Source organism: Eumetopias jubatus, unplaced genomic scaffold, assembly GCF_037043125.1.
Source record: "Eumetopias jubatus isolate StellerSeaLion01/CBP00866 unplaced genomic scaffold, mEumJub1_p1.0 scaffold_4, whole genome shotgun sequence".
NCBI classification, from domain to species: domain Eukaryota; kingdom Metazoa; phylum Chordata; class Mammalia; order Carnivora; family Otariidae; genus Eumetopias; species Eumetopias jubatus.
The window spans coordinates 59,768,909-59,840,997 of NW_028274810.1; the positions used below are offsets into that span (position 1 = coordinate 59,768,909).

A 72,089-nucleotide genomic window follows, 5' to 3' on the forward strand; every position below is an offset into this window, starting at 1 on the left:
ATGCCTGGAAGAAAGACTTCATTTTCCAGTCTCTCCTGATGGTAGGTGGAGTCATCTAATTCTAAGTCTTGGCTCTTGGGACATAAGCAAAAGGAGGTGGACAACTTCTTAAAGGAAGGGGCATACCCTCCACTTTGCCTCTTACCTCTCCTTGCTGGCGATAGTCAGCTGTAATACTGGTGGCCATCTTGCACGTTGCCATCTTGGATCCCCCCAAGGGAGCCAGGGAGTGTCCCAGGGAGGAGCTTTCACAGCAGCCCCGGTCTGCCCATGCGTGGCTTCTTGAGACATGAGAAAGGAAGACACTGCTGTGTATCTGAGCCCTTTTACTTTAAATCTCTGCACAAGAGGTCAATGTTTACCATACCTAAGAGCATGGATGTGTGATCTTTATCTCACACGTGCCAACAGGATTTTATCTTGCATGTGAAAGTCTAGGTCAACCCAAGGGAAATATTGTAATGGCAGAAATTAAACCTTTTAGAAGTTACGAAAAGTTGGAAGTGTGAATACCTTACTTCTCATAATGAACTATTTAGTTCACAAAATTTTTTTTTATTTAAAAAAAAATTTTTTTTTTTAATAGTTGACATACGATGTTATATTCATCTCAGGTTTACAACATAGTAGTGTGACAATTCTATGCCTTCACAAAATACTTTTAACTACATTACTTTCTTTAATTCTTGAAACAACACTGTGAGTAGAGTATTATTCTCCACTATATTGTGATCACCCAGTGGGTAGGGACGGTATTTTAATCATCTTTGTATCCACATCCCCAGTGTATTCAGTCCAGGCTCTAGCACCCAAATGTGTTTAGTAGATATCTGATTAATAAATACATTTGCAGGGCACCTGGGTGGCTCAGTCAGTTGAGCATCTGCCTTCGGCTCAGGTCATGATCCCTGGGTCCTGGGATTGAGTCCCAAATCCCACTCCCTGCTCAGTGGGGTGTCTGCTTCACCCTCTCCCTCTGCCGCTCCCCCTGCTTGTCCTCTCTCTCTCTCTCTGTCTCAAATAAATAAATAAAATCTTTTTAAAGATTAAAAAAAATAGGGGTGCCAGGGCACCTGGGTGGCTCAGTCGTTAAGTGTCTGCCTTCATCTCAGGTCATGATCCCAGGGTCCTGGGATCCAGCCCCGCCTCGGGCTCCTGCTCAGCAGGAAGCCTGCTTCTCCCTCCCCCACTCCCCCTGCTTGTGTTCCCTCTCTCGCTGTGTCTCTCTCTTTCAAATAAATAAATAAAATCTTTAAAAAACTAAATGCATTTGCAAATGCTTGGATACAGGAAAAGTATGGTTCCCCTATTTTCAAGATATTCAAGAACATACCAAGATGTTAAGTGACTTGCTCCAGGTCATGAGAGAGAAAGTCAGAAAGCTATGTCCTCTGAGTTGACACTTTGCTTCAGATTTTACCCAAAGAAGAAAGGGGGCAGGAGCAAGATGGAGAGAGGGGATTGAGAGCTGAGGGAAAATAGAGAAACGGAGAAGATGGGGTATCAGCAGAGTTACCCATTGACGGGGACATATTGCCTGAAGGGGAGGAAACAAAGGAACTAGGGATTTCCTCACTTGGATTCCTGGGTGGCGCCCAGCGATATGCTAAAGGCACATCAAAAGTCGGCCTCTCAGCTCTCTGAACCCCAGAGCTGCTCTGAGTCACTTTCCCGCTGGGCAGATTCTGGACACAGATACTCTCTCTGGGTGATGGATCCTTCTGTAAGTAAAGATCGTTTAAGAAAACCAGATGCGCTAGCTGCTTATGTTTGCTGGGAATAGAAATGAGTGTGCCTTTTCCCTTAAATCCTTCTTGTGTGATTTTAAACCTTCCTGCTTACACAACCTGCAAGGGAATTATTAGACCCCAGATTATTTTTTTTTTTAATCATTCTGCAGCTTTAAAGTTTTCCTGCCTTACTCATTTAGTGGGGAGGATGTGGGCAGAGCCGCATGATGTAAAGTAAGCAACAAGACCATGATATTCATCTCAGGCTGCAACCGACCGCACAGAATCTTGATGACCAGAAATCATAGAGCCCTCCTCCCTGGGCCGGTGGCCAAGGCTGGTCCCTGCTGGTCTTAGGCACACCTCGAAGGCAGGCTAAGTGCCCATTTGAAGGAGGAGGTGTTTTGAACACAGACCTACAGCAGATGCTAGGGTCAAAACCAGTCCAGTGTGTATGAAGTGCACGATAACCTCGACCAGCTATAGCCTGAGGTAGCAAGATTTGTTAAGTACCTACCACATGCCGGACCTTGGCGAGGTGGGTCCACTTCCTTTATCTTTATTTCATTTTGTTTCAGATCATTTCATCCATCCAGCAGCCCTCTGAGGTAGGGATCCTTACCCACCATTACAGATGGTGAAACGGGGACCCGGGTAACAAGTACCTTTCAGATGCACCCCGCTAGTAAATGCAAAGCTGCAATTCCCTCCTGTTCACTTTCTACTCTACCGTTCACTGTCTACTCCAGCAAACATCACCTCTGCCATTCAGAGAATCCACCTAAACTCTTCGGTGAGCAGACAAAGGAGAAATAAAGACAAAATCCCTGTGGAAGGGAGCACAGGGTGGGTGTGCGTCTCTCTGTACTCTCCTGGGAAGCACCTCCGTGACTCTGGGCTGCCTTCCTGAGGCCCCGCTGCCAGAATGGGAAGATGTTGACCACAGGGGACCGTGGGGAAGACAGCCCCTGCTCTGGGGCTAATGAGGTGTAACCACTGCACTCCAGGCACCGGAGCCATCCAAGGTCTCTGAAACCTTTTATGGTAGGTCCACTAAGCCTGCAAATCCTAGTGGCCATAGTATATTTTCAAAGGCTTAACCAGCTCAGTAAGAAGAATGCCCTGGAATCTTCACTAATTCAGTGAGGTCTGTTTCCAAGACATGGGGCTTAGAGTCCAAGAATCTTACTGAGTATCATCTGGGCTGCTTAACAGAGGAAAATCACAGCAAGTTCAAGGTGTCGGTGACTGTGATGGAAACGGGCTCTAGTGAGCATGAAATTAAATCAAATAAAAGCGTGGAAAACCTTGAAAAACCCCTTCCTGTCTTAAATGAAAACCACAGCAAATGTATATGAATAATTCCTTGATGTCCAATTTTTTCTATCAAAGTAAATCCTTTCAAAGGGTTAGAAGAGTTAGGGACAGCATGTGGCCTTTCAAACATACCCTCACATGTAAATAATTAATGCAATATCTGTACTGTCAAAATTATTTTACCACCACGTTTAACTAAACCATTTTTTTAAAAAGGTCCTTGGTTTTCTTATGAATGTGATAGAAAATAATCCACGGCATGGAAACACATAGATGAAACACATTGTGGGAAATCACACACGATAAGTTCTCCAGTCAGTATGAACAAAAAGACAGTAATATGATATTTTCGTTGATACTTAACTATAGTGGGTCTATTTCATGATACTTTGCAGGGTTCTGAGATGGATGATGAAATTTTTATCCCATGAAATATCCTATGTCAAAGCGGGTGAAGATACATAGAAATCTGTTGTTTAATTCAACAAACATTTGCTGAACACATTATCAACCATACATGTACCAGGAACTCTATCAAATATTAGAACGAGTCAAAGTTGAACAAGTCAAATCACTGTCACCCCCCCCGCCCCCCCAAGACAGAGCTCACAATGTTGCGGGAGGGGGGGAGATGAAATTGCAGGCATCAATTTCAAGTGATATATTTTCTCAAAGCTCTGAAAACAGTATGCATCTTACAATCAACAACATGTCAAAATGTAATTGGCAGCACTTTTTCTTTCTTAATGGCACATAAAATAATGGAATAACTTACTATCCATGACAATGAAGTTTAGATTCAATGAACTATGGTAATTATTGTGTAAGACAGAACATAGTGCTAAAACAAGGAAGTCCAAAATTTCCTTTCAAACCTAAACGTACCATCCCTCCATGGAAGGGTATTTGTAGTTCAGAACTTAAGTCCTTAATGGGTAATGGTAAATAAGGCAGGAATGATTACACAAAAGCACTTACAAATTATTTTTGTTCATAATAATAAAACATTGAAAATGCACTGCTATTTTATATAACTTTAATTAATAGTAATGGATATTATATAGTTCTTTTCTATTTACTATGCTTCCTTGAAAAATTTCAGGATCTCCTCTCTTCTGGTCACAATAAATTTTGTTTTACATACCTGCTGATTTTATACACACTAAGAGCAGTTTTGTTTTCCAGAATTTGGTCTTTCACCCAAGTATTCAATTTTGTCTTGAGTGCATGGCATGGCTCACAGTTACTACTCAGTCCATGGGCCATTGATTTCTTCATTCAGAAATGAAGAACAATGTGAATGCTTATTTTTTTAATAGCATTTTATTTTTTTAAGTAGGCTCTGTGCCCAATGTGGAGCTTGAACTCATGATCCTGAGATCAAGAGTTGCATGCTTTACTGGCTGAGCCAGCCAGGTGCCCCTAAAAGAATGTGAATGTTTATGATGAGAAACAAACAACAAACAAAACTTTGGGGGAACATTTTTTCAATATTTTCAGCTTAGTGTATCTGACAGGTATTTCTCAATGAACAAACCTTCCCACCAGTTTTCTCCTCCTCATATCGTCCATATATCCTATGCTTCAGCCACAGCAGGTTGCTGCAAATCCCCAGCCCTGCCTTATGCTGTCCATGCCTCATTGCCTTTGCTCCTGCCTTTTTTTTTTTTGGCCTGGAATGCACTTTCCCTCTCTCTACACTTGGAAAGGTCTCACTCAACTTTCAAAACCCAAGTCTAACCTCACTGTCTTATCTTAGGCTTCCCCAGGGAAGAAGGGTCTGAGACCAGGGCTTCAGACGCTATTTGGGAAGTAGTCCCAAGGATTATGAATGAGGACTGGAAAGAGCATGCCACTAAAGGAGGGAAAGTCAATTCAAGAGTCAGTTATTGCTTTGTTCCATTCTGTGAACAAAGGGGTTCCATTCTGTGAATAAAGGGGCTCCATCCTACAGGAATTTGCTCCCCATTGGTCATCCGTTGTCTTGTGGGGTGTTAACACCCTTGCCTTCCCGGATTGTGCACGAGTGCACTTTCTGCTGCAGAAAGTAGGAGATGTGTGGTGCTGTCAGGTTACACCTGCGTGAAGCTGGTTGCCATGGCAATCGCTGGAGCAAAAGGTGACCTAGAGAGGATGAAAGGCAGAGCATAAGAGGGGCACAGAATTAGCCTTGCCCCATCAGTCCTCCATGGTGCCAGGCACAGACCTCTGCTTCACAGCCTTTGTTCTGTTGCTTCTAACGATCCATTTATATATTGAGTATGAATTTCTTTTTTTTTTTTAAGATTTTATTTATTTATTTGACAGAGAAAGACAAAGCGAGAGAAGGAACACAAGCAGGGGGGAGTGGGAGAAGGAGAAGCAGGCTTCCCGCCGAGCAGGGAGCCCGATGCGGAGCTTGATCCCAGGACCCTGTGATCATGACCGGAGCTGAAGGCAGACACTTAACGACTGAGCCACCCAGGCGCCCCTTGAGTATGAATTCCTTATCAGTGGTGACAAGATCTTGTTCACGTCAGAGGCTACTGAACCCAGCAGAGTCAACAGCAAGCAGCATATGGACTTAGGACCCCTCAATGTGGTAAAACACATATTGTTTTAAACGAATGGAAAATGTTATGGCAGCCGGTCTATTTCTCAAGTAGTAGATATGACAGTTCAAAGGAGAAGTTAGGATGCAGTGTGAAAAAAGGAGAAATATGTCAGGTGAACTCAACACAAAAACCAGCGTAGACAAAGATGTACTCATCCACGATCCTGGGGAAAAGGAATTATTTTAACAAAAGTATCAGTTTTCTTTTGTGGGATTTTTTCCCTCAGGAAACCTAACAAAAAGAAACATCATATGGGTCATGTTATCAACCACTCGGTATATAATCCTAAATAAGTTTCAGTGAACTCGTATTGCTAATATCTACTTTTAATCTCAATGGATTCCCGACAATGACTCCCTGATTCACTCAGAATGAAAACTAAAGTCCTTACAATGACACTTCAAGCTCTACAAACTGTGGTCCTGTTACCTGTCTGGCCTCCTCCCCTCCTGCTCTCCCTTTGCTCACCTTCCTCCACCATGCTGGCCACCACCAGACACACTCCCACCCAGAGCCTTTACACTGGCTGTTTCTTCCACCTGAACACTTTCTCCTGACATCAGCTTGGCAACTCCCTCAGCTTGGCAAGACTCTGCCTAAATGCCACCTTCCCAACAAGTCCTATGCTGAGCCCCCTTTTTAAAAGCTGCACCCCTCCATCACTCTGAATTCTCAGGATCCATATCCTGCTCTATTTTTTTTTCCTATTTCCATAGCACTCAATCACCTCCAACAAATATATAATTAGTTAATTTATTATGTCTATTGTTTATTTTCTCTTCCCCTCTGCTAGGATGTGACTTCCATCAGGGTAGGAAACTTTGTCTTTTTTATTTATTGGTATATCCCAAGCATGCAGAATAGTGAGTGCTTGGCGCATAGTAGGTACTCAGTAAACACTTACTAAATTGAACAAAATGTCTTGAAGCTTTGAGATAACAATACGCTTCCTAATATAGAGGACATATTGTTCATCCAAACATTGGTGAGGCATCTACTATGTGCTAGATGTGGGTAACATGGACACGATCCCTGTCCTCAAGGAGGTCCCAGGCTAGTGTGGAGGCAATTACCGGCCAGAGTGTTGGGCTCTCTGACACAAGCATGCACTGTGGCTCTAGGGTCGCAGAGAAGGGGATTTGTGTGAATGTGCAGGAAGATGAGCAAGGGCACAATGCTGAAGCTGACTTTTCATATAGAAAGGGAGCTACCTAGACAACAAAGGGAATTGTAATTGGGTAATGTATAATTGGGTTGTGTATTTTTTGTCAGGATCGTAATGCAATTGTTAGATACATGTGTGTATATTTATATTTATATTTATATTTATATAGTTCTCATTTAAAATAGCCATTGATTATGTGTTTATAAAGTAAGTTTTCTATATTCAATTAAAAAAAAAAAACCTCTGGCTTTATTTTTTTCTAGTTGATTCACTCATTCCTTCAACGAACAATTATTAAGTGATTATAATGTACCAGGCATTGTAGCTAGATGCTGTGGATACATAGAGGAACAGAAACACGTTCCCGGCCCTGAAGAAGACTTTAGTAGTGCCGTAGGCAGACCTGTGAAAAACTAAGAACATGGAAGTGTTACATGTAGTAGGAGAGAAGAATTTAGGGCAATAGTCCCGACCTGAAGGTCAGATGTAGCCCACATAATTGTGTGTTCAGTTCAACAGTGTTTTTTAAAACTTTGAATGGTTTTTTACAAATTAATCCTGATTTCTGGCTTGTCTTAAAAGAAAAATCAAAAGACCTGGCAACGCTGAGCCTGAGATCCAAAATGGCAACAGTTGACCACAGCTGAGTCAGAACCAGCCCTTTCAGAGGGAACAAGAGGAGGGGGAAGGAGCACGGAAGGCAGAGGGCCCCTGAATGTGGAGGGGTCTGGAACGCGGGAAGTGTTGCACATTCCAGGCAGAAGGAATATTTTATTTACGGTCTATACCTCACTAAGCAGCCAACCATATACAAACCCATGCAAACGTCGATAATTCCATCCCCGTTTTGCCCGGGACAGTGTTCAGAAATGTCTGTGGCATGAACAAGAACATGATCAAAGAATTTTACCTCTGGAGGAGATTATTTCATAGGTCATTTTCCAAGTGAAGAAGCGGTTGTCTAGAGGGGTTGAGTAATGTGCCCAGGGCACTGCTAACAGGAGCCTGTAGCTGTTAATGGATTGTACTAAAGGCCTAAGGGAACAGAGAGAAATGGCAACATAGAACAGTATAGCGGGGCATCTGTTGTTTTCCTCACCCAGCATCCATTCTTCCTCCCTCTGGAAACAGTACCCTTATTTTGCTCCGGGGAGCCATCACACATCCTTCTTCCACGTGGTGCTGGTGGAACTGAGTCCACCCGGCTTCTTGGATGGCATGTGACCCAAGCCTGGCCACCAACACCCATCCTCCTGGAGCTCTTGAGAAAGAGGCATAATCCTTCCACTGGGGGTTGCTGAGAAGCAATGCAATTCTGAATGATGCTATTAGAACCTAAGCTAAGACAGCACGATGTAAGGAAAACAATGATAAGCTACAGTTCCTTGGGTAAATTGCTTAACTGTTCTGAACCTCAGTTACCACATCTGTAAGTGAAAATAACAATCCCTTACCTCAAAGGGCTGTAAAGAAATAAAGTCTGTAAAATGCCTGGCACACAGTAGGAGCTCATTAATGTTGGCATCTTTTCTTTCCCTTCCGCATAATGTCAGATGGATGTAGCATTACTGTAATTAAAATGTAAGTAGTGCATTGGCAGACGTTCCTTACAACATATTGAGAACAGCTTTTTCAGTAGCTACCTTATGTGATTTCAGGGAACTGGGGAGGGAAAATAAAATAAAATGCAGCTTGTTTTCCTGGAACAATTCAAGCCATAGCCAATGCGTGCCAAGTGTAGCCCCTAAGTCTATGTCTGCATTCATCTACTATCTCACCTCTGCATAGATAAAGTGGTTTTCCTCCCCGCTCACTGGCCATTTTATTTTTAAAATGGGAACTCTTGAATCCCTGGCAATCATTTAGCTGACAGTTTGGATCATAATGTAACAATAACATTAGTGAGCAGTTGTGTGACAGTTCCTGCTTTTAAAGCACTTTAGAAATCTGAGCTAATTAGCATGAACGCTAATATGCCAGCTTTTCATGGATTAATATTGCAATTATACTTTGCTTTTTCAATAAAAATGCAGTAATCTTTTTTCACCAGAAATAGGGAGAAATGAAATGAATAAACTGCCTCTCCAGTGGATTCATACACAGTGCAGTTAAAATGTGAGTCAGACACTTTCTTGACTGAATGTTCCTCTAACATTTGTGAGGATTTATAGGTATGGCACCTCTTGCAAATTCTGTTTTAGGATCAATGAAGGAAATGAAGTGTATTAATGGGGGACCGAAAAGGAATTTGTAAACCCAAGTTTCCAACCTTCAAAATACACTTTCTACTCATTTCTAGATTTAAGCACCTCAAAGAAATCAGAAAATTATCTGATTATGATTTACTCTTAAACCAAATGAGAAAATACCAATTCATGTAGTATTGCAAAAGACCCTATTCCTTTTGTTGTGAATTAAAATATAATAGAGTAAGAACAGAGGAATAAAGACTTGGGTTGGAATCCCACCTCTAGTACTCAGCTATCTAACTGTAACTTTCTGAATTTTGGTTTCCTCACCTCTAAAATGTGGGATGGGGTGGGGTGATAATACTTAGTTTGCATGATTCTTGGGAGGTCCAAAAGGGATTCTACCTTATACAATATCCAGGATATGACAGGTGATCATATTAGCCCTGACCCGTCCTCTCTGTTTGTAATTCATTTTCCTCCCTTTCTGCTCTAAAATTATTCTGACATTCATTCAGTTTCAGTTCATGGAAAGCAGAGCACCATCATGAATTAAAATTTTTGTTAGGTATTATAAATAACTAAATTTAAAGGGACTAGGAATAATTATGAAAGTTCATTTTGGTGGGAAAAATCTAAACCTATGATCACTTGAAAACTCCTTTGAACATACTATGAGTCTACGGCCATACCAGCCTGAACGTGTCTGAACATACTATGAAATTGTATAGATATCTCAGCTAAATTTCGTCATTTTGTCCTCTGTTCTTTGTATAATTTAGCGAAAAGTGATGTGAGGAGGTATAACACTGGAAAGACTGCCTGAGACAGTTAGAAGCCTGTATGAGCACACTTAAATTGTTTCATTCATTCATCAGTTCAATATTTATTGAGCACCTATGATGTGTCAGACACCATGCTGAATGTTGCTGGTATAAGGACCAGTATAAGGACTAGCAGATAGAGCCTTTGTCCTTAAAGAATTCAGTCTCATGGTGGAGGCAGACAAGTGAATGAACAGTTGCAATAATGTGAGCAATAAATGCTAGTATATGCTACTCAAGGCCAATATCTAATTTCTTGAGAAGTTATAAATTCTGAGAGAAATGGTGTTTATCCTGCCAACAAGATTTGTAGAGGGTGAGCACTCAGTATGGGGTCAAAAGACCTGGATTCTGGTCCCAGTTCTTTGACTACTATATATCCTTTGATAGTCATTTCAGTTTTCTGAGCCTCAGTTTCCTCATCTGTAACGTGTGACTGATGATAACAGTCCTCACTGCGTTATCGTAAAGATCAAAGGTCATGAGAGTGAATTTTTAATTAACTGCAAAGATCTCCTAAAGTAAGTTACATACTTAAATTTTTTTGAATTTTAAAATAGAAGTTGTTTAGTACTTCACATAATCGCTGAATGATCCTTTTCCTTAAAACATGAAGGAAGGAAGGAGGAAAAAAGGAAGGAAGGAAGGGAGAGAGAGAGAGAGAGAGAGAAAGAAACAAAGAAAAATAGAAAGAAAGAAAAAGAAAGAAAGAAAAAGAAAGAAGAAAGAAAGAAAGAAAGAAAGAAAGAAAGAAAGAAAGAAAGAGAGAGAAAGAAAGAAAGAAGTAAAGAAAGAAAGAAAAAAGAAAGAAAGAAAAAGAGAAAAAGAAAATCAGCCACCTTTCAGTCCAAAGCAGGTCTGGCTTTGATCTTTTCAACACTCCAGGTAGATATTTACCATTATCCCCATTTTCTCAATGAGAGAAGTGAAGAGCCAAGAATCTGTCCAAGAGAACTATCTCTTCAAAGCCCAAGCCGGGGAAACTTCCCAAGGTCTTTACATACCAACAAAAGGCCAAAGCACCAAGCCTCAGAAGACGGCGGTGATCTTCTCTCGGAAAGCCCCGCCTCCCCCTCGCGGAAGGGGCTGGACGAGGCTTCAACTCCGCCCCGTGACTCATGCGACCCCGCCCCCAAGTCTTCCACCTCTCGCGGGATCTCTCGGGAGGACGGATGGGATTAGGTCCCATCATGGCGGCTGAAGAAGCGGATGTGGATATCGAAGGGGACGTGGTGCCAGCCGCGGCACAGCCAGGGTGAGGCGTAGAGACCGAGTCTCGCAGGGATGGGGAGGAGCGCGGGTGCGAGGAGAGTACCTTGGAAAGGCTGCGGGTTCAGCAAGGAACAGGGGAGAGGAAGACGATCCGCTGGGCCAGGGTCTCCTGGTGGCCGGGGAGGTGCCGCGCCCATCCTGCTTGTAAGCTACTCCTGAGCCCAGGGGGCGTAGGTACCCGAGGCTGGTGTCGGATGGCTGTTTCACCTTTTACCGGGATGTTCTGAGGGCGCCGACTTCGCCGAGCACATGGCACTCTATCCAACAATTTAGATTCTTTCTTCCATGATCTCCATCCCAGTATCCCCCCTCCGTTTGCCCCCTCCGGACAGTAACTAGAACAAGAGCGGCCTCTGAACGGGACCTGAGCTCAGGGATCCTTGTTCCATCGCTTGTCAGCCATGTGACCTTGGGCGTGTCGTTTCATCCCTGCTGACAGGTTTCTTATTCCACATGGGGTTAGTTGTGAAAAACTTCCTGAGAGTCAGCTTGACTTAAAGGAAAGGGAAAGGACTTGAGAGTTGGACAGCTCTGGGTTCTCCAGCATTGGCCGGCCTTGTCCCTTACTTAACGCAATGTGACCTTGGATCAGACAGGTAACTTGCCTGAGCTTCAGACCGCTCATGGAAAACTGACAGTCATGGTTATTGTGAACATCAAATGAAGTAGTTATGGGATGTGCTATAGCATACAGTAGGACCTAGGTAAATGTTTTGTTTTTCACCATCTTACCCTCGTGGAGATTATTGTGAAGACCTAGTGAGGGGTCTGCAGATTCCTGCAGAACAGGCCAGTGTGGTTTCAAGCAGCATCCTCCAGTTTGAGAATTCTAGCCCTTTGCTTGCTTTCCAAGTAAGAAATTGATAACATACTATTTTTAAAATGTGCTTTCCCAGTCACCTTTTAGAATTGGAAGAGGCCTAGACTGGTCAGGAATCAAAAGACCTCAGTTCTAACCTTAGCCAGTCATGTTGCTTATAAATATGAACAACCTCTTTAGAAGTCTGTTAGGTTGAATGAACCATGTGGAATTACCAGTCTTAGACCATTTTTAACTTACAAAATGGCAATTTCATGCAGTCCAGCCTAATGTTAGGGACTCTGTAAATTATGGAGAATAGTACCCACCCTGCCCTGAGGGATTAAGATAGTGGGTTTAAAGTTCTACTGAACTCGGGCGCCTGGGTGGCTCAGTCGGTTAAGCGTCTGCCTTCGGCTCAGGTCATGATCCCGGCGTTCTGGGATCGAGTCCCGCATCGGGCTCCCTGCTCTGTGGGGAGCCTGCTTCTTCCTCTCCTCCCCACTTGTGCTCTCTCACTATCTGTCTCTCTCTCTCAAATAAATAAAATCGAAAAAAAAATTTTTAAAGTTCTACTGAGCTCTAAAGCACTATAAAAATGTGAGGAGTAATTAAATTCATATAGTCATTCTCTCCCAGACCTTTAGACAAAGCAGTCCAAAGCTATACAGATGAGTAGGGAACTTTTATTAACAATCGTTGTTCACATTTGGTAGATCAAGTTACCAAGTTAATCTTGACTAAGTGCTCTTACATGCATGATTTAATTTACTTTTCACAATAAGTCTATGTGTTAAGTAGGCAGGGATACTTACCTGGAGTCCAGAGAGAAGTGAGTTGGCCTTGGAAACACAGAAGATCATCTGCGAGCATTGGCTCTGCCCCTTTTCCAAAGGTTCTTCTTTATTTTTCTGATCGTGTTTAATTTTTTTTTTTTTTTTTTGCCTTCTCTTTTTCTTCCCTTTCTCTTACTGTTGTACTCAAGCCTTAGGTCTACAGGTGATACCTATGATCATCTAAGACTCATGCAAGCTGGATTACAAAGGTTATTGGTTCCTGACGGTCAGAGCCTTTGCCTTACCCAACTCCAAGGAGCATCATTAACATATTCTGGTGAATGGTGCCCCCTGAAGTGTGTGTAGGTAGAGCTAATGATAACATCTGTGGAAACGATGAGGATTAATTGAAAGCACACTTTTAAGTACTTGCTAAGTTCTAGGTGCCAAAGTTAGAAGGTGGCATTGAAACTTTGGTTTCCCTTTCACTTCTACCGTTCCTCCTTATCTTCCTTTTCTCCTGCTTGTCCTTTAAATCAGTGTTCCCAGGGGTTTGTCATAAGACTTCTCACTACCCACACAGTCCCTGGTTATACCATCTCTCAAGATTTTAAATTTCTGTCTGTTAGGCTGGATCATAAACAATTTTGCCAGTGTTCAACCATTTTTGACCATAAGAAAAATGGCAGTTTCCTAAAATTCCACCTAATACATGCTGATGTTTTCCGTATCTTTCACCAACCCAAATCTCTCTCCTGAGCTTTAGATCCATTTATCTAATTCTCTGAATCTATCTGTTCTTGGATGTTCCACAAGCACCTCAGTCTCAGCTTATAAACTTCCCACCACACCTGCCATCTGCCTTCAAGTTCCCTAGTTCAATAGATGGCACCATCCGCCCTGTAACTCAAGGCACAGATAGAGACTTTATCCCTTTTCCTTACCTCTCTCCTTCTACCCCTTCTATAAGTTGCTAAAGGTCAATTGATTCTACGTATCCTCTCAAATGTGTTCACTTCTACCTTTTCACACTGCTTGTTCCCTGGGTCTAAGTTACTGTCACCTCTCTAGTATTTATATAATCACTTCCTCTTAACTGCTCCTATCTCTTTGGCTCCCTTCTGTTCTTTACTGAAGTTAGACCAGCCTTTCTTACATCCAAATCTCATCATGTTATTCCCTTCAATCCCCGATTTGCTTTATGAGAAAATCCTCATTCTTCCTACAGACCTGGATGATCCATGCCCCACCTACCTTGTTCATTTAATCATTAAACAAATGCTGATGAGCACCTTTTCTATGCCAAGGCCTGGGTATATAGCAGTTATCAAACTAACTCCTTGCTCTCATAGAACTAACATTCTTATTGGGTAAGACACAGTAAAATTTACAATGGGCCAGATGGGGGTAAGTGGAAAAAGATAAAGAAGGGAAAGTGGATGGCATGTTAGCTTTATCTTGGAAAAGTGGCTCTGAAACTACAGGACTTCAGAGGTCAGCATGGATATAGTGGAAGGACTGGATTTGAAAAGTGAGGAAGCCACAGAATTGGCAACCAATTGAATGTACATTGTGAGGAAAATAAGGGCAGCCTCAGATTTCTGGCTTGGGCAGCTAGGGGGATGCATATCCTTTGTCTGAGATAGGGAACAATGGAAGAGTAGCAGATTTGATTTGAGAGGAATTTCTCAGCTAAGGTTTAAACATGTTAATTTATGCTACCTGTGGAGATTCAGGTAGGTGTCCAGATGCATACACCAGAGGTGTGGAAGTTGCTAATCCTTATTGAGGAACACTATAAAAAGACATTAAACCTGAAGTGAGAGGCGCCCAGGTGGCTCAGTCAGTTAAGTGTCTGCCTTCTGCTTAGGTCATGATCTTGGGGTCCTGGAATCAAGACCCATGTCCAGCTCTCTGTTCAGCGGGGAGTCAGCCTCTCCCTCCTCTCCCTCTGTGTTCCCGCCCCCATTCAAGTAAATAAATAAAATCTTAAAACAAAAAACACCTGAAGTGATACTAGTCCCCCCTCCTGCACCCTTGGCCGACCTCTCCATAAGCAAAGGTTTCCCTCTGTCGATACAAGTCTCAATCCTTTATTTAGCATTCCTGGCAGCCTCTTCCAAATCAGAGTTAACACCTGAATTATAAAACCTTTTTGCCATCAGCAGCTGAGGGAAATTACTGCTTTTAGTTTATTGTAGATAGTCCACAATTTATTATAACCACTGTGGAACTAATTGAAGATTCAAAAGTATAAACCTTTTTGCAGTCTAAGAGGTACAAAATTCTTACCACTAGACTAGGTCTGGGAAAAGTCAGTAATTTTCTAGGAAACTTTATAACTTCAAGACATAAAAAAGCAAATATTGAATTTAACTATATCATTAATTCGGCCTTCCAAAACTTAACTATTCAGCTTTTTTATGTGAGTAGTGAACATCAAATGAAGTAATTTAGTCACATAAAGAGCAACGTGACTTTAGAGAGTTTTTATTAGTTCAGTGAAAAGAGTGAGAATTAACAAAGTTTAATCCCCCATGGACGTAGAAAAGGCCCCAAATAACCCAAGTTAATTTTTTTATTATACAAATTGTTATTAAAACATCAGATTTTCTTTTTACTTTACTGTCGAGTATTTTCTATTTTGACTCTTCGATCTATTTTTTTTTTCATTTTGAGGGCAGTGCTGTTATTGATGGCTTTTATGCTTTAGATATAACTAAAAGAATTGATTGTAAAGTGGAATTCTTATATACGTATGTATGCTCATTAAACTCTGAAGTGTTGGTTCATGGCTTTAGAGCATGTGTGGTTGCTACTTTGGGGTACTTTTTTCCTCATGAAGTTGTTTATTCTTGGGGAACGAAAGAAGTGAACAGACTGGCTGGTTGCAGTTGAGATGGGGTGAGCTAAAAAGGGTGGCTTAAAGCTAGTCTATATTCCATAGGTTAAAGAAATAGAGTAGGCATTTCCGTAATGTTAAGTCTGTTAAGGGAAGAAGGAGATGAAACATTTGCTTAACATCCATACCCTGCCAGTTCCTGTGTTGTGTGAATGATATTTATTAATTAGTATAATGTCACTTTTTACCCATTTTCTTGATTATTACAGAAGTGATGAAAATACAGCATCTGTTTTACAAGATCACTATCTTGATTCATCGTGGAGAAGTGAGAATGGTCTTATTGTAAGTATTTTATGAAAATATCAGGTGCATAAGCTCTTACTCATTGCCTGGAGTACCTCTTTTTTACTTGGTGCTAGTTCTCAGCAGTTACAGAGGTAATATACTGGAAACAGTTTTCTTACTTTAAAAGAAACTTATTCTTATTTCTTTTGACTTTGAAGTGGTCTGTTGGGAAACGGCTTTGGAGCCAGCTAGATTTAGGTACAAATCCTTGCTCTACGACTTACCAGATTTGTGAACCTTTGTTTCTTCATCTAAAAGACGGGGATCATTGCAGGGTCCATTTCTTCCATTTAGCGGTTATTTATTGAATTCTTACTGTGCATCAGATGCTGGACCCAGTTTTGAGGGATACAGCTACAATCGAGACAGACATAGTCTTGCTCTCAAGTTGCTTATATGTTAAAAGGGAGTCAGACAAATTAAGTATAGACCATGAAGAACCCAAGATGCTGGCTGAGAGTAAGAGGGTGGGGAACCTATGTTAGATAAAGTTGTCATTGAGAGAAATAGAAGGTGACAGTTCAGTTGAAAAGTAATAGAGAGGAGTAGATACGTGAAAAGCTGAGGAATAACATTCTGGGCAGAAGGAATAGCAGCACAAAGGCTGTGTTTGAAAGCCAGTGTCTAGAATATAGTGGGAAAGGGGGGAGTGGCAGCTGTGACAGGGTTGGAGAGGCAGACCAGAGCTCTGTCATGCTTGTATGAAGCAAGAGCAGAATCAAAGAGTCCAGTTAGGAAACATTTGTGGTAATCTAAGCAAGAGTTGGTGGTAGATTGGCCTGAGATTGTGGCAGAGATGGATAGATTTTAATTATATTTTGGATGTAGAATTGCTTGGTAGATTGGATATAGGATTAAGAAAAAAGGGAGGAATCCAGATGATTCCTAGGTTTCTAGGTGGAATAACTAGGTGACTCATAATGCTATTTACAAAGGTGGAAGCACAGGGAGAAACAGATGAAGGTACGTGTTAGTGAGTTTTGAATATGTTAACTTTGAGAAGCCTACTGGATATCCAAGTGGACATGGGGGAGTGGGCAATTGGATGTAACAGTCTAGATAGAGCTTAGAGAAGAGACCTGAGCTGAAAATGTTTAAGTTTTGAGAGTTGAAAATGAGTATGATCATTTAAGGAGAGATTGTGGCTTAAAGGAAAAGAGAAGTGTGGTGAGTTTTGGAAATAGGTGAAATATCTAGCAACATGCTTGCTCTCTGATAGGTCTCATACATGCCAGCCATTATGACTTTATCGTGGGTAGAAGCCTGAGCCTTGAAATCCAGCGGTCTTGTGTGTCAAGTCTCTCCTCCTCCCCTTGAAACACTTGCGGTGCTATGGCAGTATCGGTGAAGTAATAACCCCTGTCTCACAGTGTTATCCTGGGAATCAGATATGTCTGGGCATAGTAAATGGTAGCTTTATTATTCATAATCATTGTATCATGTATTTCACTTGATAAAACATAGAAGATAATTTCAAAAAGCAGGAAATAAAAAGAAAAATATATTCTTTTTTAATAGCCTTGGACTCTGGATAGCACCATCAGTGAAGAGAACAGAGCTGTCATTGAGAAGATGTTGTTGGAAGAAGAGTATCCTTTAATGATTATGAGGAAAGTAAAGATTTCAGGGTGAAAAATCTATGAAGTGCAAGACTTAGAAAAGAGATCAGTGTTATTACTAGATGGACCTTATTTGGCCCCAGACTGCAATTACATAATGTGTTAGCTACCTATGAAAAAAGTAGCATTTTATTCCTCTGTTTCTGTTTTACTGCACAGTCTTAAGATCTGACTCAATACATTTGAGTTTCTTTTTTCAACCACCTCTATACTGTCTGAATGTTGAGTAGAAATTATAGAATGTTTTGAATCAGTGAGAACCTTTAGTCCATATCCAAGATCATGTAGTCTGAGCCTCCATCTACAGTTATAGAAGCTAAATCCCAGAGATGGTTAATTTACCCAGGGACGCAATTTATCCACAGTTTAGTCACTAGCTTCTTGTCCTTGTTTCTTTCATCTGTTTGATGATGGCAACTTAACTTCTTTGGGATTCCATTTTCTTGTATATAAAATGAAAGGATTGAACAAAATGATTTCTGATTTTATGATTTTTTTAAAGATTATTAATAATAGTCTAATAAATAGTGGTTTATTTTAGATCTCATCTGTATTTTATGGCTCTCTACCTCCTTTTTAAGCCAGAATTTCTCTGGTCCCTTTATTCCCAGTTATTGCTATGTTGATTTCAGAGTGTCTATGTACCTTTAATTGTCATAGGTTAACTCTTTTTAAAGGCTTTCTTACTCTCTTTCCGCAGACATACAGCTATAGCCTGCTTTTCAGTAGAAAAATAGTGCAAGGCTCATAAATCATTTAAAATTTTCTGGTAGCCACATTTAAAACAGGTGGAATTAATTTTAATAAGATTTTATTTAACCCAGTATATTTAAAATAATATTTCAACATTTAATCGATAGACATTATTGAGGTATTTTACATTCTTTGTTTACATGTGGTATTGGTGAATACATTGAACAGTGCAAGTCTCAACTAATGAACTACTACTTAAGTAGTAACGGGTTCACTTCCAGATTTAGAAGCAGAAATAATGAAGTAAGAGCTTTGTGAGCTCTTAGAGGACAGGGATCTTTTCTTATATCTTTGTCCTCAGCTCCTCGTACCTAGCATATTAGCTGACATACACAATATATAGTCAATATTTGTTAAGGGAAGAACATGTCAGACTAATTAAAGAGTGCTGCAGTAGGCTAGTTTTAAGAAGTTGCAGAGGGAAGCTGCGTGGTAGATTCAACCTGAGTTATTTGTCTTAATGTAGGGAACACCCTGAACTCTTTCTATTACTTTTAGAACTAGGAAAACATACTCCCCAGTTCATCCTGGACAGCCAAATTCATCTATTACATTCCCCATGTTTTAGGGAAAATGATTTAAATAAAACACAGACTATTTCTTTTAACCTCTTCTAGTAGGGAATATAGGAAAAGCTAACATTTATGTAGCACACATTTTGTGCAGGTGCCATGTTCATGTGATTTCACCTGTAATATTTAATCCATATAACAGCCATGTGAGGTATAAATATTTTTATCGTAATTTTTGCAGATCTGGAAAAGGTTTTAAGAAGAATTAGTTTAGCTAGGATTCAAGTTTGATTTTCATGGATGTGAGTGCCTACTTAATGTAAGTGACATAAAAATGATAGGATTTTATTATTATTTTAAAAGTTTCTTTAATAATTACACAGGTATTACTTATCTAAAAAATCACTTCCAGAAAAATTCTGGCTTGATCAAAAGGAAGATGATAAAAAATACATGAAGAGGTAAAATCAGTTTTTAATACTTTTAAAAGTCTGAACTATATTTTTAAAAACTTGTTCACAAGCTTCCTTATTTTCTTTTTCATGTGGTGCAGTCTACAGAAAACAGCAAAAATCATGTATGTACTTATATGTTTTATATTTTAAAATTATAGGAGAATTAAAAAATTATAGTTGGCCTGTGGAAAAACTCTTGACCTTGGGTTGTACAAAAATATAAAATCAAAATTTCTTATACAGTTGTTGGAATGCCACAAGATAATTTTATGACATTATTTATATGTCAGAATTTCTTTTATGGTCCTATATAAGCTATTCCACCGGATTATGGAAAAGATGGCTTCCTAAGGATTTGTGGGGAAATTTTTTAAAACTGCTATCTAATATATCAGGAATTGGCTTGATTTCTATTACATTGTCAGTTAATTTTCACTCATTTCAAACTAATTTGAATTTGTGGCTTTCAAAAATTATCTAGCGAAATCAAGTATTAACTATTTTATAAATATCCTTTCCCTATAATTGAAGAAAATTTGATGTTATTTAGTGTTTATAAACTTTCATGTTTATGATCCCTCAAAGGGTAGACTTACAGATTTACCATTGCCAAGGGTTTGAGCAGTGGGCAGACTTTGGCTTTTGCATTTTGCTGAATAAATAACAAACAAGTTAATGAGAAGATTAATGGTTTGCTTGAATTAAATTAATGAGCTTCATCACTATTTTAATTTCATAAGGACTGCATTTCAAAAGTAATAAACATAATGCCATAGTTTCTTTACTTCTTTTTTGGCTTGGTATTTACATAGATTATAAAGAAGAATCAAAAAGATAATATTTCTGGAGCCAACTTAAACACTTAACATGCCTTTCAGGATTTGGAAATGTATTAACATCTGCCACGTCGTGTCCAGTCTAAGGAAGCCTGTTTGTTTGTTATCGCATTGACTTCCTTTGATGTCTTTTAGTGTCATCTTCACTCAGACCCAAGGATTATGTCTTTTGGGGCTCCTATCATCCTGAGCTAGAGAAGTATACAAGACAGGGTAAATCTGTCCCCCAGGTAGAGGCTGCAGACTTTTCTTCTTTTTTAACTCTTAGACTCACAGTATTGAATTTAGCCTATGGCTATCTATAACCTTTAGCTGCATAAATACGGAATGTTCCATTTCAGACTTTTTTTTTGCAATTCCTTTTTTTCCCCTCAGGGCACACTCTCCTACAAAACCAGCCAGTTACTCAGTAAAGTGGAAGATAGAAGAAAAAGAGCTGTTTGAACAAGGGCTGGTAAATAGAGCAATTTTTAATTTATAGTAAAATAATTCTAGAAGCCAGTATTGTTAGAATTATAAGGTTAATTTGTGGAGACCAGAAATTTCTTTTAATGATCACATCTTTAGTTTTTCTGTAGTGATGATGTTTGTAGTACAAGAGAATTCCTTTTAACTCATATCTAAGTTACTAAAAGATTAAAATACATTTGGATCAATATTTTAGATAATTTTCATCCCCCCCCTTTTTTTGGTAATAATAAAACCCAAGATATTAAGCTCTGTCTGTATACATCAACTCCTGGATTAAAAAGCAAAATTACTTAGTTATGTGATGTTTTCTCTTGGAAAAAAAAACCCAAAACAACAACAACAACAACAACAAAAACCCTTGATATTTGGAACTGTCTGCATAATCAGCTGAGTTCTTTTTTATTCAGGTATTTGGCATTGTGCACACAGTCTGAATATTTTTTTAGTGGATATAGTTGAAAACCAGAAACATTTCTTTTGCATGAATGTTTCACTGAGATCTATTTAAATATCAATAAGTTACATAATAGAAAAAAAAAGGTACGCCCATTTGTAATTCTGAAAATTCTATTAATATGAAGAAACTTTTAAGAAAATATTCAGAATTTTTTTTTCTAATTATTAGGAGTAGGTTATATCTTTTCCTGTAAGGTACATGTTACCCAGTATTACACTAATTTTGAAATTACATATAATTTATATATTACATATAGGATATTTATATAATATTTATGTGGGCTTTATGAATGTAAATTGAAATGTCATTGTTAACATTTCTTACAGATGATGGGAAATAAAATGTATTTGTATTTTTATAGATATCGCCATGACATCTATATATTCTGTGATGTCTTTATATAAATAAACTATCTTGAAAGTTTTATCTCCTCCTCAGGTTTTTCTCCTGTACTGTTGATGTTTTTTATATTGGTATTTCATTCTGTTGCATGATTGTCATTTTTATAACCTAACTTTAATTAACCAGTCACTTATTAAAGATTGCTTACTACTTTGGTGTTTTGCCCTTTACCAAAGGCTGTGCGTGTGTGTGTGTGTGTGTGTGTGTGTGTGTGTGTGTGTGTTTGTATACACACACACAAAAGTGGGTTGTGAATTTTTAGGTTATTGTTGACACTTATAAAGATGGGGCCACGTCTGCATGGCTCAAACTTCAAAGAGTGTTTAAAGTTATAAGTGTTAAGTCTCCCTATCATTCCGGTCTGTGCCTTCAGTTCTCTTTGCCTCAGGTAACCATTGTTATCTGTTCTCTGCGTGTCCTTCCAGACATATTTGTCCCTGTATATGCCAATATGTATTTATTTATATACAGATGTAGGTATCTATATACATAAACAGAAATTTTAAACCTAGAATGTTTTCCCACAAAACTAGATGGAACTGTTGGTTGTATTCCCAGCCTTTTTTTTTTTAATTTTTTTATTTTATTATGTTAATCACCATACATTACATCATTAGTTTTTGATGTAGTGTTCCATGATTCATTGTTTGCCTATAACACCCAGTGCTCCATTCAATACATGCCCTCTTTTAATACCCATCACCGGGCTAACCCATGCCCCCACCCCCCTCCCCTCTAGAACCCTCAGTTTGTTTCTGAGTCCATAGTCTCTCATGGTTCGTCTCCCCCTCTGATTCCCCCCCTTCATTTTTCCCTTCCTACTATCTTCTTTTTTTTTTTTTTTTTAACATATAATGTATTATTTGTTTCAGAGGTACAGGTCTGTGATTCCACAGTCTTAACACAATTCACAGCGCTCACCATAGCACATACCCTCCCCAATGTCTGTCACCCAGCCACCCCATCCCTCCCACCCCCCACCACTCCAGCAACCCTCAGTTTGTTTCCTGAGATGAAGAATTCCTCATATCAGTGGGATCATATGTGTATTCCCAGCCTTTTTAACTTATTGATATATTTTACTTATACACTGAATTCTCTCAGGCTTTAGAGAAGGGAATTATCTGGTACTGAATGATGAAGGAAATTTTTTCCTTCCCTTTTGGGCATAGAGTTGTCTCTTTGCTCTATTTTGAAATTGGTGAGTGTTTTCTTCGCTCTTGTTAGTGTACCCTCTCCAGTTTTCATAATGCTCAAGCTCCTACAATCCCAACTGGTTGTACTCTGTCCAGATTTTTGATGTGTCCAAAAGTGCTCCATCCTATGAAGTTACTCATTTGCCTTCATCCCACAATAAATATAATTGTTCAGTAAGTTGATCTTAGCTAGGTGTTAGTTAATAACAATCTTAATTTATATTTACTAAGAATTTTCCTAGAATGCTTTCAGTTTTAAGAAATTGTCCTCATGTCAGATATTCTCATAAATCTCAAATAAGTATCTAATTAATCTATCATTTGCGTCAGGTTTTGAAGATGATTTGCCACTGTAACCTGTAAATGTCATAACCAGTCCTGTAAATCTGGCCCGGGGATCAGCTTCCCTGAGTTGTGGAGATATGGTGAAGATTTATGTATCAAATAATAGACTTGATACCTAAAAATTCCCTTTAGCTTTAAAATTATAGTGCATTCCTTTCTGTACTTCAGAAAACACCAGAGCTCCCTTAGGGTTTCAGTTTTTTCCCCACCACAGCTTTTGTCATTAGCGGGCATAAGCCATTAACAGTACAGCAGTATAGGAAGGTGTTGGTTGCAGGTTGCTTCATTTGTGATTCATTCGTTCTTCAAAGTTGGTTTTCTGTGATACCTGTGTAGGGAGTAAAAGTATCTGCTATGGGACAGGTAATGGATATTGTGCCAGATGGAATCTGGGTAAAAAAAGATATTTTGAAATTAGTGTCAGAATGTAATCAGTTGATTCTATAAATGGAAAATAGAACCTGCCTCTTTTTCAGGCACTTGTTTTTTTAGATTTGGAACATCATAATGTGCAATATGAATACATACGGTTAGGAATCCATAAAAGTTGTGGATCTTCATTTAGATAGCTGTAAAAAGAAAACTAATTTCTAAATCATTTTCGTCAGTTTTCAGAAGTCGAGATTCCAAAAGAGTATGGGCTTTGCTTTTAAGAGTCTTAGCTTATATATGTGGCTTCATTGTGTACTTTAGAAAATAAATAAAGATGGGTTGTTCTTTTAGGTTTTTTTTTTAATGTGCAGTTGCTTGGAATATTAACAAGTAAGTTAATCAAAATCAATTTCTTTTCCATATTGATAACTAGGCTAAATTTGGCCGAAGGTGGACTAAAATTGCAAAGCTAATTGGAAGTCGCACTGTTTTACAAGTTAAGAGTTATGCCAGGCAGTACTTTAAAAATAAGGTAAGCAGGATATAAATATCCTAGTTAGTAGTAATATTTGCAATAAATAAAATTAGGAAGCAAAAATCATGCTTTAATTTGGGCATTAATGTCAATGTTCAAAGTTTTTGTAGTGAAAGTATTTTATATTCATAAAGTACTCAACACATGTTTATCCTCAAAAATCTCAAAGCATAGCTTAAGTGTTTTGAGTATTGTGATTAGAGGTCATTGTTTTCCTGGAAAATATCTTTTCTTTTTAAAGATTTGCATTGTAGCTTTTTTTGTTTTTATTACTGTTCCTTTTATTAGCAAGATGCCTATTTGTAAATTCTGAGAAGAGTTTGACTTAAAAACCAGTCTTTTCAATATGTGAGTGCAAGACCCAGTCCAGAAAAACAAGCCCACGAGCTCTAGAATGGTGTTTGAAAATGCACATTGTTAGAGTGCCTGACTGGCTCAGTCGGCACAGCATGCTACTCCTGATCTCGCGGTCATGAGTTCAATCCCCATGTTGGGCACAGAGCTTACCTCTGTCCTGGCTGCAAGAGAGGCTGGGGAAGTTTATGGATTTTACTTGGGGGTTTAGAGCTCCTAGCAGAATTGACACTGGATGTTCCAAAAGCTTGGACTGGCTCCTGCTCTGACTGTTTTGTTCCTGCTCCATTCTCATGGCGGCAGCTTCCACTACACTCTCAGGACTCCACGGTCTGTGGCTCCAGCCTACTTCTCTGCTGGGCCTCCTCCTGCAGGCACCCGGAACATCATAGTAGCCTCAGAACTTCTGTCCGAAGATTTGCATTGTAGCTTTTAGGAATGATTAGAGCTTAGGGACCATAAATGCTAACATGATGCTAAAATCTGTTTAATAACAATGAAACTTTTATAATTTTTATGAGGAACTTCAGTAAGTTGCAGTGTTCAGAAAAGCATAGTTATGGTCTAGTTCTTTAATCTTTAAGTAATCTTTACTGTGTTCAACCATGTAGTTTTGATATTTAGTAATTTTTAATATGTTCTCTGCTAGAGTTCTGGGAACATAATTATGTAGAATTTGACAGGGTCTTAAGTGAAATATGCTATTTCCTTTTAATGCAAATAATGGGGTTTATCCTGCATACAAGATTTATAGAACTTAGTGTCATTTGAGCATAGGAAGTAAAGAATGGAATGGATTCATTATACGTCAGTCATCTGCTCCTTCTTTAACCAAGCAAATGCATTTCCAAGGCAGCCTGGCAAGATTAAGGTATTCTGGACGAGAATAAAGCTTAACTTGGTTATTACTGTCCCCATGCTTCTCAGACTGGAACATGCAGAACATCTTGGGGTGTCAGTTTTACTCAAAGACTTGGGGTGAAAGGATACATCATGATGTTAAAAGAGACATTCATATGAAATATAATATGAAATCTTACCTGAATTTTTAAGGTAAAAACAAGAGACTTCAAGTAAATAGCAAGGTTGTTAAAGGCTATTATTCCAGGTCATATGTCCAAATCTCCTTTTCTCTCCTGCTACCTTTTCTCGTATCTACATAATAAGCCAATTAACTTCAAATACTAGATCCTAGGATTCTGTTGTGATACGGGATCCATTAAGTAAGCTCTTTTTAGGAGCTGTCATCCCTTGGGTATGCCAGTCATGTACAAAATTTTTCAAAAACCGTGTATGTGAAGATTTTATTTCAAATCATTTATATTCATTGATAGTCATTTTCTTCTCCATGACTAGAATGGAGTTTGAAAATGCACGTTGTTAGGGTGCTGATATTTATGCCTATAATAGTACCTATGGAAGATAATTTCATGCCTTAAATTATAAGCTGTATAATATTGGAGCTACATTAAATGAACCTTTGAAAAATAGTTTGTTTCTATTATATCTGTATTTAAATGAAAAATGAATTTAATTTACTAAATAAAGATACGTGACATAGATTCCTTTAAATAATAGGCTGTTTAGCATTATAAAAAATAATCAGCTGAGGTATCTGACATTCTAAGGAATTAGCCATTAAAAATATTTTAATATCTTAATACCTTAGTATGACAGTTGTTGGTTCATTCTCTGTGGTTGATCTGAGACAGTCCTGTTTTAAACTTAATACTGAAAAACAAATAGTTGTACAAGGTCATAGGTCATGATTATTTGATTAATACCATGAATGAGTCAAATATAGTGATAGAAATTTGAAATGATGACATTTTACATTTAAAATGCAGTTGTAAATCCTTAGAAGAGAAGCACAATAAAGGTATAATATACCATTGATGTGTACTCAGTTTAATAATACAGTATTTATTATGTGTGCCAGTGGTTAAATTTTTAAATGTTAATATGGGGATTTTATCTTGATTTTTGATAAGGTAAAGTTAGATGGTCCAGAGAAGGAAACACCAAATCAGAAGAGCAGCAGTGACCTTCAGATTAAAAATGAAGATGAGGGCACAAAGGCATGGACGCCATCAGGTTTAAGGGGACGTGCTGATCCCAACTTGAATGCTATAAAAATTGAAAAGTTATCTGATGATGAAGAAGTAGACATCACAGATGAGGCAGATGACTTGACTTCTCAAGCTCCCCAAAAGAATCCTAGCAATGATGACTTACTAAACATTCCTAATAGTAAAAGTCATGAAACCAGTCAAGGGGAATTTATTGCTTTCAACCAGGAAGATTCTGTATCTCAATCTTCCAAGGAGTATTTTCAGAATATAAAGCAGGGAGAGATGGAAGCACTTTCAAGCTCAGGAAGTAAATTTTGGACTGAAAAACAGAGCATTAGTGACAAAAAATCAGTTGAGTTAAATGATCAGAAATGTAATAAACTGATGAAAAACTCTGAAAAACATGATGGAAATGGAATAATAGATGCTGCCAGGCCATTGCCTTCTCCAGAGCCTTGTGAAGTTCACAAAGACTTGAGTGATACTGAAATGCTTTTTCATTCTTCCTGTCAAATGGAGGAGAGCCATGAGGAAGAAGAGCTGAAGCCACCAGAACAAGAAGTAGAAATAGATAGAAATAACATTCAAGAAGAAGAAAAACAAGCAATTCCTGAGTTTTTTGAGGGGCGCCAAGCTAAAACACCAGAACGCTATTTGAAAATTAGGAATTACATTTTGGATCAGTGGTAAGGAAGAATTATATTTTAGATACTGTTGTAAAACTTATGATGCTCTAGAGTATTTTAATTAGGCCTATGCAGAATTTAGTGTTTTACATTGCTAGTGATGCAGAGAGCTTGAATATACGAACATATTTTAATAGGCAAGACTTAAAATTTCTCACAGTGAAATTTTCTTTGGAAGCTTTGGTAAATATTGTTCTCTCTAGCTATCTCAGCCCATCTGTCTATTCATTAGGAGTATTTGGTCCTGGATTAAAAGGATAATTTGCTTTAAGAATAAGTTTCTTAGGACAGTGTTAGGAAGATAGAGAAAACACTACTGTACTGGAAAAGGGTGAGAATGTCTTTCCTAGTTTATCATGTACTTGTAAGTATAAAAAAATTTTGGTGACAGAAGGTATTTTCTGTCATTAAATGTAGCTAAATTACAGAAACCATTCTAAATTGCCATAAAAGCTTTCTTTCAGCTTTGATCTTATAACTGTGTTAATAATCCCTTCATCCAGCTTCAGGATGCAGGAATTTTCTGATATGTGAAGTTTATCCTGTAAATTGTCGAAATTTGAATTATTTAGCATTGGATAGGGCACAAACCAAAGAACTTCCCACCTTATTAGCCTAAGTGCTCTGCAGATAATTTGAATTTTTCATAACAGTTTAATTAAGACATTATCAAACATTCATAATTGTTGTTACTGCTTCAGGAGATACTGAATTGTGTAGGCCCATCTTTACAGAGGACTGTTGCTGTAACTTAAGAAGATTGCCAAAGCAAAACAAATAACCAGGCTTATTACAGCAGTAACCTTCATTGCCCACACAATATTAATTTGGCTTTTAAAGATAGCTCTATTCTAAATGAAGGACTTTTGTTCTTGTTCTTGACTGATGATTGAGACGGCTAAAAGTAGAATTTCTGGGTAAGGGTGATATCAAATGAAAGAAGAATTATAAGGAACAACTGATAGTTGCATAGTGCTTTACAGTTTATGGAAAGCTTTTCTATGTTGTTTGATTCCTCACAACAGTCCTATAAAATAGGCAGGTGGTATTTTCTGTGTTTGATAGATTCTACGGTCAGGAGAGGTTTAGGGGCCTGCCTTTAATTACACAACCAGCTACTGACAGAAGGACCTAGGTGGAGGTCTCGATTCTGTCCATCACTCTCTCCATTATTTCACACTATTGAAAAAGAGCAATCAAATTAGATCTCTATGGGTATCTAATTTTGTTTTTGGAAATAAAAGGATGAATATCCAAAATTGAAGGACTACAAAATAATATCTCAAAAATTTTTATCTATGTGAATCATCAATGAGTGACCTATTGGTGCTTTAATTAATTTCACTTATTTGAATTTTGGATTCTCAATAAGGCAGAATAACTTATATTGATGATATAAATTATATGGCAGTAGTTTCCTAATGACATTTGCCTTAGTTCATAAAACCAGTTAAATGTTGTTTCAATATAGTGATTTAGCAAAACAGTATGAAAGCAGAAAGAAATGTTTTGAACAGGAACTCAAAAACTGTTCTCTTCAGAAATAGAAGAGGGGACTGGAGGTGGTGTTAAAAAAAAAAAAAAGAGTAGAAGAGTAAAGTTTTAAAATAAAAAAGACCTGCTAGATTTGTTTGTAGCTAAAAGATCCTTTCCATAAAAACACATGCAGCTGACTCCCTGTTTAGGGGTATGTTTTATTAGGTTAGGAACCAATACTATTATTGAGTGCCTACCAAATGTATTTAAATGTATTTAAATCATCTCCAGTCCTCTTGACAACCTTGTCCTCCTCTTACAGATGAGAAAAATGAGGTTCAGAGAGGAAAAGGAACTTGTTCCAGGTCACATTAGGGGAAGGTGGTTTCAGGGTCTTGCAGTCTTGACTCCTTATTTTCACACTTCATCTCAGGTCCTTCACCCAGACTTTTCACTCTGCCTTGGATGCTCCCCCCGCTCTGCCCCCCAGATCTTGATGAACTGTGCTTCGTCCTCTCCTTCAGGTCTGCTCCAGGGAAATTAGAGGATTTCACTGACCGCCCTATCTAAAATAGCTCACATCTTTGCCTCCTACTCTCTTACTCTGTATTTAATTAATCTTCATAGAACTTATTACTACTGAAAATACTGTTCTTATTTGTGTATTGTCTCCTTCCTCACTCCTCCTTCCCCATGATAATACAGGCTTCACATGGGCAGATTTTTGTCTGTTTTATTCATTGTTACACCCCTAGTGCTTAGGGCAGTGCTTGTTCTAAGCAAATACAGAGGCACTCTATTTGTTAAGGGGAAAAGATGGTGCAAATGAAACATGCATAGGTATCTTTAGAGGCCTTACCGTTTTTTTTTAAGATTTTATTTACTTAGAGAGTGCGCACACAAGTGAAGGGAGAGGCAGAGGACAGAGGGAGAAGCAAGACTCCCTGCTGAGTGGGGGGTCCAACGTGGGGCTTCATCCCAGGACCCTAGGGTCGTGAGCTGAAGGCAGATGCCTAACTGACTGAGCCACCCAGGTGCCCCTAGAGGCCTTTCCATTTGTTCAGCATCATGCTAGTGCTGAGCTCTGTTTAAAGACTTTTGATTTGGGTGATCTTTAATTAAATCAGTACAGTTTTTAGATTCCTGTAAATTTTTGGTAGCTGGTTACACTGTGCTTATTCCTGTTCTCTGGCTTCATTTGTGCGGTTTGTTTCCTTCACACTGAAGTTGAAGTGAAAAAACACTGAAACCTCAACTTTTCAGTGGAATTTCTGTTTTTTTCCCCCTTAGATTATATTTATTTATTTTAGAGAGTGCATGAGAGTGGGGGAAGGGGCAGGGGCAGAGGCAGAGGGAGAGAATCCCAAGCTGACCCCCCTCTGAGCACCGGCCAGTGTGAGACTCAGTCTCACAACCTTGAGATCTTGGTGACCTGAGCGGAAACCAAGAGTCAGATGCTTAACCGACTGAGCCACCCAGGTGCCCCTCCAACATCACGAGTTACTTTTTGCCTTCCCTGAATGTAGAATTAATGTTTTTAAATTTGGTTTCTGCTTAGACAGGCCTTCCCTGCTGAATACCCTGTCTAAAATAGTCTGCACCTAGTTCTCTCACTCTCTCCCCTATTCTTACTTTTTCTTCCTAGCACTTGTTGCTACCTGCCATTATAATATATATTACTTATTTTATGTATATATAACATATATTATTCATTATATGTATTCTATCAGCATGTAAGGTCAGGAACTTTATATTTATCTCTGGATCCTTAGTGCCTAAAACAGTGCCTGGTGTGTAGGATGCAAAATAAATGTTTGTAAAATAAAGATTAAATGCTGTTATATGATATATATGAATACTTGGTTTATAACGTCCGTGTGTAAATCTTGACTTTAACTTCCATAAATAAGTACTTTAATCCCCGTGACTTGTTTCCTCATCTCTAAAGTAAGAATAATAAAAGCTACTTTGTAGAGTTATGGGGACTAAGGTTATATAACTATTAGTACTGGCATAAGTGTTCAGTAATTGTTTGCTACTATTAGTAAGTTCTCCATTACTCTTAACCTATATCTACTGTGGCACAATAAGTATATTCGGTAAATATATGTTTTATTGTGTAAACCTTTTAATTTTTTCATAGTCTTTGGACATTTCTTGATTCCTTTGAAATCCCCTGTAATATCTATTTCTGTGAGAGTAAGCACTTGATATTTATTGTTCTGATGTTTAAAAACCAATAAACTTTTAAGCATTTGTAAGGTAGCTTATAATTAAAAGATACTGTCCAGCAAAATAAAAGTAGATGAACCTAAGTAATATATTAAAAAAATAAGAAAAGCCTAATACTAAATACTTTAGATATATTATCAGAGTGCCCTTTTTATTCAAAGTTTGAGGCTTGAATTTGGATCTGTAGACAAAGCTTCTAACCTTAAAATCCTGGAATAACTGGAATCTATTACATTTCATATGGGAAAGAAATAATACGTAGTAACAATCACATTATACTCAGAAGTTATTGTATCATTTAAAGATATTTAAAATTTGGGTTTTATGTATTAGCATTGTTTTTACTACACATTTACAGATTGAGGGGGGTAAATTTTTAAGATATTTCAAATATTAAAAGTTTTCCCCAGAAATCTTTTTTTTCATGTTTTTATTTATCCAAAATAACTGTACTTCCATCTCTTAATTAGGGAGATATGCAAACCGAAATACTTAAATAAGACCTCAGTACGTCCTGGCCTGAAGAACTGTGGGGATGTTAATTGTATTGGACGGATTCATACATACCTCGAGTTGATAGGAGCAATCAATTTTGGATGTGGTAAAAATAAAAACCCAACAACATCTTTTACTCAACATTTTTTATCTTTAGACCACCCATTAACTTCGATGGTTAGAATTCAAGCAGATTTTAGTATAGATAGAGAACTCAGGAAGATGCTGTGACATAATGAAATAAATGTATTATTGAGGTTTGTTTTTTTTAAAAAACAGATTTCTGTTGATTAAACTATATTTTCCTGTAACCTACAGTGAAAATTGGTATGAACGGAAAAAATATTCAGTCTAAGTAGTAGAAATAATTTAACAGTGCTGCTCTTTGTCAAGTAAAAGTAAAGTCATTTTAAGAAAAATCTCGTAATAGCCCATTTAATTTGCAAAATCTGTATTAATGCTAGAAATACTGTCTGGCAGTGTTTAAATAAAGGAAATAATTTATGAGCCCCTACACTTAAATGTAATAAAAGTGCCAAAATATTTTTCATGGAAGAAAGTTTCTTTCACCCTAGTTTTTCTCAAATTTAAAGTCAATGAATATGCATGATGATAAATGTATTCTTCACTTCTATTGAATTAACGTGACACAAACGTTTTGAAGAAAGATAATAACAATAGTTGCAAAGTGATAAGGTAATTAGAACTTTGTAACCCATGGTTTCAGAGGAGTATATTCTATATTGTATGTGTATGAGAAGACAGCTAACCAGGAAGTTTCCTTTCAGAGATTATTTCATAGAGAGAGAGAATTCATAGGCTGCCCTGTGGTCTGTCCTTCATTTCAGTGTCTTTGTTTCCCCAAGCACTGTATATGGGACTGACTGGTCAAGAAAGCTAGGGTGTCACAGCTTACTCAACCACAAAAGAAAAATCATGTTTTCAGTATTAGATCTTTGAATTCAGCAAAGTGGCCTTAGCATTCATTTAATTAGAAATTAAATTACCCATCTCACGAATACCCCATTTTACTGGGATTTCCTTAAGGGTCTTTTACGTGAGAACTTCCAAGTGATTGTAGAGTAAGATAGGTGCTTAGGTGTAACAGAACTTAGACATTGGCTTATTACAACTTACAGTCAGTGTAGATGTGTCTTCCTAGTTAAGAAATGAGTTTCAGAAAGTAATAGAATGTTTTGTTTTTCCTGAATTCCAATAGAACAGGCTGTGTACAACAGGCCACAACCAGTTGACAAAGGACGAGTCAGAGACCGAAAAGCTACAGGGGAAGCATACCGGCTTGCACGGCGCCTGCAGTCTGCGGTAAGCAGCCGCCCTCGCCAACACAGCGCTCCAAAGTGCTCCTTGCCCTGTTAAGTGAGGTGTGCTTCCTTCTCGCCAGCTGCTTAACAAGTGGACATTTAGTGGACTAACGTGTTTTCTCTTGTATTTCACCTTAGCCCTTCACTTTCCTGGTTCCCATTCAGTTCCACATTAGTTTTAAAAGTCAAAAACCAAAAAAACCTCACAGGTCACTGGCCGACTTGACATAGAAGCATTGTGCTTTGCTAGCGTGGTCTTAGACTGCTGGTCTGGTTTCTGTATCTAGTGTGTCTTTTACAACCATACAGTTAAACTCTTTTTTTCCTCCTCGGTTACTTTGTTTGTTTAAAAGTCTTACCTTTGAGAGTCAGCTTTTTGGAATAGCTATCCAGACTATTGTAACCTTTGTTAATTCTTGAGGTTAGTGAGTTTTACAACAATTCATGAGTTATTTTATTTTTTTTAAAGATTTTATTTACTTGGCAGAGAGAGACACAGCGAGAGAGGGAACACAAGCAGGGGGAGTGGGAGAGAGAGAAGCAGGCTTCCCGCGGAGCCCGGAGCCCGACGCGGGGTTCGATCCCAGAACTCTGGGATCATGACCTGAGCAGAAGGCAAATGCTTAACAACTGAGCCACCCAGGCGCCCCACCTGAGTCTTATTTTAAAAATGGGTAATCCTACAAGTCCTCTAAAAGGCAGAGTCATATTGGGTTCTTGTTGGTTTTACTAATAAAAGAGGTTAAATTGGTAATAGGTGAAGCAAATGAAGAAAAGTGCCGATAATAGAGTGGGTATTTTTCTCAGAGTATTTAGGCCATAAACCATTTCTACCTAGATTTACTGTAGTAAAAAAGGATGTTTTTAGATATAGTTGCTGGAAAGGGTGCTTTTTATATGCTGGCTTCTGAGCCAGTGCATTTTAAAGGCTTCAGTATTGAGGTTTACAAAACTGGGTATTAGTAATTCAACTGACTTTGTACTTTTTTATTAATTGTATCCACTAGGTAGTCTTTCCCTTTCTAAGGCTGAGAAATAATTAATTTGCTTCTAGTTTTCAATAACCTACCTTTTGCTGTGGGTTCTTGCAAGTTTTCTACCACAAGTGGTTGAAAGGGAAGTCATTTTCTTGGTGGTTCTTTTGGTCTTAAAAATATCTTTTGTCCTAGTGTTTAACTCGTAAAGGTGAAGAGAAATTAAACTTCAAGAAGAAATCCAAGTAAAATTCAGGAAATCATTACTGATTTATTTTTGAGCAGAGTGCCATTAAAGATAAATTAATAAAATAAAATTTAGTCAGGCATTTCTGATCAGAGATTATATTTTAATGAAGAAATTAACTGATTTTTAGAAAAATATCATTTTGGTGTTGTATATTAATGTGCTGTGATTTCTTCAAGTTAACCTAATTACCTTTTGCTTTATTTTAATCTTACACCAGCGCACAAGGAGACGTAGGGTCCGAGACCCATGGGGAAATTGGTGCGATGCAAAAGACTTAGAAGGACAAACCTTTGAGGTAACTTTGATCTTTGCAAATAGCTCATTAGTGAAAGTTGTTCTGTCAATTATATTTGTATATCTTTAATGCCACATGTATTACACTCGTTTGTGTTGGTGTGTGTGTGTATCCTTCCCATGTTAATTTGCTTGTCTAGAAGTCACCAATAAATAACAAAATAAAGGCATTGGTACACTTAACTAGGAGTTTGATTAATTTTCTGTATTTTAATTATCTACCTCTGCATTCTGGTCTCTAGTTCAAGAATAATCTGCCATTGTGCCAGGAAGTTGCTATGCCTAACTCATTTCAATAAACATTTATAGAATGATGTTCTGATAGACCATTTAAAATATTGTCCCACACGTTAGACATAAATTGAATTACAAATATTAAAGTATTTCTACTAATAGAAACTGGTTCTAAAAAGAAACATAGGCAATGAATATGTGTGTGTGTGTGTGTGTATTCTATTTGTGAACAACTAGTGCAGTAGAATGGAAAGAATGTATGAATGGGTGCTTACTGGTTTTGTTACCTTGAACAGTTTCTTAACCTCAGTAAAATTCAGATTTTTATCTGTAGAGTGTGGGTAATATCTCTCTCAAAGAATTGTTGTGAGAATTAAGTGAAGTAAACAGGATAAAATGTGTGGAGGTCCTAGTACTAGGCACTTAATAAGCCTTGCATATACCAATTAGTAAATGTTACTTTTCCCCCTGGGTTTCAGTGCCAAAAAAAAAAAAATGTTCTCTTTTTCTCTTCCCCATTCCCTGTCCCCAACCTTACACCTGAGCACCAGTCTAGGTACAACATTAGTTAATGCCTGGTTTCTGCCTAGAAGGAACTTAATTTCTAGTAGGAAAGATGACCTGTGATAAGTTCCATAAGATTGGTCTTAAGAAATGTCAGGTCTTCCCCAAAGGTTGTGATTAGAGGAGGTATCACAGAAAATGTGATATTTCATCTGTGACATAAAGGATTAGCCAGGAGAATTAGTACATGAGGGCATCCCAGGCTAAGGGAGTGGCATAAACAAAGGTACAGATGGGGAAAAATACCAGACATATTCTGGAAAAGATGCATAGTTCATTTGGACTAGAGTATAAGAGTGCTAATAGAAGTGGGATGAAAGATGTGTTCTGTACTTACTATTATCAGGGTTTTATAAACATTAATCAAATCAGTCATCACAATAACACCGGGACATTGTTGTTATTACTACTTGTGTTCCCATGTTAAAGGTAAGAAACTAAAGCACAGAAAGCTTCAGTAACTTGGCCAGGGTCGTCACCCAGTAAGTAGCAGAGCCAGGCATTCTATCTCCAGAATCTGTGCTCTTTATCATTATGTTGCCATGCCTCCTGGTTGGGAAAGAAAACTCTTCACACAGTAGGACTTGGTGACTAGAAATGGGGAATAAGTAAGAGGAGGGACTCAGGTGATTCTGAAGTTTTTGAAACTGGGTGACTGGTGCCATTAATTGAAATAGGCAAAACAAGAGAAGGAATAAATTTTAAGCTTGGTGTGGCTGTAGATTTTGGAACAATTTTTTTATATATTATCCAGCATTTCAATTTGTTAGTAGAAAGAAGGAGACCCACATCTACATCAACATAGTTGATCTCATTCTCACATGCCTTTAAATATGGTTTAAAGAGTTGTTTTTGTTTTAATTCTGCCTCTCAGTGGCTGATGGACTCTTTGATCAACCTGTTTTATGTTTTAGCATCTCTCTGCTGAGGAATTGGCAAGAAGAAAAGAGGAAAAATGTAAACCTGTTAAATCCTCAAAAGTACCAAGACCAACAAAAAGGTATAGTGTTATATAACTATAATTTTTTTAATTTATCACAAATGATTAGGAAATGAATGGAAAAAATATCTGATATAACATTATATTCATATTAAGTTGAAAAATACTAAAATTCTTGAAATTTTTTATTTCACTGATTATCAATTTGGAAGACCTTGAGCAAAAGTTTTAAATTTATTTGGGTTTAGTGATCATAGCATCCAACATATGCTGTAAAGGGGCCTTAATTATGACAGGTAGTCATTCAACTCCTTAGACATTATAAACAGATAACCTCTTGAAATGACTAGTTCTTTCTTTAGTTGGTGCGGATTTTTAGCAAGGTTTCTTGTTTTTGAATAATCTGATACTTATAACCTGTAGTAGTAAAGGTCACCAAGTAAGTTAAATGTCTTGATTTTCTAGACCCTTATTTTCTGCAGATGCCCCATTGAATAGACTATAGTTTGTCAGTGTCCCTTTTAAAACAAGATATCTAGGAATGAAAAAAAAAAGATATCTAGGAATGGCACTAAGTCATATTCAGTGGAAAGAGCCCTGATGCTTAAACAGGGGTATGTCCCCAGGTAAGTTACATAAGGCCTTAAGCCTTCAGTCCTCATTTATAAAATAGTAACTGTAATAGCTAACACTGTTAGCTAAATTTTAAGCACTTCATGTATATTAACTTATTTAATCCACATAACTGCCCTATGCAGTAGTTAATATCATTCCCATTTTATAGGTGAGGAAACTGAGGCACAAAGAGCTTAAGCAACTTGCCCGTGCTTGTCAGTGGCGAAACTGTGATTTAAATCCAGGCAGTTAGGTTTAAGAATCCATACTGCTAACCATTACATTATGTATCACTTCTATAAAATAAAAATTAAAAACTTACAGTTGTTGTGAGAGTAAGTTAAATGAGATAAACTATGTAAAAAAGATAGTCATCCCTAAGCCAGGACTCCTTATCTAAATGTAAGACATATTTATTGTGATTTCCAGGTCCTTGTTCCAGTTTGTCAGGATCTTTCTGAATCCAGATCCACTTTTCTCAATTAGCCTTCATAGCTTTGAATCATCAACATTTCAATAAGCTTAACCTCTTCTGTCATTGACCACTGATTAAAATGTTTAAATGAGATACATGTAAGCCTCAGACCTCATTGTGCAATCAGCTGTACATTGCTACAAAAACACCTGTGGTTTTTCATCTTTTGCAGAAGAAAAATCTTAGCAGATATCTTGCTTATATTCAGATAGAATATATTTGAATCTTTATGAGTCTCCTAGTTTCTAGCAGATCCTTTGTATCAGAAATGAAATTTAGATTTACTTATCATGACTTATATTTTCATAGATCCATTATTATTATTCTTAATAGTCACCTCTTCACTTGCTAAAGGCTCAAGATCACCTGTTTAATAATCTTTTCCATGATTTTTCCAATATTTACATCTAATTTCTCTGCTTCTAAAGTCTGCTTTTTTGTGTGTTTTGAAAACAAGCCCAGGGCACCTGGGTGGCAGGTCATGATCTCAGGTCATGAGATCGAGCCCTGGATTGGAGCCCCACACTGGGCTTCGTGCTGGGCTTGGAGCCTGCTTGGGGTTCTTCCCTCCACCGCTCACACATGCCTACATTCTCTCTCTCTCTCAAAAAATAAAATGAAAACAAGCCATTGCAATAATTGCCTATTCATAGTCCTCTACTAGTTTTTCCATTCTGTACAGTTCCTCCAACAAGATCATTGGGGTTTCACATCATGTTTCTTCAGTGCTCTGGGATGCATACACTGACTTTCTATTCTTTTTATTCAGGTTGTTGAAGCACTTTTTTATTTGAGGATCTTTCCCCTTCATTCAACAAATATTTCTGAATGTTTGTTATGTATCAGGCACTGTTCTAGGCACTTGGGATGCGCAGTGTCTGACTTTTGGCACTAACAGTCTCTGGTAGAATAGGAACTGAATAGTCCTGCTGTTTTCCAGTCCTATTAACATGAATATATTCCTTGTTTGTTTGGGTTTTTTCTTTCTCTGAACATAGCCTAAAAAAACCTTATTAATCATTCTTAATATCTTTCTCAAACCTCAGTTCTTCACTGGTAAAAGCCTTTCTAACATTTCTCTCAGATTTAAACGTGCTTTTGTATTCTACCCTTGCTTATGTGCCCCTCTTTTTGTCCTTTTTTTTAGCTCTTTCATTTTAAAATATGTTTGTCATAGAGCTTTTTATATACATTAATTTCTTTAGCAGAACTGCTTCTTGTTTATTCATTCAGCAAAAATTTATTGAGTGCCTACTATGCTGATATGGTACTTACAAGTGTTTTTGAGAAACTTTCCTCTTTCTTGAACTTTCTTACCCATGTCATGTCAGGGAGTTGGTTACATTTTCTTCAAACTTTTTGAAACCTGCTTTCAATGTAGGACACGTGTGTGGGTACTTATAATGATTGTTCTTCTCTTTGGGTGTTAAAAGAAATTAAGGCAACAGAATTACTTTCTCTCAAAGGTTCTGTCATTTCCCATCTTTTACTGAGTCCAAAAAAACAGTGCTTCTTTCAGAAGGGTTGTATGGAATGTCCTTAAGAAATTCTCCTAGTTTAGTATTTTTCTGAGAATTGGGGTTTAGATTATTGATGCATGTTTTCTAGTTTAAATGAATGTGATTTTCCTGATCTTGTTATTGAGATTATATTAGAAATGACTTTTTTTTCTTTTCCAGCTCATTTGATCCCTTCCAACTGATACCTTGTAATTTTTTCAGTGAAGAAAAGCAGGTACTATTTATGCATCAGTGAATGGCCATAAATAATGCCCCCTTGTCAGACATGAAGTATTTCTTTTTCTGTGTGTGCAAGGCATATATATATATATATATATATATATATATATATATGAAAGATTGGACAAGGCAAGGTACATTAAGGGTCAAATGAATGATACAGATGGGAAATGAAAGAGCATTTTTCCATGCTAGGATTTTAAATGATAATATTTTAAAAATCTCTGGTTTGTGCTGAGCCTTGGTTGGTGATGAGAACTTGGTGTGACATGTGAAGGAGGAAAGGGTGGACATTCCAGTGAGGAAGAACCAAATCTCTATTTTTATGCTCCCCCATTTTTTTTTTTTTATATTTCAGGAGCCATTTCAGGTGAAAGTGGCTTCAGAAGCACTTTTAATAATGGATTTGGTAAGGATAATCTATTGTGCTTACTTACTCTGATTTCTATTCTTGTGTATTTTTATTGCAGGCTTAAGAGAGTATGGAAGACGTGTATTTTGGATCTTAACTATCCTCTTTTACAAGGAATCTAAAAATAACTCTTTTCTTTTGGAGAAAAGCCAAACAATTGCATGTTTCCATATTTTAGAGAAAATAAATTAATGTGAGTTTTGCAGACTGTTTATCATCATTAACCCTATATTCATTTCCTGGTATCCTTTGTCTGCTGCCTTCTAGATAACTGCAACAATGCACAACTCCTACAATTTGGAGGCTCCTTGTTTGCACTAAATTCTAGAGACCTCCAATAGTTGTGTCTGTTTAGGGTGTTTTTCTATTATATCCATATGATACCTTTCCTGAGTAAGGAAAACAAATGGTATCTTCATTTTGTAAATTTAAAAATACCAATGAATGTTTGGTTCAAAGCTTCTCAGCTGGCAGTGAAGATAAATCTGAAATTCTAAATTTCTTTGCACTGAGCCTAGCATCTGATTCCTCTACTATGCTACTTTATTTTAGAAAAGCATAGTTACCGTACTTATAAATGACTCTCGTGTGATAAGTGAGTTTTATTCTGATTTTTTTTATCAGATGGATTTGTATGTTTGGGCTAAGTCTATTTTGTATTTCTTTTTAGCATGCTCATGTTTCTATGGCAGAAGTGATTGGTCTATTAGGAGGAAGATACTCAGAAGTTGATAAGATAGTTGAAGTAAGTTCTCGCCTTTAAAAAAATTTTTTAATTATTTAGTACTGCTGCCATATCAAATGTTTTTGTAGATTTCAGTGGATATAGTTAAAATACAGACTTTTACCCATGATATAAATGAGACTATGCAAATGTAGGTTAGATATTCCCCGGAGTAAACTAGCATTCTGTATATTGAGCACCAGTTTCCTTTTACCATCAAGAAGGAGGGAGCACTGCCAGCCAGGCCTCCTCATTGCCGTCACCAGTAAAAAGCTACAACTACTTTAAAAGGCCAGGAAACATGCACCTACCCTATAGTTGAAACTTGGCGTGCGTCACTCTGTTGCAATTATTATCATAAATAATGGGAGTCATTGGAAGACTGTGTTTGCACAGAGATATTATATGGGCTAACTTGGAGAACTAACAATTATTATGGCCTTATTTGAGTAGCAAAATGGATTCTGAGTTCCTATATACAATTGCACTTTTAGAGTGTCATTCATTGCAAGTTAAAAGCTGCTTGTGATACTGTCAAGTACTTTCATTGGCTTAAAAAAGTTTCTGTATCTACGTATGAAGAACTAAAACTTTAAGTAATAGAATTAACAGAATTTCAGTGTGACCATATAAGGATTAATCTTTTATAGGTCTGTGCAGCAGAGCCATGTAACAGTCTGAGTACAGGACTGCAGTGTGAGATGGATCCTGTCTCACAAACACAGGCCTCAGAGACCTTGGCTGTGAGAGGCTATAGTGTTATTGGATGGTATCATTCTCATCCCGCCTTTGATCCAAATCCTTCCTTACGGGATATTGACACTCAAGCCAAATACCAGGTGGGCTTCTAGGTCTTATGTGTGTATGTTGTGTGTAAATAATTGTACTTTTTCTCCTCCTTCATTGCTTTCTATTAAATAAGTGTATTTTTAACATTTCTAGCAAAGTATTGCATTTCTAATATTATTTACATCTGGAGTTTTGAAATGACTTTGCATTTTTTCTGATCGCAAGAGTAGTACGTGTTTATTTAAATATTTGGGAGAACGGCTATTTGTTTAGTTCAGACGAACCGTCCACGTAACAGTGATAAGTACTGCCAGGGCCTTTAAAAATTTATGGGAACTGGGCGCCTGGGTGGCTCAGTCGGTTAAGTGTCCGGCTCTTGATTTTGGCCCAGGTCATGGTCTCGGGGTCGTGAGATGAGCCCCGCATCGGGCTCTGTGCTCACCGTGGAGTCTGCTTGGGATTCTTTTCCTCTTTCTCTCCTTTCCCCTCAACAGCGCCCCCTGCTCAAGCTCCCTCTCTCTCTCTCTCTCAAGTAAATAAAATCTTCAAAAAAAAATTGATGGGAACAACTACGGTAGGGACTGGGTACGAGTGAAATAATCAGCACCAGTCTGTTTTACATCTCTGGGAAAAACGAAGTTTTGTTTTATTCTAACAGTTCATGTGAAATAGATGGATGTTTTTGCTGTCAGCAGCTGTTAACAAATTATTACCATATTGATAAAGATTATAGCTGAAGCTTAGTGAAAGTAATTTGTAAACATGTTCATGGCAAATACAGACTTTGGAGGCCAGGTGATGACCCTTACAAAGGGTCATTTCTGGTCATTTCTGGTTGGGTTGAGCACATTTTGGCCTAAAAAATTTAGAGTGTGGAATGATACATATTTCATTCAGTTGCTGTTTTGGATGTGAAGTTTTTAACACCCTTGTGTTCCTTTTTCCCGAACCATTAGGTGTTAAGATGTTGGTGTGGGTAAATACTGATTTTTAAATTTCTGCAGTTGAGACTAATTATATTTTTCTTTTAATTGTAGAGTTACTTCTCCAGAGGCGGTGCAAAGTTCATTGGAATGATTGTTAGTCCTTATAATCAGAGCAATCCTTTACCTTATTCCCAGATTACCTGCCTGGTTATAAGTGATGAAATTAGCTCAGATGGCTCTTACCGTAAGTTTTCAACAAAAACAACTTCGCCTGATTTCTGCCATCATTTCTTTGAATCTAACATATCAGAGAATTTATAATTATGTGAAACTGTGTGATGGAGAAGGTGGTACCCTCAACTGGGGATCAGTGTTTGCACACCATGTAGTGCAGCCATCCCCTTCCCTGTGGTGCTGTCCTTCTAGATTCAAGCCCCTACTGTGCTACCATGGCCACTGGGCAAAAGGGTTACAACGTGGAGAAAAGCTTGGGCCGAGCAATGTCCATGTTAAGTACAGGCCTACCTCCGAGATATTGCAGGTTTGGTTCCGTATCGTAAATATCACAGTAAAGCTAGTCAGATGAATTTTTTGGTTTCCCAGTGTATATAAAAGTTATGTTTACTCTGTACTATGGTTAAAAAATACTTTTGCTAAAAAATGCTAACCATCATCTGAGCTTTAGCGAGTCATAATCACTAATTACAAATCACCATAACAAATATAATAGTAATGAAAATTTTTAAATATTGCACGAATTGCCAAAATGTGACACAGAGACACGAAGTCAGCAAATGCTATTGGAAAAATGTTGCTGTTAGACTTGTTTGGCCATAGGGTTGCCACAGACCTTCAGTTTGTGAAAAATACAATAGCTGTGAAATGAAGTGCAGTAAAATGAAGCATAATAACCTGAGGTATGCCTGTATTAGAGATGCTCCTGTAAGCAAAATACACAGAGTCTCTGTTCTCAGGAAATTTCTTGTGAATGCAGACTGACTTTCTCTGCAATGGCGTTCAAATGGGGAAAAAAATGAAAAATGACCACCCTGTCACCAGCTCTCCATGGCCTCTTAGTTTTAGGCTTAACAGTGCCTGACTGGTTTCCTTCTCTTAGTTTCCATTGTGTCCCAAGAAAGACTGTGCTTTCTTGGGCTTAGGCCATCATATGATTTGGTTCCTTTGGGAATTATGTTCACTTGTGGTCCAGGCAGCTCTGGCTGGACAGAGAATAGATGTGGCAGACTAGGGAAGGGAGGGGAAAGGAAGAGGTGAGTGTGTACAGAAAGGAGAAGACTGGAAGAAACAGTGACATCCGTAGGATATTTATTCTCTCTTCTCTGTCCTTACCACCACTGCTTTCATTCTCTGTCCTCTCTTGATGCTGTCACTGCACATTGTACTCTTCCCCATTAGCTCATGAGCTCCTTAAAGGTAGACGTGATACCAGATTTGTTTTTCTGTCCTCGGGCTCTAGCACAAGACCTGGCATAAAGTAGGCACTGAGTGAATGTTTGTTTAACAAATTAATTTTGTTTCTCATGATGTCACTTAGATCCCATCTCTTTGGTAAAGACCCTACCGTTAACCCCCATGTCATTGCAGTTAGTTGCTCTGTTCTTTGTACACCTGCAACACTTGTTTCCTGCCTTCATGGTGCTTTTGTCCTTTAATGTATCTGTTTAGCATGTCTCACTAAAATGTGAACCTCAGAGAGTCCAAACTGTCTTTGTCTGTGTAGCCCCACCAACACCTAATCAATTGCCTTGCACTTAGGAAGTGGTCAGCCCTCTCTTGGTTTTTATTGAATGAATAGTATTGACACTGATTTCAGTTCAAAATGCCCATTTTGAACATAGCATTTGTATACAACATTCTTTAGCCCAATATAATTTTATAAAAAGTTACAAAAGGAGTAATCACAATTAACTTATTCTCAATTTCAGTCATCTTTTTAATCTCACGGTCTGCTAGATTTAGGGAGTGAGCCTGTACTCTGATGCTATCAGAGTATACAGAGAATACAGTAGCTACCAGTTACATAAGACTATTTAATTAGAATTAAATGAAATTTAAAATTCAGTTCCTAGAATTCTGCTTCTGGCCCAAAGGAAGTAACAAAGACCTCCCTGAAACAACCACAAAACTGGACAAACGTATAAGACAATGGTGTTTAGGTCGTAACGTCAGGCAGTGAGGGGATATGATTGCTGAGAGACGGGAAACAAATGAGGAGAGCCCTGAATTACCCTAGCTTGCTTACCAACTTAACAGAGTTTCCAGGTATGACACAAGGAGGAGAACCCTACCCAGAGGCTGGCAACCTGAGTTGAGGTGACAGAGAGACAGATGCAACTAAATTTTCGGGACAGGGGACCCGAGAGCAGAAAAGTACATGGAGAGCCCAACTCTGGAGATTTGCCGAAGGTACAAATTTAGTATTGCGAGAAACACAGACCAGAGTGCATGTGAGGAAGAAAGTACCCCAGTCCGGGGCAGGAAACACTTGAAAGGATGAGAGAGGACAGTACTAGACGCTCTCATAAGCTACTATTGGACAGCACACAGGATTCAACATTATAATTGCAGAAAGTTCTGTTGGGCAGAGTTGTCTCCTAAGCTCCTCTTAACACTGTTAACTCGGTCTTAGTCCTAGGCTCTTCACTTTGCTCTTCTTGGAAACATTCTGGTTCAAGAATTAAAGTTTTTTAGAAACCATGGGATGCCTTGTGTTACTGTACTTTTAACTTAGGTTCTCTCTGCCTTGCCTGGCCTGGCCTGTCCTTTCTTTTTTCCTGTTAAGTATATACCCAAGTTCTACCTTTAAAATGTCTCTAATGGATAAGCATTTTCTGTACTTGTATTAGTCAGGAAATATACTTAGTGACTAGTTTTCTTCTGATATTTTAATGGATTAAAAATATTCAGTACAAAAGGAAATTTGTACTGATTTTAGTGCCATTTTTTAACTTAGAAAAATATTCTTAATACCAAACAGAGCTGTATAGTTTGTGTATGTGTGCGTGTGTGTGTTTTCATGGTTTTCCACCAGCACACACTGAAAATGCATTATTCTTTATTCTTATTTTTGGCTTTCATTAAGAGTAGGAGTTGCTTGCCTGGATTCAGACCCGAGCTCTGACATTTATTGGTTATTTTACCTTGGGCAGATTACTTAGCCTCTCTCATTCCCTTTTGCCACCTCTATAAAATGAGAAAAAAAATTACTACCTTGCTGGGGCACCTGGGCGGCTCAGTCAGTTAAGCATCTGACTTTGGCTCAGGTCATGATCTCAGGGTCCTGGGATCGAGATCTGAGTCATCACCACCACACTCAGCAGGGAGTCTACTTCTCCCTCTCCCTCTGTCGTGCCCCCCCCCCCGCTTGTGCGCTCATGCTCTCTAATAAAAATTACTACCTTGCATATAGGCGAGTTGTAAAAACTGCTGGTAATATATGTCAGGTGCTTAGCAAATAATAGATCTTCAATAGGTAGTTGTGATTATACTGTTGTCTGTGCTTATTAAGTAATCCAAGCATATCAAGTAAATTATTGATATCACCAAAAGGAGTTTGCTTAATAGCTTGTGTGCTGTAATGTGTCACTCTTCTTAAGTTTTTGGAGGGAAAAAGTGAAGTGGAGGAGAATTAAAAAATGAAAAAAAAATCCACCTGAAAAAAATGGGGGTAAAGGCCTTTTTAGAACATATTGACAAAGTTTGCTTATATTGTAAGGAAGTGTAGTCGTGATGTTTTTTCCTTTCATTTTTTTCATGCCTTCTGATTTGCTGGCATTGTATTTACTTGAAAAGCCTTATATTAACAAAAACCCAGTTGAGAGGCAGTATATTGTAAAGTTAATAACAGAAACTCGAGCCAGACTGCCTGGGTTCAGATCCTGGCTCTACCTCTTCATAATTATATATATGCTGATGAGCAGGTTATGTCTTTATCCCCTCCCCCCCAAAAAATGGGGGGACAATACTGGTAGCTAGTTCACTTAAGTGGCCTTACGTATATAAAGCACCTTAAGCCTGCCATGTAGTAAGCATTATGTAAGTTTTACTGTTATTTTTATGGTATTGACCTTTGGTAATGAATCAGCTGAGCTTTTCTTTTAATACGTTACAAATAAAGTTACGGGGGGATTTTGAAGGTTACAAGAAAAATTTCCAAGTAGGCTCATCCTTGATATTTTTCCTTTGTAGCTGTGTGCGTGGTATCCACCCCTTGGGCTCCTTTCCTCCAGAGTTTAGCTTGACAGAGAAGTGCAGTTGCTGCTTCTCCAGAGTTAATCCTATTCCCTGGCTGTTGTTAGATTAGCACCTACAGGGTGGTAAAGTGAATGTGGGCTCAGAAGCGAGGCCGACCTGCTGGGGCTTAAAACCCAGGCTCTTCCACTTCACCAGCCTAAACAGGTTGTTTCACTGGTCTCAGCCTCAGTTTCTTTGTCTGTTAAATAGGAATAATGCTTGCCTACCTTATAGCATTGCTGCAAGCTTAATCTGTGTGAAAATAAAAATCACTGGGATGGAATATGTCTTGTTTTGCATAGGTAAGTGTCAGTTTAAGCCCGTGGTTCTGGCACAGTCTTTAACAATGCCCTCTTTCACTCAGAAAGTCTCCTGGTTTGGATATAAATTATGTAATCACCCTGCCTCTCAGTTCCTTACATATATATATATATATAATTGTCATGTAAATGGTACTTTTACTTTTCTTTATTATTATTAATTGCTTGGCATTAATGTGCTTGATGGACCAGGTTCAGCCAGGCAGTAAATATTTAATGAATGCCCACTATGTTTAAAGTGCTGTTCAGCTGGTCTGCCAAGTTGGGGGGTGAGGATTTTAGGTAATTAAAAGGAGATTGGGGATTTGAGAAATAGTTGATGACAGGCTGCTTCTTTATGCTTTTCTAGGTTTACCTTACAAATTTGAAGTACAACAGATGCTGGAAGAACCTCAGTGGGGATTAGTGTTTGAAAAGACAAGATGGATAATAGAAAAATATCGGTTATCCCATAGGTATGTACTGTGCTTTGAAATGGTTGCACATCTGCAGTATTTCTCATTAAATTAGGTTTTAGAGAAAACCCAAGTTAAATACAAAATTATGATATATGGCATCAGTGACAGTTTATTATAAAACTGATTAGTTTATGGTATTTGTTTCATCAGTTTGTCTTCATATTTCTTCCAACAGCAGTGTCCCTATGGATAAAATCTTTCGCCGGGATTCTGACCTGACTTGTTTGCAGAAAGTAAGCTGGCTTCATTTTAATTGGTTCTATTGTTCATGGATTCTAAAGCTATTCATCCTGATGTGTTTTCCCATGATGCCAAATGCTTTGTGGATACATTTTCTGTGTATTTTTTTATTGCTTTTTTCTTTCAAAAATTAATTTCTAAGAGATCATTAGTAATGCGTTTTGTTGCCCACACTTGCATATAGAAATAATACTATTTTAGAATAAATTTGTCTGTGTTGGCCGCGAAATTTTTTAGCAGATTAATATACACAGTGGAGAACATTTTTCTGATTTTATTAAATTCAGAAGCACCGTGTTTCCATTTAGGTTTAACAGTTGATCATTTTCAAAAACAGTAGTATAAATCTAATAGTTACATTTAAGTGGTCATTTTATTTAACTTTCTGGTAGGAAATAAGAGTCCTGAGTTCTTTTATTTCACTTCTTGTTTCCATGAGTATAAACAGTTAAAGACCAGTATGGCAGCACCTTTTTTTTTTTTCTCGGTAGCAATTTGAGAATAGAACATTTAAACATACTAAGTTTCTTTTTTAATATTTTTTACCCCCTTCTGTTAAAGCCACTTTCTCTTTGTTCTGTTGGAAGATTAATATGCATATTTTTTGGGAAACAGACTCTATCTCGCATCCTAATTTTGAAATAGTAGAGTCCTGTGTATGTACACAGATTTTTATTCTACAGGATTATTTCACTTTGTAAATGTAACTACTAAAAAAAAAAAAGAAGCAAAGTCACAAATTTGTCCAAAGTAGAAAGCATCACACTTAAAATCTTAGGTTTGTCTCTCCATACAAAATCATAAAGGAACTAGCCTTCCTTTCTCAACAGTGACTTCCTACACTTTGGCTGTATGACTATTTCTCAACAGTGACTTCCTACACTTTGGCTGTATGACTATTGATCATAAATTTATCTTCAACCATGTTTAAGAAGACTGTTTCTCAATTGCATATTAGAAAATGTGAGATTTGGAAAGGGATACAATAATGATAGTAATGCAAACCCTCTTATGCTTTTTGTGTATTTTAAATATGAAATTTTTGTTTTCAACTAGCTTTTGGAGTGTCTGAGGAAAACTCTGAGCAAAGTGACTAATTGCTTCATTGCTGAAGAATTCTTAACTCAAATAGAAAATTTATTCCTTTCCAATTATAAAAGCAAGCAAGAGAATGGAGTGGCTGAAGAGAACTGTGCTGTGGGTCCAAAGGAATTGTTAATGTAATTATTTTAAAGGAAGACCTTCTAATCTTGACACAGTAGATCCTTCTTGAAATTATTGTAATTTAGCTAATAGTGGCACAACTTTAATATTTTTTCTCTAGTTCACAAAATCCGAACTTTGCCACATAAATCCTGTGACACTTGTTTTCACACAGTGATTGTCAGAGTGTGGTGTGAAGCAGGGTCTGCTGCAGTTTGCGGTCCCTCCCTGGCCAGTGAGCACTGTAGGAGACTGAGGGGCTGTCTGCTTTTTTGTTGTATTCAGGTTGATAAATGCAATATCTCTAATATTTATTTCTCCCCAAACTAGTCATTCTACTCTTGGTACCTCACATCTGTGTCTCATTAGGAGCACTTCCATTTTTTCCATGTCTTTTGATGAGATTTTGTTTATGGTTGCAAATGAGATGTGGATGGATGGTCACTGGGGTAATGAACATGGTTGAGAACTAGTCGTGTAATAAATCTAACAACACGCTGTAGGAGGCCAGGGGAGGCCTAAGGAGAAAATCTTAAACAGAGAGAAGAGACCAATGGAGAGAATCAAATTGCCAGTTTTTCAATTATAGATATTTGTTTCCATTTTATTTTACAGCAATAATACTACAGGCTGTGCCATTTTCTCAGCTAGCTGAAACATTTAATATGGATTTCGGATACATAAAATAATTAGCTTCAACTCTATGTCCACTTAGTATGTGTGATAAAACCTCATTTAATTGGAACACAGGTAGTCATAACTCTCAAACTAGACTTTTTTTTCCTCCTACCTGCTATCAGGAGAAAGAGGCAAATTTTAATAATGCTTAAATATTAAATCCGAGATTTAATTTTAAAAGCAAAAAAGCCTTCCAGGACGTATTGTATATCTAGTCCAGTTTCATAGACTTTCTAAATGTAGAACAGAAGTAAGCAAAACTTTTTATGTAAAGGGACAGTTAGTCAAAAACTTAGGCTTTGCAGGTCACATACTGTCTCTATCAGACATTCTTTTTTGTATTTTTTTACAGTCCTTTAAAAATGTAAAACCATTCTTATTACCTCATGAGCCTCACAGAGAATGGGTTGCTGGCCATTATCTTCCAACCTCCGCTCTAGAGAATTACAAACATTTATAATTTGTTTTTAGGTATATGAACCTGAGACACTGAAAGGCCTTATTTACATCATCTTCAAACAACAACAAAACTTAAAATTATGATTTACATTTAAATATATTTTCAAGTAAAATTAGCAGTCATGCTGCCTGATTTACTCAGATAGATTTGAGTTTATTTCTGTGAGTCACACCCATTCTCCAAGCACTCCTACTAATAAGTTTTATTGTACCCTATCTGGATATGATTCTGTATTTTTACGTTTTTTGGTTGTAATCATTAGCCATGGAAGAATATGGCAGTGTCTGAGGGAGCAGTGAGCCAGGTCTAGATGGCCTACCTCTTGGCTCAACCCTGTGACTTGGGGGTGGGGGTGGGGGGTAGGGGATATAAGTTGACCTCTGAACCTAAATTCTTATGTAAATGAGGTCTAAGTTATCTTCCTAACAACCTTCCAGGTCTAAAATGCATTACTCTATATGTAGTTAGGATAAACAAGGAAACATAACTTAGAACACAATTACCTTTGGGATTTGGGACTGGGGGTGGTAAGAGCTGCCGACCAAACATCCAGAAACCTGAGTCCTCATCCTCATCCTAATTTTGTTATCAGCTTTGCTCTGTGGCAGTGATAACATCACATCATCTGTCTGGACCTCAGGCTCTTCACCTGTAATCCACGGGTCTAAATTTTATGACTTTGTTTTTCCTTCCAAGCACAGAAAGTCTGCAATTTTGTAAAAGGTACTTTTGTACTCTTCCTTTTGACATGTTTTCCTCGTTGTACATGGGGCACACATCCTAGAAGTTGGTATGAATTAGCTCCCTTGATTGACATTTCCCTATAATAATGATTAATTTGGGTGACAGAAAATAATGGAAATTGTTAAAAATTCTGTTCTCAAATCTGGGTCCCCTGCATGCCAGTAGTTAACCATATTTACTAAGCTAAGCCATACCATGAGGAACTCAAAGATGGTAATCCTCAGAGTTTAGACTTTGGAGAGCACAATTTTGTAAATAATAGTTACTGAGTGTTTTTTTCTGATGATAGATTTATCTCAAAATATTTTTAAAAGAACAGAAACATAAAAATATATAAATCCTATTATCTAGAAAACGACAGGTAACATTTTATCTTCTTGGACCATGCAATTTTTTTTTTTTTTTTAAGATTTTATTTATTCGACAGAGAGCGCAAAGTAGGCAGAGAGGCAGGCAGAGGCAAGAGGGAGAGGGAGAAGCAGGCTCCACACTGAGCAGGGAGCCTGATGCGGGGCTCGATCCCAGGACCCTGAGATCATGACCTGAGCTGAAGGCAGACGCTTAACTGACTGAGCCACCCAGGCACCCCGCAATTTTAAAGATTTTATTCACTTATTTGAGAGAGAGAGAGAGTGCGAGAGCATGAACAGGGGGTGGGGCAGAGGGAGAGGCGGACTCCCCACTGAGCAGGGAACCTGGGTTCATGACCTGAGCCCAAGGCAGACACTTAACCAACTGAGCCACCCCGGTGCCCCTTGGACCGTGTAATTTTATCTGTGGTCAGTTTTCCTCCCCTTCTGCCTTGTATATTCTCCCTGTTTCCTTTTTTCTCTTATCGTATTCTTAAAATATTTTTGCCACTGCAGGTGCCCACATTCCTGTCACTGCCAGCTTGGGCGACTTAGGGTAGTCAGAGCTAGGGCCTTGGAGAAGCACAGAAGTCTGGAACTGAGGGGCAGTGTAATATAGGGCGTTCAGGAGGCAGAGACTCAAAGGAAAACCTACCTCTGGTATTGTTTACAGGAGTGGAGACAGGACCTGAAAACACCCAGATCTCTTCATCCTGATTTGATTTTTACGATTGCACAATGATAATAAAATAACTTAATTTTTTTTTTTTCTTTTCCTGCTTGGCTAGTAGAAATTGACACTAGTACTTCTCCAGTATTAGACTTAGCTCTTTTAAAAATCTAATCCCAAAGTAATTCAAAAAAGAAAAACCAGTGGAATAAGATCAACAAGATCAGATTCTCCTTACCCCTCCATTATTTTATTCTTCAACTCTTTTCAAAGCCACATTAGGTAGAACTTAGACACTTTTGCCTTCTTGGATGTCTTCTTTCAGAAAATATTAAAAATTAATTACAACTGCGTTTGTATAAAATGAATCTAATATTGTATATATTTCTTCTGAAAACTTCCTGTTGTGTTTTTTCCTTCTGCATTTAAAAGAAATGAAAACATTTTTATGGGCCTTCAAAGTATTGTGGGCTGGAGGCATGGTGTCTGAAAGCTAAGGTGGCCCTGCCTGTATTCTGAAGGGTATCGCTGGAAAAACGGCAGTCCTGACTCCGTCCCCTGTAAAACCTATCTCACAAACCCTAGGGCCACTTTGCCACCCCAGCCAAGAACGTTGCAATTCCTGGGGCTTTCAAGCTCTAGACTTGAACTTCGTTCTTCATGGACCTGACCACAGTTTAGGAGTGTTGCTTGGAAACAGTCATCCTCAAAAAAAAAAAAAAGATAGGCAGTGATTAGTGTTAGCTTTCAGGTAGATATTTTTGTCCTGACCCGTAATTTATAGTTTTGAAACTCATGCCACATATCCTACCACCCCTGTTCTTTCATTTCCCTCAAACCCCGCTCCCTACTTTTTCCCCACTCCCTCTACTTACCTCTCAGAATGTAGGTAGAAGATGGTTCATTTAGCATTTAGTAAAAGCAAGGCTGGAAGGATAGAGTTAAACAGATCCATTCGTATTTTATGGAAGTCGATTAATGCTGCCCCAGCCTTTTCTCCAAAACTCTCCTCCCCCACCGAAGTGGAGTGAGGTCGGTAATGTGCAGACTGAGCAGGGTCAGAACCTCCGCAGCTCCCTGGGCAGCAGGGCAGTGGCAGCCTTGACAAGCCAGCCTGAGCAGGCCTCCTGCTCTTCCGTTTGCCTTCTTGTTTGTCTTGCTGGGTCCTAATGAGGTGAGCTGGAGGACTTGGGGGAAGTGCTGTAGGCAGGATGCTCCAGGATTGATGCTTTGCATAGGGACAAGGAGACCTAGGGACACCTGACCACCTGACATATAGCTCCCTATTGTCGGGTCAGCAACAGGCATTCGGTGGATGAATTCCTCAGTAGAAATTAAGTAAGGGTACCCAAATTTTGTATTTTTTCACCTACACTGTCCTCTACCAATAACAAGAGACTTAAGTCCAGAGCCATACATCATGGTATTTAGGAAAACTTAACTTCACCCAAGCACAGAGGAAAAAGCACATTTTTGTCATCATCTCTATCAGGATTAATACAAAATTTAACAAATTTGATAAGTATCCCCAGTTTACCAGCAGTTAAATAGTTTTCTTAAAAATTATGATATTTTACAATATTTCCAGAAAATCACTGTGGAGAATAATGTCAGATACTTTAACTTGCTCAATTCCTGACCTTTACTTAAGTGGTTTTATGTGTGCTATTCTTCCAAACTGTTTTCTCTGTTTTTTCATTTGCCCTGTAATTTGTGCTTTCCAACATTTTCTGAATCTTGGAAGCCACCTTAAATTCTTTCTGGAACAAGGCAGAGAATAAATATGTTAGCCCCCTAAGTCAGGAGAAAATAAAAATTTCTCAGAGAAGCTGTGATTATACCAGATGTTGTATACCAAACTAAATTTGAGAAGGTAAAATTAACTCATGATATCTGAGTTTTTTGTATTTTTTTCCTTTGAATATATTTATGAATATATTCATAAGAACTTTAATTTCAGGGAAAAATGCCTTATGTGCTGTCTTTGAAGTTTCCTAGAGTAGTCTCTTAGGATTTAAGAAGAATGTTAAATATGATTTCATAGTTTGTACTCCTGTTTCATAGGCTGCCACAGAACATTTGTTTTGAGCTATGAATTATAAAATAGTATTGAGTCCAGCATGATTTACATAGACTGGTCATAGATCTTTAAACTTGTGGATTTGACGTGTAAATTGTAAATTGTGTATTATGTATAAGTATCATATAAGTTTACTATGATTATTGATAAACCTGTTGCTGTTGTTTTCCCCAAATGTTATTAGTGTTTATGGATTTCTTCTATTACTTTGAATTTTGAAATGTTCTGTAATGGAATATAATGACTTAAACTATTTTGTACATTTAAATATGATGCCACATTGTCTAAATCTATATTAAAGAATATTGTAAATATTAATGTTTATACAGTTACGAAAGCTTTTCCTTGAAATGGTTGAACTCTTCTCCCTGTACTAAACAATGACATAAAATATCTGATTTTAAGCTTTGAGATTTTAGCTTGTGGTAAAAATTAAAGGGAAACATTCTGAAGATTCTGTATAAATAAAATTTTGAAAAAAGTGATGAGTCATTTGGTCTCTTTCTAAATTTTTAGCAGCATACACATTGAATTGCAAATATGCCCCACTAATTCAAGCATTGGTTGAGTGTCTATTATGTTGAGCATTGTTGGGGACACAAAGATGAGTAAATCTTGATTTTGTCCCACAAGAAGCCCATTACTTAATAAGTAAGTGGGAAACACATAAAACCCAACATAAGACGCTAAGATACAAACTGGAATTGATTATAAATGCCTGTAAAAGCCTTCTGGGCGCCTGGGTGGCTCAGTTGGTTGGGTGACTGCCTTCGGCTCAGGTCATGATCCCGGAGTCCCGGGATCGAGTCCCACATCAGGCTCCCTGCTCAGCAAGGAGCCTGCTTCTCCCTCTGACCCTCCCCCCCCTCATGTACTCTCTCTCTCTCATTCTCGCTCTCTCAAATAAATAAATATTTAAAAAAATGCCTATAAAAGACTTCAAGGGTAATAGGTGTTTTTTTTTTCTCTTAAAAGATTTTATTTATTTATTTGATAGAGAATGAGAGAGAGAAAACATGAGCCGGGTAAGGGGCAGGAGAAGCAGACACCCCTCTGAGCAGGGAGCCCAACATGGGGCTCCATCCCTGGACTCCAGGATCATGATCTGAGCCGAAGACAGATGCCTACCACTGAGCCACCCAGGCGCCCTGGGAATAGGTGTTTCGACAAATGAGAAATCATTCTCTAGAATGTGAGGGGTGAGATTGATTTCTTGGAAGAGACCTACCTTTAAACATCCTAGCAGGGTTTAGTTAAGTGACATCTGGGGAGAGAGGTTCCAGAGAGAAATGAGCTTAGCACAGGTATGGAGATAAGGAGTGAGAAATACTTGAGAATTGTGAGTCTTTGGCCAGAGGGTAGAGTATATGGAGATGCTCATTAGGTAATTCACACTGAGTCAACTAAGGATACAGAAGGTATAAAATAAGAGAAAATCTCACCTTAAAATCAGAATTAACTCATTGACTGGTCTTTTAACTTCCCAGTCTTTTTTCCTAGCATATACAAAACCTCTTGAAGGAGGACTTTTAACTACTTCCATTCTGACCTCGGTGTGTACTCTAATTGATGTTGCCCTTCCCTGCTTATCTCTTTTAACTTGGGCAAAAGACCATGTAGGTAAAGCATCCCATGATGGGGATCAAAACTGCCCCTCGAATAATAGGGACCCTGACACCAACAAGACCCCACATGATTGACTCCAAGATGATGATTGTCTTGACCTTCACTGCCCCCCTGCTCATATCCACCCACTTTGCTCCACATTTTTCTGACAGACACCTAGAAGTATTTTCAGCACTTTGGAGACAGACTTTGAGGCGCTTGTCTGCTGTCTTCCACGTGGTGGCCTCACTGAAATAAATTCCTTTCTGGTTTCACCACCACTTGTCTCTGTGCCTTTGGATTTTATCAGTGGCGAGTGGCCAAACCCGGTATATTTGGGGTGCGCGGAGCCAGGGGCCCTTGCACCCCTGTGCCCCAGTTGCAATTTTCTTTCTTTTTTAAAGATTTATTTATTTATTTGAGAAAGCAAGAATGAGAGAGAGAGAGAGTACATGAGAGGGGGGAGGGTAAGAGGGAGAAGCAGGCTCCTCGCTGAGCAGGGAGCCCGATGCGAGACTCGATCCAGGGACTCCAGGATCATGACCTGAGCCGAAGGCAGTCGCTTACCAACTGAGCCACCCAGGCGCCCCCTCTTTTAAAAGATTTTATTAAGAGCACAAGCCAGGGCGAGAGGCAGAGGGAGAGGCTGAAACAGACTCCCCACTGAGCAGGGAGCCCTACGTGGGGCTCCATCCCAGGACCCTGGGATCATGACCTGAGCCGAAGGCAGATGCTTAACAGGAGCCACCCAGGCGCCCCGCCCCCACAGTTGCAATTCTTGGCAAGCCAGCCAGGAGCTGTATTTTCAGTTTGCCCGGCCCCCTGGGGATTCTGGAAGTGGGTCCTGGCAGCACGCCGGGCTCAGCTGTTTACGGAGCCATCAGCTGTGGTAGGTCAGAATCAGCTACTCATGGCGAGTCCACCCGGATGCGGAGGACAGGAAGTCCTGGGCAGCTGCTGAAACCTATTTTGTTGTGAGGACTTTCTTGCTTGCCCTCAACTGCATCGACTGCCTTCACTGCATTTGGTGAGGCAGAAGGTACGAGTTGAACAATCAGTGGACCCTAGAAATTTGTCTCCTGGTAAGTTCCCCCCATTAGTGCACACTGGAACCCATCCTTCCTTGGTTCCCTGCTGTTGGTTCAAAAGAACCATTTGTTTCGGGTTTTCATAACTTATTTGTTCAGGCTTACGTCGCTTGAGTTGTGGCAGGGGCTGTTCTAATTTGTGAAGGTACCGTTGGGAAAAGGAATAGACGTGAGGGAGATTAACGGGAAGCCAGGGTACACATTTGGGGAGATCTCTGTTGGAGTGTGTGTGTGTGTGTGTACACAAGATGGGAGATGCTAACTATCCCCTCCCAAAGCCCTCTGGGGAGAGTACTGGCTGACTGGTCTACGTTTAGTTATAACCCTATGACTAAGAAGATGGTTTTTTTTTTATTGCAACAATGCCTGGCCCATGTATGTGAAGCTCAGAGGAAGAATGGCCACTGAATGGCTCTCTGGTATTCCTTCCTCTCATTCAGTTACCTCCAAATGGCTGGGTGGGGAGGGTTGGTTTGGCTCTCTTTGTTTAGGAAGCCGTTTGGTTCAGTTGGTGAAGCTCTGACTTTTGAGGAAGAATGAATGCTAACAGGTATTCTGAGCTTCATTTAGTCATAATCGTGTTTCTTCTGTGTCCTTTCTGAACTTTTGCCTAGGAAGATGGGGAATACGCCTTCTGTTCCCAAAGAAAGTGCATTAGGACCTATTTTGAATAATTGGTGCAAAGGGCTGAAAATCAACCAGAGAAACAGCCTGTTTAGCAGGAGGGAGAGACAGGAGACAGACTAAGGAGTGTCGGTCCAAACTTTGAATCTACCTCCAGCCTTGTCAGTGGCGCCCTTGCCCCTCACCCTGTGTCTGCACCCCTACCTGTGCCTGTCACGCAGCTGGCCCCTCTGCCATCCTCCGTGCCCCCAGCACCATCACTCCTGCTCCTCCTGCCATCACTATTGTGGAGCGAAAGCACCCCAAGCTGTCGGGCCACCTCCTTATGGGGTTCAGACTGGAGCACCTCCCAAGTCAGCAGGAAGGGGCCCAGGGGCTCAAACTGCCCACTTCAGATTTCCCCACAAGGGCCCCAGGTAAAATTGACAGTGGAGAATAGATTGACTTACACTGGCCACAGGTGTTAACAAATCAGCATCAAAGCTAATTTAACTTTGCTGGTTTAATTAAAATAGGCGTGCCTTTTGGAGTTATTGACACCAAATACAATAGAGAATCAACTTCTCTTCTACCTGAACTAAATTCATGTTTTATCTGTTGCAATTTGACTTAAAACGATGGTTGACTTTGTCTGTTTCATAAAGCTTTCATGGATAATTGTTAAGAGCAAGTAGTTGACAAAAGGTTTATAGCTTTCAACATCTTTGGTAACCTAAAACTTAGAAGATTTGCTAGGTTAAATAATAAATTGGTTTGAACTCAGTGGATAGCTCAATCTTTTCCAAATAAGATAAAATACTGAAACATTCATTACTAAACAGCTTTATCTGCTTTTGGCTTCTTATTCCAGAGAAACCAAAGACACTGCATTTGGCTTTATGCTTAACTGAAAGATTATATTATGGAGAAGCACATGTTTCTAGAAATTAGGAAATGTATTCATAAACTTCTGATCTAAAGAATTCTGGTATAATAGTACACAGTCGGTCACTACTTAGTTTTCACTGGAAACTAAGGTTTCTAAGTGAAAAATTCTGATAAACATAATTAAGACTGCCAGAAAATTACAAAGAAAGCAACTTTGTATGCAAGGAAAGTAAGCTCTGATTTTGATAAGAAAGGCATGAGGAACGGGAATACATTTTTGTTGAAAAGAAAGTAATTTTGTCCTAAAATGAGACTGGTTATTTAGAGAGAGAAAGCTTAGGACAAAATCTGAATGAAAAAGAATGTTGTAGAAGGTTTGTGAAGGGGAATCTCTGGAAAAGAATTTTGTGTGTGGCCAGGACTGAGATTGAAATGAATGAATTTTTAAAAATACACTAGTATAAGATTGGGATTTGGTTTTTCTCTCGGTTAAAAAGACAAAGTTCTCTTGGATCGTTGGTCTGTTCTTGATATAAGAAATTGTAAACAAAGTTTTTTTCTTTATCTGCCTAGAAAACCAAAGTTTCTATGTTGTCTTTATCAGGTTGTTGATTCCTTAAAAAAAGTTAAAATGTCTCTGTATTGAAAGAGCTACGTTTTGCTAACAACTGTGTAACCTTCTGTATTTATCTTTATAATCTCTCTTATTGCCACCTTGGTTAAATAATTAAATATTGATTTTTATAATTCTCTGAATCCTATCTAAGCATGTGCTTTAAAACCTTCTGAGGTTTTTAACAAACTTCCCAAGATTCAAATTCTAAAGGGAGTCTTTTTGACTAATGAGGCTTGTTTATTTGGTATGTTAAGTTACATGGAAACATTGTTAAACAAATGATGATAAACCTTCCTGGGTTGTATTATATGGGTAAATGCTGTAACTGTTCTAGAAAGTATACGAAATCCCTGAAGTTTTAATAGGTCCTGATCTAAGGTCACTTGACATTCTAATTATTGAAATGCATGTCACAGAAGTAAGCGGACTTCCTTGTCAACTGCATTATAATGAATTTTCATCAGATCTTTAATCATGCCCATGGTTGGGTCTTCTGTCATTTATAGTTCTTGTTCTGATGCTCTTGCAAACTATGTTTCATCCTCAAGGAGATGCATGAAAAGGACTTTTGACAAATACAGTTTTCTAATACCTTTAAGATTTAGGTAAAACTAAGCTGAGTAAGAATTTCCAGAACTAGAGGGAAAACTGCATTCAACCAGAACAAGAATTAGTAACATGGGACTGAATGAATTGAGGAAGATGATTATAGTTTTTGTGACTCTTGTTTGAAACATTGCTGATTCTCTAATGTTTGCTCTCCCAGATTCCAGATTAAAGGAAACTTTTTCTCTTAAGATATCTATGATTTACAGAAATATGATAAAATATTTCTTTGTAAACAAATTGAAACATTTAACTTTTCTCCCTACTTGAACCCTCCAGAATTCAGAAACTCTCAGTGAGTATTCTTTCATGACAGTTATAATTATTTGCCTAAGTTCAATAAGAATCTGTTCTCCTTGTAACAGGTCACCACTGGAAACACTGGTTATATTACCAGTTATATTACCTTTGACTGGAAAGTCATATTTGATTTGATTTGATGGAAATGAGGGTGATTTTAGAGAGGAAAATTAATGTTTCAATAACACACAACTTTGTGGAAGTTAGATGCTAGTTCTAATTGTCTTTGAAAGTTTGTTGTTTGCCTAAGCTAGACAACTTGAGGTAAACTCCAGAGAAATTGCCACAATAGTCCATGTAAAGATGATCTCCATTACTCTGTGGGGATAATAAAAGGACCCCATGTGCATATGATTATTTCAACAGCTGGACTATGAGATTGACTCCCCCAGTGGCGTAACTCAGCTGTCACCTTGACTGATTCTATGTGGCTGGGATGGCAAAACCACTCCTTAAAGTCCAGAGCATACCCCCATTTTATGGGATTCACTATGGACTCATGAAAATAGTGAATGGAAGATTGGATTGGACGGTATACTTCGGTTAAACTTCATTAATTAGAAAGTACAGATTGAAGATATCCCCCAAGATGAGTCATCTCCCACTTGCCAGTGGTTCCTTGTAACTGGGATATTGTTAAAAACTAGACAGGAGCTGGGCGGAGCAAGATGGCGGAGGAGTAAGAGACCTGGATTTCCTCTGGTCTCAGGAATTCAGCTGAATGGGGATCAAACCATTCTGAACACCTATGAACTCAACAGGAGATCGAAGACGAGAGTAGCAACAACTCTCTGAACAGAGAAGCGACCACTTTCTGGAAGGTAGGACATGTGGAGAACTGAATCCGAGGTGATATCCGGGAGGATAGACGGCGGGGGAGGGGGCCTCCGTCGGCCGCTACCAAGTGATAGAGCCGCAGAGCACACAATCGGAACTTTTAGAAGTCGGCTCCGTGGAGGGACATTGCTCCAGTGGCTAAGCGGGGGGTGGAACCCTCACAGGACAGTGTGGTCTCAGGACCCTCGGGGTCACAGAAAGACTGGGGGTGCCTGAGTGCGGCAGAGCTCCCAGGTATCAGAGCGGGGAAGCCGGCTGCAGAGACGGAGCCGAGGCGCGGGCTTTCAGCTCAGGGTTGCCATAAACTGTGATCCGCGGGCCAGTCGGGCCACTGCTCCTCCAGCAGGGACCCAACAAGCGTCAGATCTGGGGAGACTCCCCTTCCTCCCCGGGGAGGAGCGGCGCGGGAGCGCACTGCAGGGATCTGCTGGGTTTGGAGACTCCACACGGGGTCGGGTGCCAGAGATAGAAACGCTCGGTCACAGGCCGGGTGAGCACGGAGTGCGGCCGGAGACCGGGGACACGGGAGTGACTGGCTGCTTTTCTCTGGGGGCGCACTGAGGAGCGGAGCCCCGAGTTCTTGCCTCCTCTGGGGCGGAGTTTGGGAGGCTGCCATTTTCACTGTCGTCCTCCAAAGCTGTATGGAAAGCTTGCAGGGAACGAAAGCTCCTGAGAGCAAACCCAAGCAGCTTGCTTAGCCCGGACCTACAAGGGCGGGGCAGTTCCGCCTCCGGCAAAGATATTTGGGAACCACGGCAACAGGCCCCTCCCCCAGAAGATCAGCCCGAACAGCCAGCAAGCCAAGACCAAGTTTACCGATCAAGGAGAACGGGAGAACTCCAGCACTAGGGGAATCCTGCACACAGAATTCATGGCTTTTTTTTTACCATGATTCATTAGTTTTTCAAAGTTAATTTTTTAAACTGTTTTTTTAATTTCTCTTTTTCCCTTTATTCAACCAACATCTTATCAATCCCTTTTTTAAAAAAACATTTTTTATTTTTCATTTTTAGAGTCATATTTTATCCCTTCATAGTAGTTACCCTTATTTTTGGCATATATATATAAGTTGTTCTCTCTTTAAAATTTTGAGATACAGTTTCTTCTAACAGATCAAAATATACCCTAAATCACTAGTGTATGGCTTTGTTCTAGTCTCCTGCCTGATCACATTCTCTCCCTTTTTTTTTTTTAATTTTCTTCTTTCTTTTTTCAAACAACTTCTTATTGTATCAATTCCTTTTATAAAATCTTTTATAATTTTCATCTTTACAGTCATCTTCCATCCCTTCATTGTATCAACCCTTATTTTGTACATATATAAGTCTTTCTTCCTTTAAAATTTTAGGAGGCACTTTTTTCTAACAGACAAATATACACCCAAAATCTAGTGTGTGGCACTGATCTATGCACTAGCCTGATCATATTTGATCATATTCGGTTTTTTTTTTTTGTATTCTGTTTTTGCTTTTAATCTTTTTCTTTTTGTTTTTTTTTTGTTTGTTTTTCCTTCTTTTCTCTTTCTTTTTTCTTTCTTTCCCTTTCTTTTCCCCTGGTTTCAGGTCTTTTCTGATTTGTATAGAGTATATTTGCTGAGGACGTTGTTAACCTTTAGCATTTTGTTCTCTCATTCATCTATTCTCCCCTGGACAAAATGACAAGATGAAAAAAATCACCTCAGCAAAAAGAACAAGAGATAGTACCGTCAGCCAGGGACCTACTCAATGGGGACATTAGTACGTTGTCGGACCTAGAGTTCAGAATCATGACTTTAAAGATACCAGCTGGGCTTGAAAAAAGTGTGGAAGTTATTAGAGAAACCTTTTCTGGAGAAATAAAAGAACTAAAATCTAACCAAGTCAAAATCAAAAAGGCTATTAAAGAGGTGCAATCAAAAATGGGGGCACTAACTGCTAGGATAAATGAGGCAGAAGAGAGGATCAGCGATATAGAAGACCAAATGATGGAAAATAAAGAGGCTGAGAAAAAGAGAGAGAAACAACTACAGGATCACGAGGGCAGAATTCGAGAGATAAGCGATACGATAAGACGAAACAACATTAGAATAATTGGGATCCCAGAAGAAGAAGAAAGAGAGAGAGGGGCAGAAGGTATATTGGAGCAAATAATAGCAGAGAACTTCCCTAATGTGAGGAAGGAAACAGGCATCAAAATCCAGGAGGCACAGAGAACCCCTCTCAAAATCAATAAAAATAGGTCAACACGCCGACATCTAATAGTAAAACTTATGAGTCTCAGAGACAAAGGGAAAATCCTGAAAGCAGCTCGGGAGAAGAGATATGTAACCTACAATGGTAGAAATATTAGATTGGCAACAGACCTATCCACAGAGACCTGGCAGGCCAGAAAGGACTGGCATGATATCTTCAGAGCACTGAATTTCTCTTTTAAGAGAAAAATATGCAGCCAAGAATACTATATCCAGCTAGGCTCTCATTGAAAATAGAAGGAGAGATAAAAAGCTTCCAGGACAAACAAAACCAAAGGAATTTGCAAACACGAAACCAGCCCTCCAAGAAATATTGAACGGGGTCCTCTAAGCAAAGAGAGAGACTAAAAGCAGCACAGATCAGAAAGGAACAGAGACAATATACAGTAACAGTCACCTTACAGGCAATACAATGGCACTAAATTCATACCTTTCAATAGTTACCCTGAATGTAAATGGGCTCAATGCCCCAGTCAAAAGAAACAGGCTATCAGATGGGATTAAAAAACAAGACCCATCCATATGCTGTCTGCAAGAGACTCATTTTAGACCCAAAGACACCCCCAGATTGAAAGTGAAGGGGTGGAAAACCATTTACCATGCTCATGGACACCAAAAGAAAGCTGGGGTGGCAATCCTTATATCAGACAAATTAGATTTTAAAACAAAGACTGTAATAAGAGATGAGGAAGGACACTATATCCTACTTAAAGGGTCTATCCAACAAGAAGATCTAACAATTGTAAATATCTATGCCCCGAACATGGGAGCAGCCAATTATATAAGGCAATTAATAACAAAAGCGAAGAAACACATTGACAGCAATACAATAATAGTGGGGGACTTTAACACCCCCTGACTGAAATGGACAGATCATCTAAGCAAAAGATCAACAAGGAAATAAAGACTTTAAATGACACACTGGACCAAATGGACTTCACAGACATATTCAGAACATTCCATCCCAAAGCAACGGAATACACATTCTTCTCTAGTGCCCATGGAACATTCTCCAGAATTGATCACATCCTAGGTCACAAATCAGGTCTCAACCAGTACCAAAAGATTGGGGTTATTCCCTGCATCTTTTCAGACCACAATGCTTTGAAACTAGAACTCAATCACAAGAGGAAAGTCGGAAAGAACTCAAATACATGGAGGCTAAAAAGCATCCTACTAAGGAATGAATGGTTCAACCAGGATATTAAAGAAGAATTAAAAAAATTCATGGAAACCAATGAAAATGAAAACACAACTGTTCAAAATCTTTGGGATACAGTAAAGGCAGTCCTGAGAGGAAATTATATAGCAATACAAGCCTTTCTCAAGAAACAAGAAAGGTCTCAAATACACAACCTGACCCTACACCTAAAGGAGCTGGAGAAAGAACAGGAAATAAAACCTACCCAGCAGAAGAGAAATAATAAAGATCAGAGCAGAAATCAATGAACTAGAAACCAAAAGAACAGTAGAACAGATCAACGAAACTAGGAGCTGGTTCTTTGAAAGAATTAACAAGATTGATAAACCCCTGGCCAGACTTATCAAAAAGAAAAGAGAAATGACCCAAATCAACAAAATCATGAATGAAAGAGGAGAGATCACAACCAACACCAAAGAAATACAAACAATTATAAGAACATATTATGAGCAACTCTATGCCAGCAAATTAGATAACCTGGAAGAAATGGGTGCATTCCTAGAGATGTATCAACTACCAAAATTGAACCGGGAAGAAATAGAAAACCTAAACAGACCTATAACCACTAAGGAAATTGAAGCAGTCATCAAAAATCTCCCAACAAACAAAAGCCCAGGGCCAGATGGCTTCCCAGGGGAATTCTATCAGACATTTAAAGAAGAATTAATACCTATTCTCCTGAAACTGTTCCAAAAAATAGAAATGGAAGGAAAACTTCCAAACTCATTTTATGAGGCCACCATTACCTTGATCCCAAAACCAGACAAAGACCCCATCAAAAAGGAGAATTACAGACCAATATCCTTGATGAACATGGATGCAAAAATTCTCACCAAATACTAGCCAATAGGGTCCAACAGTACATTAAAAGGATTATTCACCATGACCAAGTGGGATTTATCCCTGGGCTGCAAGACTGGTTCAACATCTGCAAATCAATCAACATGATACAATACATTAACAAAAGAAAGAACAAGAATCATATGATCCTCTCAATAGATGCAGAAAAAGCATTTGACAAAGTACAGCATCCTTTCTTGATCAAAACTCTTCAGAGTATAGGGATAGAGGGTACATACCTCAATATCATAAAAGCCATCTATGAAAAACCTACAGCCAATATCATTCTCAATGGGGAAAAGCTCTCAGCTTTTCAGGAACACGGCAGGGATGTCCACTCTCACCACTGCTATTCAACATAGTATTAGAAGTCCTAGCCACAGCAATCAGACAACAAAAAGAAATCAAAGGCATCCAAATCGGCAAAGAGGTAGTCAAACTCTCACTCTTTGCAGATGATATGATACTGTATGTGGAAAACCCAAAAGACTCCACCCCCAAACTGCTAGAACTCATACAGGAATTCAGTAAAGTAGCAGGATATAAAATCAATGCACAGAAATCAGTGGCATTCCTATACACCAACAACAAGACAGAAGAGAAACAAATCAAGGAGTTGATCCCATTTACAATTACACACAAAACCGTAAGATACCTAGGAATAAATTTAACCAAAGAAGCAAAGGATCTGTACTCAGAAAACTAGAAAATACTCATGAGAGAAATTGAAGAAGACACAAAGAAATGGAAAAACATTCCATGCTCATGGATTGGAAGAACCAACATTGTGAAGATGTCAATGCTACCTAGAGCAATCTATACATTCAATGCAATCCCCATCAAAATACCATCCACCTTTTTCAAAGAAATGGAACAAATAATCTTAAAATTTGTATGGAACCAGAAGAGACCTCGAATAGCCAGAGGAATATTGAAAAAGAAAAGCAAAGCTGGCGGCATCACAATTCCGGACTTCCAGCTCTATTACAAAGCTGTCATCATCAAGACAGTATGGTACTGGCACAAAAACAGACACATAGATCGATGGAACAGAATCGAGAGCCCAGAAATGGACCCTCAACTCGATGGTCAACTCATCTTTGACAAAGCAGGAAAGAATGTCCAATGGAAAAAGACAGTCTCTTCGAAAAATGGCGTTGGGAAAATTGAACAGCCACATGCAGAAGAATGAAACTGGACCATTTCCTTACACCACACACAAAAATAGACTCCAAATGGTTGAAAGACCTAAACGTGAGACAGCAGTCCATCAAAATCCTAAAGGAGAACACAGGTAGCAACCTCTTTGACCTCAGCCACAGCAACTTCTTCCTAGAAACATCACCAAAAGCAAGGGAAGCAAGGGCAAAAATGAACTATTGGGATTTCATCAAGATAAAAAGCTTTTGCACAGCAAAAGAAACAGTCCACAAAACCAAAAGACAACCGACAGAATGGGAGAAAATATTTGCAAATGACATATCAGATAAAGGGCTAGTATCCAAAATCTATAAAGAACTTATCAAACTCAACACCCAAAGAACAAATGATCCCATCAAGAAATGGGCAGAAGACATGAGCAGACATTTTTCCAAAGAAGACATCCAAATGGCCAACAGACCCATGAATAAGTGCTCAACATCGCTCGGCATCAGGGAAATCCAAATCAAAACCTCCATGAGATACCACCTCACACCAGTCGGAATGGCTAAAATGAACAAGTCAGGAAACGACAGATGTTGGTGGGGATGTGGAGAAAGGGGAACCCTCCTACACTGTTGGTGGGAATGCAAGCTGGTGCAACCACTCTGGAAAACAGTATGGAGGTTCCTCAAACAGTTGAAAATAGAGCTACCATACGATCCAGCAATTGCACTACTGGGTATTTACCACAAAGATACAAATGTAGGGACCCGAAGGGGTACGTGCACCCCAATGTTTATAGCAGCAATGTCCACAATAGCCATACTGTGGAAAGAGCCAAGATGTCCATCGACAGATGAACAGATAAAGAAGAGGTGGTATATATACACAATGGAATATTATGCAGCCATCAAAAGGAATGAGATCTTGCCATTTGCAACGACGTGGATGGAACTGGAGGGTGTTATGCTGAGTGAAATAAGTCAATCAGAGAAAGACATGTATCATATGACCTCACTGATATGAGGAATTCTTAATCTCAGGCAACAAACTGAGTGTTGCTGAGTGGTGGGGGGTGGGAGGGATGGGGTGGCTGGGTGATAGGCATTGGGGAGGGTATGTGCTATGGTGAGCGCTGTGAATTGTGCAAGACTGTTGAATCACAGATCTGTACTTCTGAGACAAAGAATGCAAGATATGTTAAGAAAAAAGAAAAAGAAGAAGATAGCAGGAGGGGAAGAATGAAGAGTAAGTCGGAGGGGGAGACAATCCATGAGAGACTATGGGCTCTGAAAAACCAACTGAGGGTTCTAGAGGGGAGGGGGGTGGGGGGATGGGTTAGCCTGGTGATGGGTATGAAGGAGGGCACGTTCTGCGTGGAGCACTGGGTGTTATGCACAATGAATCATGGAACACTACATCAAGAACTAATGATGTAATATATGGTGATTAACATAACAATAAAAAATTAAAAAAAAACTAGACAGGAAGCAAAGAAGGCTTCTTGATGTTCTTATCCCTCAACCATATTTGTCCAAGGAACCGCCTCTCCTGGTGTAGAATGTAGAAGCTTTAGCCAAGCATCCAGCAGCCGCCTTTAACCAAACCCAGCACACGGTTACCCTCCGAAATGATGAAACTACACAAATTCGAAAACTAGTCCTCCACGATCAAATGGCCCACAATATCTTGACTGCAGCCCAAAGAAGAAGCGGTGCTTTCATTAAAACAGAATGTTGCATATATATTCCAAATTACTCGAAAAATGGAACTGAAGCCATGAAATTTTTAAACACATCACTGCAATAGATGCCCTAGCTCGAGATCCTTTTAGCAGTTGGCTAAATTCGATTCTTTCCAAATGGAAATATGCTCTGCTAAGCATTGCTATATTTCTTGTTCTTTTTCCTTTTGGTGGTGGTTTGAATTTTTGTATTTGTTAAATGGGAGCCTGAGCTATTCACACAAGCTTGGAGATGCCCTTAGTGTCTATTTCAGGAGAGACTCAAGAAATGAAGTTCTCCTACCTGTCAAAGTCTTCCATTCCAAAATCCTTATGTCATCCTGGTCAGCAGAAAGTAGCTACAGAAGACATGGTTATCCTCCCTTCTTCTGTAGAAATGGAATGGTGTTTTGACAGTGGGGCCTCAAAAGATGACGTCAACTCCCTCCATCCTGACCTCGGTCTGTACTTTCTAATTAATGAAGTTCTTCTTTCTCACTCATTTCTTAACTCAGGCAAAAGACCGTGTGGACAAAACATCCCATGATGGGGACCGAAACTACCTCTCAAATAATAAGGACTGCCCTGACACCAGCAAGGCCCCGCGTGATTGACCCCAAGGCAGAGATCGACCTGAACTTTACTGCCTCTGCTGCATGCACCCACCTGCCTTTGTCCCAATTTTCTTTATATAAACCTAGAAGTCTTTTCAGCACTTTGGAGAGAGTCTTTGTGACTTTAGTCCACTGTCTTTCCAGTGTTGGCCTCACAGAAATAAATTCCTTTCTTGTTTCACCACCACCCATTTCTCTGCCTTTGGATTTTGTCAGTGGCAAGTAGCCAAACAAACCTAATGTATATGGGGCCCCCTGAGCCAGGTGCTCTTGTGCCCATTCACAAAATAACAAGGACCAACAGGGTCATACCGAATATCCTCGGTTTCTGTCCTTTCATTGAGGACTTCTTCTTACAACAGCACATAAATATCTATTCATTCTTTGTAAGAGGTACATAGGATTCGACAGTACAGATTTGCCATCATTGATTCAATCAGTTTTTAATTGATGAACTTTAGGTGGTTTCCATTCTTCTATGAAAAATAATTCTTTTTTTTTGCACACTTAATATTTCTCTGAATAGATTCCTAGAAGCTTAGATGCCAGATCAAGATCTATGTACCCTTTAAATGTTGTTAGTATCTGCAGAAAAATCTTCCATTTCTATAAACTAATTTTCCTCACAGTAATACAGCCACATTTATCATTTTGTTTACAGAACGAGTTTGAACTCAAGGCTCCTAAATGATATAATTTAGGTGGCAAAGTACAATAAAATCCTAAGAGTTTTAATTCCACAAGACATTTATTTCATTGGAAGTTCATTCCTTTGTGCAGCTGTCATGGATACTTGCTCTAATTTTCTGACTGTGACCAGCATCATGCTCAGCCAATAGCTCCAGACCAACATTGTCCCACAATCCTATTTGTACTGTAATGGGTTTTCTTATTGTTGCTGATGTGTTTCTACATCACTGATTCTCAATTATCTTCCCACAGAGTGCTAGCTTAAATAAAATATTGTCAGTGTTTGCAGAGAGATATAGCTAAGTAAAACACTTGCTTTGAGGGCTCCTGGTTGGCTCAGTCGGTTGAGCGTCTGACTCTCAATCAGGTCTTGATCTTGTGGTTTTGAGTCCTGCATTGGGCTCCACCTTTTTAAGTAGGTGTGGAGCCTACTTGAAAAAAAATTAAAAACTCTTGCTTTTGTCTTCCCATATCTTTCCTGTTATCAAATACAAGACTTATCAATACCTCTGATACCTGTTACTGGGTATAATCAGTGATTCCTTTCACTTCAAAATTCAGAAGAACTGGAAAGTTTCAGAAAGCAGTTTAACTGCTTAGTCAATTTTTTCTAGATCAGTGATTGTTGGACTTTGTTCCCAAACACCTGACAGATATGAGTCAGCAGTAATTGCAGTGTCTAGACCCATCCATAACCAAAAGATTGTCTACATCGGGCCCATTTTGTGTAACAAAATTAAATAGTTCAAAGGAAATCTTGAGAAGACCTTTTTCAGAACAGAACTGTTCTCCTAATCAGAAAAATGTTGAGTAAACTAATTCTATGTCTTTCCTAACTCCTTCTCCTCCCCCACCCACCCACCCACACACACAGAAAGACGGAGAGAGAGAGAGAGAGCTTTTATGAGATCAGTTTGCTTTGATACAATGCCTCAAATTAGATTTCAGCATCATGCAATTGGAGAATATGTTGAGATAATTAAAGCTAGCTGCTATACCAAACCACCCCTAATTTTCAGTGCCTTAACATAGTAAAATCTCACTCACATGAAGTCCGTTGCAGGGGATCTGATTGGGTGGCTCTCCTGGGCAGCGCATCTCCAATAGGTAATTCAGGTACCCAAGTACTTTCCCATGTGGCTCGGTCATCTTGTGACTCCACGTAGCTCAAGTGTCATCTCTTTGAGGATAAGGGGAATGAGAAAAATGGGGGAACACATTTGATATTTAACTACCTTGGCTTGGAGGACACACGTCATTTTTGCTCATAATTTCTTGGTCAAGAACTAATCATATGGTCCAACCTGGATGCAAAGAGGGACTGGACTGTTCAGCAGAGTCCTGATGGGGCAGCTGCTTCTGCACAAAATTCTACCCGATGGAAGGAGAACATGAACATGAATCTTGGCTAATGACCAACCATTTCTGCTACAGTTAGCTAGAGTTGATGTTATAAAATGTTATAAACTCATCTTCAAATAGGCTCTAAACTACTGTGCTTGAGACCCCCCACCCCAGTTCGTAAAGAAAAATTGACATCAAGTTTGTTTGAAGCCAGAACCCTAATATTAAAAGAAATTGGAAAACATATCTTCCTCAAATCAAAGAATCTGAGAGCTGGAAAGGACCTTGGAAATGTTTGGGCTTAGAGTCCTATATCCTAATATAAGGAAACAGGTCCCCAGAAATGAAGCACCTTGCCCAAATTCACACAGCCCATTTTGTAGCAAGGCCCACCCGAGCAAACCCCAGTTTTGCTACTGCACCATCCTTTTGAGTGATGCCAAACTATTTTCAATTTCATGGCACAAAGAACTATTGTGAAGATTTCATGTGAGATTCAAATGTTCGATATAATTTATGTTTTAATTTAAAATGTAATTTTGTCTTTTAGAACTGCAAGATCTAATAAATGCCTGGAACATGACTTTTATAGAAAAGTTGACTAAAGAATTACTATTAGAAGGGATATAATTAATGGTACTTTACTAGCTTTATCTAAGATTAGCTATATTAGCTCGATCTAAAATTAACGAACCCCCAAATCCTTGCTGTGTGCTTTATAAATCCACAAAACTACATCTGCTCTTCAGTCATCTTAATAAAAATGTTAACTCCAAGACCACCAGAGGGCGCTCTGTCACAGTGTATGAGCACGACGATCCCAGCCCTGTAAGGTTGACCGGGCCCAACCGTCAGAAAACTCTGCCCAGACAGATGAATTTGTGAACGTTGTGAAACATTCTGTTGTCTAGTTCCTTGACGTTGTGTGGTCTAGGTGTGAGTTTCCTTGTTTCAAGGTCTCTCCGGGTCAGCCGTTTCCATTCGTGAAGGTATTTTATCATAATAGCATCCATCCATTTATAGAGAGATACAGTGCTAAACACTTCATGTACAGTATCACATTTGATCCCCACAAGAGCCCGGCAAGAAGTTGTATTATCCCCATTTTAAACTTAGCCTCAGAGTGTTTAAGTAACTAATCCAAGGTCATGCAGCCAGCAGTGATAGATACAGAACTCAGACTGAGATCCGTAGGATTCTAAAATCAGCTCACCAAACTATCATAGTATTGGTTTCAAGCTGGAAGGAACCTAAGGGACAATTTAGTTCAAATCTCCTCATTTTTGGACGAGAGAACTGATACTCAAAGATGAGAAGTGACTTGTCTAAGTCACAGACTCAGTCAAGGCCAGAATGGGAAGATCACCATCTTCCCATTGCCCGTGCTCCTGGATCACACCTCATGGGAATCCCTGCCTTCTCTGGGAAACCCCAAAAAATCCTGTGCTCATAGATCGTGCACCATGCTATACCCCAGCACAGTAGGTGAAGCCATGGGATTATTAGTCTATTACCTAGACAGAAGAAATGGACCTACGGATAGAAATTTTGCTTCAACGTGGTTCTCTGCCTTTCCCATTATGGCCAAGCCAAGAACTGAATTTGTAGGAAGAACCCCTTGCATTTTCACAAAAGTAATCTCCCTGCTTCCAATAGGTCTCCTTCCACCCTCTACACTGCAGCCAGATGTGGGTGTTTTTTGTTTTGTTTTGTTTGTTTTATGGAGCACAAATCTGAACATATAAGTACTCTGCTGAAGATTCTCCAAAGGCGCGCCAAGCTTTCTGCACCAGGTCCAACACAGATGCTTAGAAGACTCTTAGGATGTGTCTCTCTATTCTCTAGTCTCACCTCTTGCCAGTCCTCCTCCTCTTCCAACACACACACATGCACACACATGCACTCTTTGCTCTAATCATACTGAACTATTTGGTGACTCCTAACACACATAGCTCCACGCAGCAGGCCTATACGCTCCTCTGCTTTTGCATGGAACACATCCCCTAGTTCCACCCTTGCCTTCTGTGTGACCTTCAAAATTCAAGCCTCCCTCCCACCTAGAAGCTTGCCTTGACTCTCCACTCCAGACTGGGTTAGATCCCTTCAGCTGAGCCCTCCGTCACAGCCCCGGGGGCACACTGGCTTTTCCTTGTCTCTTTATGTTTCTGCTGCCTTCACTGGACTATGAACTTCTGAATAGCATGGATCCTGCCGTTTAAAACTGTGTATCCCCAGTGCCTAACAGTATACCCAACGTAGGTTAAGAAGGCATTTAATGGCAGTCTGATCATTGAATGAACGACAGAAAAAAAGAACAGAAGACAGATCCTTTGGGGGAAGACCAGTTGTATTACACTCGGATGCCAGATTTTCTCGTTTCCTACCAAAAGGAGGAGAGAACTGCAGCAGGACTCTCTTCTGAAAAATCAGGCCCCGATTTAGGGCAAAAGTGGAGACCCTGGGAGAAGCAGCAGGTCTTCATTAGGGAAAGAGCAGTGCGAGCTTCTGGTACTTGAATCAACTGGTGAGCAAGGGCATCTTGCTTCAGAAGATGTGTTCTCCTGCTGTTTCCTCAAAATCACCAAGGCAGGTGGCATGGGAACGCTATGACGTAGTGGTGCTTTCTAATCAAAAGTGCGCCGTCAGCTGGATAGTTCTGAAGCTCCGGTGGTGTTAGCACTCTACTTCCTGGGTCTTTTTATCACAGCAAGCTGGGGGAGGGAGGTGCTCCGACATGCTCATCCATCACCTTGCGTTCCTTCCTGTGGCACCTCCACATAGAGAAAACAACTTGAATTAAAAAGCAGGCAATGAGGTAGCGCCCACTTTAAGATGACAAAGGTGCCTCGGTCATCTGAGGTCAGGCAGTGAAATGGGCTCTGCCTTCTTTGAGCACGTGGGGCCAGTGGGGAGCATGAGGGT

At 38.9% G+C, this 72,089-nt stretch overlaps 1 protein-coding gene and 1 long non-coding RNA gene across 4 annotated transcripts in view; one reads left to right on the forward strand and one right to left on the reverse strand.

Moving 5' to 3' along the window:
- Positions 1-3,612, reverse strand: part of LOC114212175 (uncharacterized) — a 12,890-nt gene extending 9,278 nt beyond the window's left edge. Inside the window, exons 1-2 of one of the 2 annotated variants that reach the window (XR_003609907.2) lie at positions 1,577-3,612; positions 146-281 (exon numbers count right to left, since the gene is read on the reverse strand). This is a non-coding gene — a long non-coding RNA (uncharacterized LOC114212175). Of the gene's footprint in view, positions 1-145; positions 584-1,576 lie in introns of those variants that run through there. The other variant, XR_003609906.2, reaches the window with a different exon arrangement.
- A 7,379-nt stretch (positions 3,613-10,991) lies between these two features.
- Positions 10,992-49,336, forward strand: MYSM1 (Myb like, SWIRM and MPN domains 1). Of its 2 annotated transcripts, none has more exons than XM_028106834.2 (20): positions 10,992-11,074; positions 15,778-15,853; positions 17,375-17,445; positions 19,124-19,201; positions 19,294-19,317; positions 20,407-20,485; positions 23,708-23,806; positions 26,155-26,921; positions 31,100-31,230; positions 32,344-32,447; positions 33,888-33,965; positions 35,677-35,762; positions 38,472-38,526; positions 38,890-38,940; positions 39,614-39,688; positions 40,318-40,506; positions 41,494-41,626; positions 46,306-46,411; positions 46,590-46,647; positions 47,711-49,336. In XM_028106834.2, exons 1-20 carry the CDS (start codon positions 10,992-10,994, stop codon positions 47,876-47,878), a joined length of 2,511 nt encoding a protein of 836 aa, XP_027962635.2. In that variant the 3' UTR covers positions 47,879-49,336. The 2 variants fall into 2 exon arrangements, with proteins under 2 accessions (XP_027962635.2, XP_027962636.1); XM_028106835.2 differs by having other exon boundaries at positions 10,996-11,074; positions 46,593-46,647.
- The last annotated feature ends 22,753 nt before the right edge of the window (positions 49,337-72,089 follow it).

Coding starts and splice junctions, on each gene's coding strand:
- MYSM1 (XM_028106834.2), top strand. CDS start 10,992: ATGGGATTAGGTCCCATCATGGCGGCTGAAGAAGCGGATGTGGATATC. Junction 32,448..33,887: donor CACGGCGCCTGCAGTCTGCG/GTAAGCAGCCGC, acceptor ATCTTACACCAG/CGCACAAGGAGACGTAGGGT. Junction 46,648..47,710: donor ACCTGACTTGTTTGCAGAAA/GTAAGCTGGCTT, acceptor GTTTTCAACTAG/CTTTTGGAGTGTCTGAGGAA.